The sequence below is a fragment of the Ruditapes philippinarum genome, unplaced genomic scaffold, assembly GCF_026571515.1.
Source record: "Ruditapes philippinarum isolate M1 unplaced genomic scaffold, ASM2657151v2 ctg3007_1_1_1_1, whole genome shotgun sequence".
Lineage (NCBI taxonomy): Eukaryota > Metazoa > Mollusca > Bivalvia > Venerida > Veneridae > Ruditapes > Ruditapes philippinarum.
The window spans coordinates 36478-96706 of NW_026851980.1; the positions used below are offsets into that span (position 1 = coordinate 36478).

The 60229-nt window shown below is 32.4% G+C and overlaps 3 protein-coding genes across 5 annotated transcripts; all 3 read right to left on the reverse strand.

Moving 5' to 3' along the window:
* Positions 1-8772: 8772 nt before the first annotated feature.
* On the reverse strand, positions 8773-22886 carry LOC132744682 (uncharacterized). The gene is made up of 4 exons (XM_060733446.1): positions 22421-22886; positions 11302-11457; positions 9521-9722; positions 8773-8932 (listed from the first exon to the last, which is right to left on the reverse strand). The coding sequence occupies exons 1-4, from the start codon at positions 22673-22675 to the stop codon at positions 8832-8834; spliced, it is 714 nt and encodes a 237-aa protein (XP_060589429.1). The 5' UTR covers positions 22676-22886; the 3' UTR covers positions 8773-8831.
* A 3592-nt stretch (positions 22887-26478) lies between these two features.
* Positions 26479-43720, reverse strand: LOC132744692 (uncharacterized). 3 transcript variants are annotated; one of them, XM_060733467.1, is made up of 18 exons: positions 43651-43720; positions 41653-41854; positions 41126-41392; positions 40069-40305; positions 39452-39586; positions 38561-38717; positions 37803-37936; positions 37164-37211; positions 34453-34591; positions 33095-33204; positions 32025-32303; positions 31434-31493; positions 30597-30649; positions 30153-30367; positions 29337-29408; positions 28917-29104; positions 28116-28175; positions 26479-27460 (listed from the first exon to the last, which is right to left on the reverse strand). In XM_060733467.1, the coding sequence occupies exons 2-18, from the start codon at positions 41819-41821 to the stop codon at positions 27129-27131; spliced, it is 2655 nt and encodes an 884-aa protein (XP_060589450.1). In that variant the 5' UTR covers positions 41822-41854; positions 43651-43720; the 3' UTR covers positions 26479-27128. The 3 variants fall into 3 exon arrangements, with proteins under 3 accessions (XP_060589450.1, XP_060589458.1, XP_060589440.1); XM_060733475.1 differs by having other exon boundaries at positions 31434-31478; positions 43605-43707; XM_060733457.1 differs by having other exon boundaries at positions 43605-43707.
* Positions 43721-52896: 9176 nt separating this feature from the next.
* LOC132744619 (uncharacterized) lies at positions 52897-57249 on the reverse strand. The gene is made up of 7 exons (XM_060733380.1): positions 57103-57249; positions 55963-56036; positions 55461-55608; positions 54933-55069; positions 54321-54380; positions 53925-54045; positions 52897-53080 (listed from the first exon to the last, which is right to left on the reverse strand). The coding sequence occupies exons 2-7, from the start codon at positions 56030-56032 to the stop codon at positions 52912-52914; spliced, it is 705 nt and encodes a 234-aa protein (XP_060589363.1). The 5' UTR covers positions 56033-56036; positions 57103-57249; the 3' UTR covers positions 52897-52911.
* Positions 57250-60229: the final 2980 nt, after the last annotated feature.

Here is a 60229-nt window from a genome sequence, read left to right on the forward strand (position 1 = left end):
AAAATAAAGACTATAGCACTGTATTCCAATAGCCCACAATGCACATCCCCTTTTATTTTATTTTTGGACTATTTTATTCATTATACAATACCTCATGCTCTTAATTTTGGGACAAAGTTATAATTAGTTGGGACTAATGGTATAAATGTTAAATTCCTTCAGAGATGTATTATAATAAGTTCACATGATGCAAAAATGTATGCAACCATAAACCTGTGGATCAGCAAACTTTGTATGTAACATCCTCGTACCAAGTTAGATTCTTTTTTCGAGTGATGGGGAGGGGGGGGTTCTTTTTTACCAATCCTAATTTATGTAGCCAGGTAGTAATAGTTTGTGAAATTTGTTAAGGACATTTTTGGGAGTTACCATAAAGACATAAAGGCAAAATCAGAACTGTTTTAAACCTGGCATGTTGTTAGAATACGATGATAGAAACATTTTAATTTTGCCTATATGTCTATATGAAAACGTCTTTATGGAAAATACATTGCCTGATATACTAGTGTTGTAGTTACATGTCTGATGTATTGTTCTCTTTCAATAGTTGTGTTAAATCTATTTTGATATTTTGTATGGTATTTTGCAATTGCGCAGCTGAAAGTTGTTACTTAGGATTCAAATTTTATCTCTTGCAATTTCAAACAATTATAGATATACAATGTAGATTGAATTTTAACCTTTAATCCCTAGTTTCTGTAACTTTTCACCCAGAATCTTTTGTTGTGCAATAACTGATTATTATGCCCCCATTTCGAAGAAAAGGGGGTATATTGCTTTGCACTTGTCGGTCCGTCGGTCCGTCGGTCTGTCGGTCCGTCGGTCCGTCGGTCCGTAGACCAAATGGTTTCCGATTGATAACTAAAGAACCCTTAGGCCTAGGAACTTCAAACTTGGTATGGTGATTGGTCATGACAAGTAGATGACCCCTATTGATTTTGGGGTCAAGGGGTCAAAGGTCAAGGTCACATAGACCTTGTAAGCAAAAACGGTTTCCGATCAATAACTAAAGAACCTTAAGGCCTAGGAACTTCAAACTTGGTATGGTGATTTGTCATGATCAGTAGATGACCCCTATTGATTTTGGGGTCAAGGGGTCAAAGGTCAAGGTCACATTGACCTTGTAAGCAAAAACGGTTTCCAATCAATAAGTAAAGAACCTTAAGGCCTAGGAACTTCAAACTTGGCATGGTGATTGGTCATGATCAGTAAATGACCCCTATTGATTTTGGGGTCAAGGGGTCAAAGGTCAAGGTCACATTGACCTCTTTGGCAAAAACAGTTTCCGATCAATAACAAAAGAACCCTTAGGCCTAGGAACTTCAAACTTGGTATGGTGATTGGTTATGACCAGCAGATGACCCCTATTGATTTTGGGGTTAAGGGGTCAAAGGTCAAGGTCACATTGACCTCTTAGGTAAAAACAGTTTCCGATCAATAACTAAAGAACCCTTAGGCCTAGGAACTTCAAACTTGGTATGGTGATTGGTTATGACCAGCAGATGACCCCTATTGATTTTAGGGTTAAGGGGTCAAAGGTCAAGGTCACATTGACCTTGTAGGTAAAAACGGTTTCCTATCAATAACGAAAGAACCCTTAGGCCTAGGGACTTCAAACTTGATATGGTGATTGGTCATGATCAGTAGATGACCCCTATTGATTTTGGGGTTAAGGGGTCAAAGGTCAAGGTCACATTGACCTTGTAGGTAAAAACGGTTTCCGATCAATAACGAAAGAACCCTTAGGCCTAGGGACTTCAAAACTTGATATGGTGATTGGTCATGATCAGTAGATGACCCCTATTGATTTTGGGGTCAAGGGGTCAAAGGTCAAGGTCACATTGACCTCTTAGGTAAAAACAGTTTCCGATCAATAACTAAAGAACCCTTAGGCCTAGGAACTTCAAACTTGGTATGGTGATTGGTCATGATCAGTAGATGACCCCTATTGATTTTGGGGTCAAGGGGTCAAAGGTCAAGGTCACATTGACCTCTTAGGTAAAAACAGTTTCCGATCAATAACATAAGAACCCTTAGGCCTAGGAACTTCAAACTTGGTATGGTGATTGGTCATGACCAGCAGATGACCCCTATTGATTTTGGGGTTAAGGGGTCAAAGGGCAAGGTCACATTGACCTTGTAGGTAAAAATGCTTTCAGATCAATACCTTAAGAACCCTTAGGCCTAGGAACTTCAAACTTGGTATGGTGATTGGTCATGACCAGCAGATGACCTATTGTTTTTAGGGTCAAGGGGTCAAAGGTCATGTAACATTGACCTTGTAGGTAAAAACGGTTTCCGATCAATTAACTAAAAACGCTTAGGCCTAGGAACTTCAAACTTTGTATGATGATTGGTGGTGACCAGCAGATGACCCCTATTGAGTTTTGGGTCAAGCGGTCAAAGGTCAAGGTCACATTGACCTTGTAAGTAAAAACGGTTTCTGATCAATAACTTAAGAATGCTTAGGCCTAGGAACTTCAAACTTGGTATGGTGATTTTTCATGACCAGCAGATTACCCCTTTTGATTTTGGGATTAAGGGGTCAAGTAAAAACGGTTTCTGATCAATAACTAAAGAACGCTTCGGCCTAGGAACTTCAAACTTGGCATAGTAATTGGTCATGATCAGCAGATGACCCCTATTGATTTTGGGGTCAAAGGTCAAGGTCACATTGACCTTGTATGTTAAAACGGTTTCGGATCAATAATAAAAGAACCCTTAGGCCTAGGAACTTCAAATTTGGCATGGTGATTAGTCATGACCAGCAAATGACCCCTATTGATTTTGGGGTCAAGGGGTCAAAGGTCACATTGACCTTGTAGGTAAAAACAGTTTCTGATCAATTAACTAAAAACGCTTAGGCCTAGGAACTTCAAACTTTGTATGATGATTGGTCTTGACCAGCAGATGACCCCTATTGAGTTTTGGGTCAAGGGGCCAAAGGTCAAGGTCATGACCAGTAGATACTTGATAACCCTTATTAATTGTTTGATCACTGGGTCAGAAGTCATGCATAATTACCTTATCACATGAATAATTGGCTGCTGATAGGGGGCATACATGTTTTATAAACATATCTTGTTTATAAATGTATCTCAAAATTGTTCTTTTGAAGGAATAGCAGTCTTTGACTATTGAAACTTTAACCTGTGACCCCACTGTGAAAGGGCCCTGGGGTAAGGTGGGGGTTTCAGTTGACAGATGCATAAGTTATAGAGAAACTCATTTATTGTTTGGAACTTGATAGAGATGATAGAGATAAATTCTCAGTGCATATTGTATATAGATAGTATATCATATTATGAAAATATTATGTTTTATGTACATTATTGTTTAAGATTTTGTTATTTTATTTAAATGTCTATCATGAAAATAAAAATGAAATCAGTGAGAACAGAAATACATTATATATTTTAGTTTTGTATATATTTAGTACAACCTTTGTGTAGCAACTCCCTTTAAGAGACAGATTTTGGTAACATGCCTCTGAGAGGTGTTGCTCTACACAGGTTAAATTTATTGTGAAGTCTTTTGTTTGAAAGACTGATAGTTTTGTTCGGGGCTTTCATTTTTCACAGATTTACACTCTATATCATTGGTTAAAATGCTGTTAATATTGGTTGTATTTTCAGCCTGTAGATTAAAATATCTCCCTTGACCCTTGAGCAAATGGGTTGTTTTCGTTGGCACATCTGTTGCCTCAGATAAAAATGAAAACACTATTGTTGTGAAGAGGTGATTGCTTTAAAGAGGTCCCACTTTGCAGAGGTTGTACTAGATATCATTTATGAAGTATCAGAGTAATGGATGCAATTTGTCTAAGTAGTAAACGTCTAGTTTAAACATTACAACACTAAATATTTTCAATAGACTTGTCCATCTTTCAATCCGGACAGAACCAGTTGTTGTTTTAGGGAATTTTTCAAAATCTGTACTGACTGAATAGCCAATAGAAAAGACCATGAGGATATGGCATATTTATTCCGACTGATCTTGTCTGCATGCGTAGAATCTCTTGCCACCAGCAAGTTAACAAACAATCATTATTTTGTAAACCTGATTGTATCGTATTTGAACCACTTTCAAGGTCTCACAAGTGTTAATCCGGTGTCGTACTAGGAAACATTTTTGTAACCCAAGTCGGGCTCAAACCCATGATTCCTTGGGTGAGAGGCAGACACCTTAACCTTATGCCACTGCTCATAGTAAAGGGTTGTTGACTTAAAAACAATTGAACCCTACTTTTCATTGGTTGAAATAATTCTAGGTAAGCTATGTAATGCTTAACTTGATGAATTTGTGTAATGAATTTGCCCAGGTTTGTATTCAGAGAGATTTTGATATTAAAATACAAAATGGAGCTACAAGTAGTTACTGTGGGTATAGAACCTGGTCAGATTTAAGGGATGGCAAAGACTATCCACTTTTCAAACTGGGATCCAGGAGATAAGGTTGAATCATCTATCCAGAAAGCTTTATAGGAAGTCCTGTAAATATAAAATCAGTATCATGTATGATGTTCACCTGTTCATTTGTCTTTCTCTCCATCGGTTAGCCACATCTACACAATAAATTGATATAATCTTTTAGGTGTGCCCTGATCATAATTAGTGGGGAAGTTGCTTATGACCAGCAGAAGACCCCTATTGATTTTGAACTTGGCCGTGACCCAGTGAGTGGGTGGCCAGTGTCACTCTTAAACCCTGGTCTGATTAATATGTTTGTTCTTGTTGTTTTTTCTCTTTTAAATTGTTTTCATTAAGTACACCTGTGCAATTTACGATACCTCATGCTTTGTTTAAAACTAAATGCAAAATTGTTCTTCTTTCCATATACCTAGATAGATCCAAGTACATGTAGTAATCAAAGATTCACACATCTGCATAAATGAATGTTAAATTCAATAAAAGACAACTTGAATTAAAAAAGGGCTATGTATTTCTAGCAGACGTTAAAATGATACAATATATAAATTTACAAAATAATGAAGATACTAATAACACAGTGTTAATTTCAATGAATTTATTTTGTGGAAAGCCATTTGGGTATAATACAAATGTGATGAAAATACTGTTTGGAAACATAAATAACATAGATTATATCATAATACTTAATTAATGAAAGAAACAAAACTTGTTTTACATATAAAAAATTTATCAACAGTTATTATTATATATCACAATATTAGCAACCACTCTTCACTTTTAATACCTCCAAATTGAAGAGTTAATTAGTGTCCATTCTTTTATTATAAAATTTAGAACAACTAAAATTAAAGTATTATTTCATCAAATTTTATTTGAAATGAATTTGCATCAACAAATTTTTTAGTGTTGCCAAAAGTGACAAAGTCTTTTATCTATAAACTGTACATAAAAAATTGTTAACTCTTTTCAAGTATACTTAATGCACATAAAACTTCAAGTTATATTGCATCACCAGAGATGCTGTTAATATTGGTTGTATATTAAAATATCTCCATTGACCCTTGGGCAAATAGGTTCTTTTCATTGGCACATCTGTTGCCTCAGATAAAAATGAAAACACTATTGTCGTGTAGAGGTGATTGCTTTAAAGAGGGCCCATTCTGCAGAGGTTCTACTATATATCATTTATGAAGTATCAGAGTAGTGGATGCAATTTGTCTAAGAAGTAAACGTCTAGTTTAAACATTACAACTCTAAATATTTTCAACAGACTTGTCCATCTTTCAATCCGGATAGAACCATTTGTTGTTTAAGGGAATGTTTCAAAATCTGTACTGACTGAATAGCCAATAGAAAAGACCATGAGGATATGGCCTATTTATTCCGACTGATCTTGTCTGCTTGCATAGAATCTGTTGCCACCGGCAGGTTAACAAACAATCATTATTTTGTAAACCCAATTGTATCGTATTTGAACCACTTTCAAGGTCTCACGAGTGCTAATTTGGTGTCATACTAGGAAATATTTTTGAAACCCAAGTAGGGCTCAAACCCATGATTCCTTGGGTGAGAGGCAGACACCTTAACCCTATGCCACTGCTCATAGTAAAGGGTTGTTGACTTAAAAACAATTGAAATAATTCTAGGTAAGCTATGTAATGCTTAACTTGACCAAGTTGTGTAATGAATTTGCCCAGGTTTGTATTTAGAGAGATTTTGATATTAACATACAAAATGGAGCTACAAGTAGTTACTGTAAGTATAGAACCTGGTCAGATTTAAGGGATGGCAGACTATCCACTTTTCAAAACTGGGATCCAGGAGATAAGGGAAAATCATCTATCCAGAAAGCTTTATAGGAAGTCCTGTAAATATAAAATCAGTATCATGGATGTTGCTGTCCATTTGTCTTTCTCTCCGTCCTTTATCCACAAAATCTACTCAATAAATTGGTATAATCTTTTAGGTGTGCCCTGATCATTATAAGTGGGGAAGTTGATTATGACCAGCAGAAGGTCTCTATTGATTTTGAACTTGGCCGTGAGCCAGTGAGTGGCCAGTGTCACTCTTAAACCCTGGTCCGATTAATATGTTTGTTCTTGTTGTTTTTTCTCTTTTAAATTGTTTTCATTAAGTGCTCCTGTGCAATTAACGATACCTCATACTTTGGGTGAATATTATGCTCAGACATTCAGAGCTCTTGTTTAATATACTAAAACCGCCTCCGTGGTCGAGGGGTTAGAGTCGATGACTTCTTATTCAGTTACCTCTCTGGCGTGGGTTTGATCCCCGGGAGACGCTTTAGTAGTTTAGCGTTGAGGAAGGTAGTCTAGTACTTGTGTAACTCTCCAGGAACGATGGTTAGGAAACTACCAGCCTATATGACTGAAATACTGTTGGGAAAAGGCGTAAAATCAAACAAACAAAAATAATATACTTAAAAATGCAAAATTGTTCTTCTTTACATACACCTAGATCCAGGTACATTTGTAGTAATCAAAGATTCACACATCTGAATAATTGCATGTTGAATTCAATAGTAGACTACTTGAACTAAAGAAGGGCTATGTATTTCTAGCAGACATTAAAATGATACAACAAATAAATTTGCAAAATAATGAAGATACCAGTAACACAAAGTTAATTTCAATGAATTTATTTTGTGGAAAGCCTTTTGGGTATAATACAAATGTGATGAAAATACTGTTTGGAAACATAAATAACATAGATTATATCATAATGCTTAATTAATGGAAGAAACAAAACTCGTTTAACATATAAAAATTGATTAACAGTTATATATCACAATAAAATATGTGACCTTAGCAACGACTCTTCACTTTAAGTACCCCCAAATTGAAGAGTTAGTTTCTTCAGTTTTAAATACATGTACATTTAAAATGTAGAACAACTAAAATTCAAGTATTATTTCATCAAATTTTATTTGAAATGAATTTGCATCAACAAATTTGTGTTGTCAAAGTGACACAGTCTTTTATCTATGAACTGTACATAAAAAATTGTTAACTCTTTTCAAGTATACTTAATGCACATTTAACTTCTAGTTATATTTTGTCACCAGAGAGCATCATATAACATTTTATATTCTAAAAAATAATGTATATTTAAAATACTAACTCTACCTCTCTATTATGCTTTGATTATTGCAGTGAACAACAATTTTTCTTGCACATGTTCATAAAGCATATATAACTGGTGAAAGGGTTATGAATTATTTGAAAAGTAATACAAAATATCAAAAAAATAAGAGAAGATTATGCTTCAAACATCATGAACAGAAAAGATGTGTCATTTTCTATTAAAAATGGACAAGTAATCTAAGTTCTGGTGGTTAAACCAAACGTAATAATTTCCCCTTGACATCAAAATTTCAAAGTTATAAAATAACATAAAAGGCCTGACAAAAACTTTTCGCCAGGATTTTGCAATATATTTTAGTTTTACAATTAAATGAAAATAAAAGTACCGTATATTCTTTAATAAACACCCCTCTCCTAATAAAGATAAAGAAAATTGAGAAGCCAAAAATATTATTTTATTTTGATGATCTTTAATTTTTTATGTACATTAATATTAATCCCCCCCCCCTCAACTTTTTTGAAAAACAAAAAATGAAATGCATGTGGGGCATTTATCACAGAATATACAGTATTTGGCAAGCTTATTGAAGAGATTACAATAAATTAAAGGAAATAACAGGACAAACTAATGTAATAACATGATCTAAAAACAACAAAATACTCTGATTGGCACACATGACACACAAATGCAATAAGAAAAACAGTACAGAATTTTCATTGTAACAAATATTAAATGCATTTGCATAATGCATAATATACACATATTTAACAGAATTCACTTGCTTATAATAATATAATTTCCCTCTTTTATTCAAAATGATATACTGAACAATAATTGGATCACAGGTGAACAGAAAATGGATACTACCATATCGAGTGTTAAATTTAGACTTTGTCTTATAAATAAATTGTCTTATAGACAAATAAATACAGTAAATCAAAAGACTTAATCCATTTATGCATATACTACACAAAACTTTTTAGTATAATTTCAAGACCTTGGTAAGCCTGTACCATACTGAATAGAGATAAACATATTTTCGTAATATTAAGTTTTGTCTTAGTGTACTTAATGTAATACACACATTCCATTGTACTTCCATAGATGACCTTGACAGCTTTTTTTCCTTTAGAAATGTTTGCTAATAAAAATTCCTATGTTATATTTTTCATGAAATGTGTGTTTTGATAAATTGCTGTAAAATTTTTGAGTTATTAAAACAACAAGAACACTCTGTAGATAACAGTAATGGAATATTCAAATATATTATGCATATTATGTTAACGAGACCTATTTTGATTAACCTAAAATGGTGGTATGTTCTCGCCGTACAGCATGTAACACTTTATCTCCAGATATTCTTCTGTTGTTTTCCTTCCAGGCCGCACCTCCAGTTTCACCTGAAAGTAAAAGTTATTTTTCTCTAACTTCTTGTAATATCTTTTTTTTTATTAATAAATATAATTATATAAATGTGACATTCCCCTGTGGGTGATAGAAATGAAAACTATCCTAAAAATCTAATCTAAAATGCTGGAACTCAAACTGCAAGACCTTTCATTGCCATCATTAAGGAGTCAGACCCAACTACCCATATGTACAGCTAAAAAAATCGAATGTCTAATCTTATTTTCATTATGATATCCCTTGACCCTTAAGTCTGCTGTTAAACAAAGTCTATCAATGCACCATGTTACATAATCTATGTACCATGTTACATGTATTGACTTAAACCTGCTTTAACCAGAAATGATTACATTTTTGAAACAACTATAGAGCTGGACTATCCTACACTTCCATAGAACCTGACCAGGCTCTATACTGTTGGCTGACAAATATCCAATGTCCTTCTTGATATCAATATACAGTTCCAAAAAACTGAAGCTGGACAAATTATTTAAGAAAATGAGTGTATTCAGAGTAAAAATTGATAATAAAATATTTTAAAATAGAAGTTGAACAAATTAACAGATAAAAATGGTATATACCTGTTATAACATTATATTCCTGTCTTACAGGATAATCTCTCGGAACACCGGTTCCCAGCACATTGCCAAGTTTACTGTGAATTCTTGTATATTGTGTGAAATAGTTTGACGAGCTGGGATCCACTTTTATACTTTCTTTCATATCAGCACCTTCTGTTTGATCAATTCTGTTGACTAGGGAAGTTAAATGTAATCTATTGGCCTGGAACAAAATAAAGATGAATGAATGAAATAAAAAGTGTCTTTTATTGCCATATGTTGATTTGACATTTTTCTCATGCATTCATGAGCAATTCTTTTTTATATATAAATTTGGCCAGCACAAAAGTGCTATTCATCTTACTTGCTATTTCAATTTGTCATAGCTGCAGTTTATCTGGTAGTACTGCTACTTCATATGGATAAATTAAAGCCTTGGCTGAGAGTTATAAAAACATAGTGCTAAACCTAGAAGTTTCTTCATTTTTGCTTAGTCATTTTAACCCTAAACCTACTTAACCAAAAGTGATTAGCCTTTCCCATCAGTAAAGGGCCAGGCCAGCCTGTATTTCTGTGCAGTCTAGCCAGTCTCTCTATTCCAGTTTGTTGCTCAGATACATATATTTTGTGTTCGATATTGAAATCACTTATTCTTCAAATGAGATGGTCCAAATTAAAGGCAGGGTAAATTCCAAATTCAAGGCAGGGCAAGTTCCGAATTCATAGCAGGGAAAATACCAAATTCAATGCAGGGCAAGTTCCAAACACAAGCAGGGCAAATCCATTACAAAAATTTAGCAGATTCAGAAAAATGTTCAAAGGCAAGTTTATAGGGTTTTATCATCATCATGTGATCAAGTGTGGAGTATCATGTCATTGTATCTTTTTCATTATATTTGACTGAAGCAACCTGTAGGAGAGAATTGGCCTGGGTTAATGACTTTCTGGCTGACTTAAATGATGAATCATGGTTCTAGCCTTTGTATTTAGGTCACAACCAGTTTTCCCTCATAGGACACCAGTAAAGGTTAGTTCCTGGAAGCAGGCTTAAAAGTGGGTCAATAATATCCTTTAAGCATAGACTATTATCAAGCTTAAAAATAAGAATGTTTCAACTCAGGAGCAATCATAGGTCACTTCCATCTTAGTGCAGAAACAAGTTAACTCACATAAAAAATTAATAGCAGTTAACCCGATACTGCACTTAAGTGAAGATATACTATTGCTTATGTAACTGAATGATTGTTGAGGTAGATGCTTAGTCTTAGTATCAAACAACATATATATGACTTATTTTATATCAACCTGTGTCCTTTTTCAAGACATGGTCCTATTTCAACATATTTTTATGTTCATTTTCTATCTTACCTCCATGTCCTATTTCGCCAAATTGTCCTTTTCAAAATATGGTCCTATTTTGATATACATAATTTATATACATGACTTGTATACTACATCAACATATGTCCTAATTTCACACATGGTTCTTTTTTATCCATTTCAACATGTGTTCCTTTACAACACATTGTCCTTTTTCAACACATGTCCTAATTTCCATCATAATCATGTCCTAATTAATTCAACAAGAGTTCTATGCCAACAAGTGGTGTATCTGTACAAATGTCTATTTTATGTATATATTCTATGTACCTTTTGTGTACAAATTGAAGTTACTTGAAATTCTGATCATAACTGATGCAGAATGTAATAAGGTAAGAAGTTCAAGACCATTGAATTCTGAAAGTATTTAATGCAATCATGTATGTGAGAACTTTCATAAACAACAAAAATTTTACACTTACAGGTATTATAGGTTTTTCCATGAAAGTATTTGTATAATGAGTATTCCATTCCGAGTTTTCATCCCTGGGATGAACCAGTTTGATTTGTGATGTATGCATTGATGGGCACAGTGGTGGACGACGTACTGGGTTCAAGCTCTTACTTCCTCCAAAGTTCTGAAAAAATATATTTATAAAACATTGTTACTTTAAAAGTACTTAACCTTATTACTGCACTAAAGTGACAAATTATGATGGTATACCACTGTCATAACAGATTTACAAATGAAAAAAAAAAATCCATTTTGTCATCATTGTTCCTAAATAACCCTACATAGAGCGAGTATGTCTTTATTGCATCCCAAACCCCACCCCCACGTTTTAAGATTTTGGGTATATATTGATTAGATTAGGTATAGAAACACTAGTTTCTATGGTGGCTGATTTGTGCCATTTGTGTTTTCGCACGCGACCCCGTCAAGCGAAAAGTCAAGAATTAACAAGTTAAAACGGGTAGTGGGACAAAAACATGCAAATTAGCGAGGGCGTGGGCCGAAGTTTAATAAATAAAACTTCGCCCGGCAGGGAAGCGGGACAAGTTTTACAAAATAAAACGGCGGGGGCACGGAACGAAAACACACTAATAAGCAACCCACGCTAATTAGCGCCCCCGCTAAGCTTGTTTACACTCCGCGCCCCACCAATTAAACTAGTTAATTATTGACTTTTTGCTAGGTGAGGTTGCGAGACGAAAACATGCTAATTTGCGGTGGCAGTGGCGAAGTTTTATTTGTTAGCCATCCCGTTGTTTTATTTCTTAAATCTTGCTCCGCGCCCCGGCGGGACGAAGTTTTATTTATTAAACTTCGCCCTGTGCCCTCGCTTATTAGCTTGTTTTCGCTTCGCGTCCCATCCATTTTAACTAGATAATTTTCCACTTTTAGCTTGGCAGGGTCGGGGGACGAAAGCACGCTAATAAGCGTGGGTGTTGGCGAAAATTTATTTATCAACTTTGCCAGCACCCCGGCTAATTAGCATGTTTTCGTCCTGCAACCCTGCCGTTTTATTTCTTTAATCTAGCTCTGCGCCCCCTTGGGACTAAGTTTTATGTATTTAACTTCGCCCCACGCTCTGGCTAGCGAGTTTTCGCTCTGCGTATGAAAACAACTGGCAAATATTAACTTTAACTTAGTGTCAAGTGAATGAAAACATTCCTTTAAGTTTTGAGAGAGCATAGATCAAAATAAAAGTCTGCCTGAAAGAAGTATAAAATCCTAATGCTTCCAGTTAAAAATGTATATTTACTTCGTAAAATGAAATCAAACATGTTTTCTTTCAGTTTATTCCATATTTTGAAAAAGAAACAGTCTCTGGCTTTCACAATGAGTGAAAAACAGTGACTGATACAGAAAATATCTCATTGATTAAAAAAAGTATACATTTTATTGATTTGTATGAAAGGAATATATCATATTTGAATAGAGCAAATTTAAATTCAATAAATGATTCGTTAAAAGTAATTAAATAAAACAAACCGATTGTCACAGGGAACAAATAAGTTACCCACCTTTGACAGACAGTAAATGAAATTAAAAACTATGGTTTTCTCATAATCATTCTAAAAATCAATTTCAAAATTATATTATCTACCTTTTCAACTTACCTATTTTAACAATATAGTAAAATCAATTATAACAATGGTCAATTTTTAAAACCATTATACATATAATAAAACTGACTGTGATCACAATTACTGTAACACAAACAAATTCAATATCCTTTTCTAACACTGCGATACTTTAAATTAAAAGAACACAACAACAAAAAATGTAAAAAAATATATATAAACAAACTGTAATTTTAAATCCTCGTAAAGTTTGTTTGAAAGTTAATCTTTTTTAAAGCCTAATGATTTATGAAAAGAAGAAAAAATATATATAAATAACACACATCCGAGTTGAAATAGCTCCAAATCTTATCACTGTAGATTTATTTTATTTTATACAGATGTCTCCAAGGCCAACTGGGTCTTTGACATGTAAAGCGAATTTAATAGACTTGAAATGACATTAAGAACGCAAAGTATGAGGTCAGGTAATGATATACGTACGCTCTTTCATTCTCCAACGGAGCTCTGAAGAGAATTAATTTTTCTTCAATACAATGTTTAGAAATCAATACGCCAGTTTTACTCTGTTTTTCTTTTTTATTTCAAACATTAAGGTGTATGTTTGGCCAATTGTATGGTTTTTAAATACGTTATTTAAATATCTGTAACTTGCAGATAATCTTTTAATACCCATACTTTATTGGAAATATACTGTTTTATGATCTTTAAATGAATGCTCTTAAACAACTTTAAAAGCCTTTGGAAAATATTTAAACACAAAGAAGTAACGCGTAGATGTGTTTCACATAATGTTTAAGCCGATTATCTGTGGTATAGTATAGCATATGTAAATTCTAATTTGAACTAAAAAATTTTTTACTTAAGAGCATATATCTCTTTTTATTTTTTTTTATCTTATTTACGGCTGAAAAATTTCTTTCTATATATATATCAATCAACAAATTGTAATCATTATGCACTTAAATACTCTCAGGCGAGGGATTGATTAAATATTTACTTAAATTTCCAAACAAATATCTACATGATGAGTTTTAGTCAGTTTCATCCTCAACTCGCTGAATTTCTAAAATTGATTTGTCCAGCTTCATTTTTGGAACTGTCCATTATCAATTTTGAAGATATCAAAATGAAAATTTAACATATAGAGCCTGATCAAATTGCACAGGTCTGCAGACTGGCCTGGCTCTATATTGGTTGAAAAGACTATTAATTTATGTTGCAGAGGGCAATTCTTATAGCAAAAAGGAAAGGAGAAAATATAATATAAACAGTGTTTATTATGTTATGGAAATGATGCAATACCACTATTCTGCAATGTCCTTATAGCTGCCTTAACTTTAAGAATTGTAAAATAGAGTTGAGACCCCTTGCAACCATAAGACTTATAATATGCAGTCATAATTTCTAAATCTATTTTTATTTCATTTACAAGCAATGCTTAAGTTCTTTTTTTCTTTAAAGGCCCAATATGCCTCAAAAATGCTTCTATATTTATTTCTCAAAAACTCAATAATTTTGGTGAACATTTATTGTATCCAAAAACTTTCTTTATCTTTTTATTATGTATCATAAAGATTTTATCTGTATTATCTAAACCATTTTTTCATGTGTTGCTTTTTGGCATTTAAAGTACAGATAAGTTACTTCTTTGTTAACATTTTGCTATTTTTATGACATTAGTTCACATTTATTGCTACTTTCTCCAGATGACAAGCATCTAAGATTTTCTAAAACCATTATTTAAACATTATAAAATTCATGATTGAGCTTTTGAAAGAAGTAAAAGTGTTATTTGTTTCTGAGGCATAATGTGCCTTTAAGGAATAAAGTGTATAAACTCATATACTAGTCATACTGTCAGTGTGGGATTTTTTTCTGGGAATTTCTCACCTTTTTTCCAGAATTATCATTTTTTCTTGAGCAAAATGACACAAAAATGAAAAGCACTGAAACAATTCATTCAAATCGGGCTAAGAATTCCACAGAAAATCAATATTCAATTTAATTCTGAGTAATATCTTTATTTTCCTATGCAGATTTTTCAATTAGAGTGCTTCATTTGATCTACAGTATGTAAAAATTTCAATTTTATTTTGTTTAGGCTGTTTGACCTCAGTTGAGTCCTAAATTAATGTTGTTAAAAGGAAATGGTTCTATAGAGGGTTGCACTGCAGAAGTTCACAAGAATGCATGTTATAAAAGAAAATCTTCCAATGAATTGATTATCATGCAATACAGACTTACAGTAAACTCACCCAAGAAATAATTTAAAGCTTGCCACATGCATATTTGATAATGTTTAATTTCCTTAGACTTCTTTATTCCTTAACCACAGAATTTCATAAACGTATTTGTCTTAAGCTTCCATTTTTATATCTATATCTCATTAAATATTTTTATTTTTGGAGATATCAAGATAAAAAATTTAAGTTTGTCAGCCAACATTATTAACAGAAAGAGCCTTGTCAGGCCCTATACTGACCAGTGGCACAGCAGGTAAAGGGAAGTAACTCTAGTAATGTTAGATCATATTTTATGATTTTAAAATGCTGACCCAAATTATGCACGTGACAAAACTATTTTTCGATCTGAAGATGTCTTTATCAAATTCTCATTAAATACCTATTGAGAGACACCCTTTTCTTCAATATAAAAGACGCGTATTTTGAAATTGAAATTTCAAATTAAAATTTACATTAAACATACAATAGAAATTTAATAAGTTTATTATATTGAAAAAAAAAAATTCAAAGGCAAAGAAAATGAATTTAAATATTTTTTTTTAAAATTAGTCATCTTGTCACTTCTATTCTTATAAACTCTTTAAAAAACGTTCTTTAAACTGTTAAAAAATCATTCAAGAAAAATGAAAACTGACTCCTATTTACCTGCTATATAGCATTTATGAGTGGAATTCTATGTGGAGTACAATAAACTCAGCAGGGTGGCTATGTTATCAATAGATAACATTTCTGTATTATGAATTTTTATGATTTATTTCTGCGTTTTTCTCTTGTAGTCAAACAATGTTTGATACACGATGAGTGAAATACACAATTTATTATGTCATTTTAATAGGGCTGTTCATATTTGTTTAGTATATTTAATTTGGCAGGATATATGATATGAATAATAAAACGTTTGAAAATGACAAGACGTGTTTTATATTTTCGATATTTATAAAACATGGAAACTATTAACTATAATGTCAAATGGTACTCCTTTTATCTAAACTCTCAAAATAGTAAAAATATGTTATATTTTTAAAATAAAAATTGAATAAAATAATATTTTTTTTTTATTGTGTTTTTTTTTAACTGATAATTGGTTTAGACTATAGTAGTCCTGAGTCTAGAACATACCCAGAACTATAAGCAATATTCTTTTATATGAATAAAAAATGTGACAATGTATAAAATAGGCTAAAATCTAGAAGATTTACATTTTCTATCCATTTTTTCTCTTTCAAATTGGATATAAGTGCATTGTATTATAAATCAGATTTGTAACTTTTTTTTAAGTTATCATAAAACTCCAAAAAAGTAATTTTCAAACAGTTAAATATATAATGGACTTGCTTTTGTTTGCAACTTTCAATTGTTATTTCAAGCAGTGACTGAATCTACCTATTATCCATGTGATCAGTGCAGACAAAGATCTGCTGGCATATCAGCACCACCATCATCATAATGTCTGCACTGTTCGCTATTCAGTCATTACATAATATCATGTACATATTTTGAATTTTTCCCTACAAATTATGAATGGTTTTGTCCAAATTGAAAGACGGACAAGTCAAGTATAAAAGATATTTAGAGTGGTAAGGGTTTAATAAGCATGCTGGAAGCAATAATGACTTGTCTTAGAATCAGGCCAACCCTCAACACTTCGTACAGACTCCATCTTGTTCAGTGATCAATTTTATTAACTCAATATTGAAATCCCTCAAATTCACAATGGACAGTTCCAAACTAAAAGTTAGACTAATCCACCCAATTTTAGCAGGGTAAGAAACTTAAGCATAATATAACATATAACAAATTATGCAAATGAGCTATCATAAAGTATTATGTATAACTGAAAACATTTCTAGTGTGAAATTGATTACACAATACATTTAACGTCTTTCCAACAAGTTAGACATAAGAAATAAATTTCTTAATGTTTTGCCGATGATTATTTTCGATTTTATATTTACCAAAAAGAAATTTCAATTGATAATTTGAGACATTAATTTGACATAATTTGTACAATATTTAAACAAATTAAAACAAGTGCGCCAGTTTCGTTACACTGTGAATTAACGGATCCATGAATTAAACGATTATTTAGCATATAAAGATAACAATGTACACAGTATTATTCTAGATACATATCATTACTTTAAATATATGTCATTATTTAAGACTATTCAAGCAAATGATTTTGATACTTAAATGATGTTTAAATATTTACCTAGCTGATCCAAACTTCAAAAACTCCACACAACGTGACAGGTGAATATATTGGTTGATCGTTATTTAAACATTGTTGAACTGCTTCAAGTAGTCATTGAATCCCTCATAACAATTATAGTGTATCACTTGAAATCCAAAATCTCTTCAATTTGATATTAAATCGACAAATATTGGCATGTAATCAGACAACGTATAGATAGGCAAAAATTTTGATTTGATAAGTGAAGAAACAGTTCTGCAGTAAAGACTTGTGGGAATTTAAGGGATTTTTATTAATTTTCAAGAAGGAACATTTAGATCATGCTTTAATAAAGTCAACTGTATATGAAAAAAGAAACATGTGACAAAATTCTTTTTAAGAATTTGAGGTATACCTGTTGAATTTACAATCCTACTATATACCATTGGCTTATACATTTCAAACTTATACTTTGCATTTACATGTATAAATCAGCAAGTGTCCATTTAGTTTTAAGATAATCTCCAAACTAATGTTTGATCAGACCATGAATTGTACATGACCAGGATGTTGGGCAATGGTACAACAGGTTAAACTGAGAGCTTCAAGTCATCTGAATAATCCTCATCCCTGCCAAGATCCTTTAAACATTTCATAAATATAAATAACTGTGCAGAGACATTGACTCGTTTGATCTTTTGATTTTAAGAATACGTTGATGAATTTTAGCAAGAGTGTTATTTGAAGTTCAATTACCAGTCCCTGTGAACTAGAACTGACAATGCATTGCTTGCAACTTATCTAATTTACTTTAGATTTCACAAAATTTGAAATTTTTATTTAGGTTTGCCTTGAGTATAATAAGTAAAAAATAATCAAGATTCATCTCTAGGTAAACTTGATATTTTCCTTTTTTACCTTTATATAATATCTCATGAATAAATAAAAAAGAAAAAAAAATATCTGTATAATTTAAAAACTGATACCTTATCAAAACCAAATCCCTCAAACAGATATACAATAACCTTTTGGTCACAATTACATTTCACTGTCTGGAAACAACCTAAATCAAGTTTTTCAAAATGTCATTAAACAAGTCTATTGATTCACTGACAGACACTCCAGACATACTGAATTGCTACTATGGGTAACCTCAAGTGCCACTTGCAATTTAATTGAATACAAAACAAAACATTGGACCGACTTCAAAGATGAATATAAATGGTAATTCATTCATTTGCCTATTGCCAATTACTGTTGCCGATTGCCAATTATTGTTATCTGGATTTTGATTTATTTCTGCGTGTATTCAGTACGATATCTGAAACTGCAGAACTAACAAAAGAAGGTATAAATGTATGTTTGTACGACTAAACAATGCCTGTTTATAATGCCGCCTAGAAAACAGAAGAATGATTGAAATATTGTATATTTCTGACTTACAAGTGACCCCCTTATCTAGACATAGGAAATTTATTACTTAAATAACTCGTATATTAATGAGTTTAAAACCTATATTGCCATTGTATGCAGATTTTCTACTGTTATATACTTGTTCTAACTGTGAATAGTAATGATGTATAAGTATTAACATTTAAAGATCAATTAGCATGTACATGATATTCCCTGAGCAAATTTAGTAACTTATTGTCAAAGTCAATATACTGGCATTAATAAACATGAATGAAGCAATAATTACTTGCAATGTTTTCTCAATGTATGATAAGATTTATGTTCTGAGTTGCATAAAGCTGTATAATTTCCAGTATTCAGCCCAATTTTAGGTCATTACTGCATAGTCATTATCATTTTTTACCTAGTTGGGTTTTCTTGTGGTTTATTTTGTTTTTTATTTGTTGTTGTTGTTGTTGTTGATAAAATATAGGCCAAGACCTTTAGACCAAGTACAAGAAGTTGTTTTAATGTTTCTGATGTCATGACAAAGATGAACACTAGTAAAAATATTCAACATTGAAGCACAAACATTTTTGTAAACAAAATATAACAATCTGATTAAATTCTGCTCCAAAATAATGCTACACTTAAAATTAAAACATAATATAAATCTTAACATTATTCATATATTATTATGTTCAGTCCAGCCTTAAAATAATCCTTGTTTCCCTTTTTAAAACCAAATGCCATTAATTTTATTGAGTAGGGATCATGGTAGGTAGGTGAAAAAACAATCTACAATATCTTATTTTATTGAATATATTAAATAAAAGCAGTGAATTTTATGGATCTCAAAAAATTGTGAATACTTAGCATCTGTTTAAACTAAAAAGTTTAAGAAGTTTAGAACCAAAATTTCATATTGATAAACATCATAATTAGATAATTTTATCACATTTTATATGAATACTGACTTAAAATGCAACCATTATTATTTATTTCATTTTTCTTTTTTAAAAAGAAAATTTCACCAGAGGGTGAAGGAACACCTTTTTCAGGGTGAAATAGTGCCCATTTTTTTAACTTACCCATTGGAATCAAACAATTTTAGAGCTGATTAAACTGCTATTAAAATGGGCCTACATTAAGATCAAATAATAGTAAATCTGTATGTATTTTAACCTAATAAATATATGAGCCGCGTCATGACAAAACCAACGTAATGCGTTTGCGACCAGCATGGATCCAGACCAGCCTGCGCATTCGCGCAGTCTGATCAGGATCCATGCTGTTCGCTTACAAACCCTATTACAAGTAGAGAAACTGATAGCAAACAGCATGGATCCTGATCAAACTGCGCAGATGCGCAGGCTGGTCTGGATCCATGCTGGTCGCAAACCCACTGTGTTGGTTTTGTCATGAGGTGGCTCACATAAATCTAGAGGGATTATTACAGATCTTCTCAATGATCTTGCTCAAATGTCTCAGTTGGGATCAAGATCTAGCATAAACCATCACCTTTCGCTTTCATTCTTTTATTTGATTTTGGATAATTATATTTTGATCATTTTTATAAACTCTGAAAGTGTAAATCTTAGAGAAATGAATATCCTTTCTCAAATAAAGGTTGAAGCTATAATCTTCTAAACAAATGATTACTACAGGTTTTGTTTCCTTGCATGGACTTGTATAAAGTTTAAGACTTATTATTAATATTATAATATTAATACAATCATTTATGGACAAATGCTGGTTTTTATATACAGTCATGTTACACAGTCAAGGACCTAACTTAAATTTGATAAAGTAAGATATTAAGTAACATAAATAATGGCAATTTGAAATCATGGATTTTCCTTCAATATTTATTTTCAAAACATTTCGGCACACTTTTTAAATCAAGCAAATATTTTACACCTTAAGTGGGCAATTATCTTTGTTACCAGTAAATATTTTCAACAAAAAAAAATTGCATTGGAGAGCTTTGAACTTAGCAATAATTCTTTGACATAGTTTTTGTTTTTTTGTCATTCACTCGAACATAAATACAACATTAGCGAGGTCTTTGTAAGAAATGCATTGTTTAGTAAATACCAGTATTTCTTAATTAACACTAATATCGCCATGCAAGACTGACTGTGAATGTGGCGTCAGGTAGACACAACAATATTCCACTGCTTTTTTACCTTAACATGAGACTTTTTGTAACACTTAAAATGTAACGGGATACACTTATCAATATACTTGTTAAAAAATGCCACCGTCTGAGAGATATAACTACCCCTTAAATTAACTAATGGATGTGACCAGCTTTCAATCTGGAGCAGTCCATTCAAAGTTTAAGGGATTTCACAATCAAGTTACAACAATTGGCCTACAGGTACTGCAAGTTAATTATGGTCTAGAAAGAACAAATTTATAGGTATATATGTAGTTAATGGCTACAAAATTATTAGTATTTGTATTTTAAATACAGTGCTATTTAAAGTTTATTCCTGTTAAGAAAATCAACATAAGAAAAAATATGAAACTGTCCTGTTCAAACTGACATACATTTTATATATTATACATGGTCCTGTTTTATTGATAATAAAACTCATATGATACTATGCCCTGTTCAAATTCATTATATACAGTCCTGTTGCAACTTTTCATCTATACTGCCCATTGTATCAAAAAGTTAAAAACAAAAATCATTAATTAATTGTTTATGAAAAAAATATTTAAAATTTATAAGAATATTTAAAATTTATAAGTATTATAATTTTACAAAATATTTAAAATTTATAAGTTTTATAACTTATATTATAAATTATAATATAATCAATTATATTTACTATGATCAATTTATGATTTAAAATAGATTTCAATTTGTTATAAGCAATAATAAACATTGTCAGTGCTTATGAATGGCAAGCAGGCCTGGTTGATTAAATACCTTAAAGTCTACAGTTAAACAACTTGTTCACTGGCATCTGATTTTCTTCATTTCTTCAAATAAGTTTTGATATCTGATTTATTTATCCTATACATGTATTGTTTAATATTTTTACCTATTGATATACCACATCTTGACAAAGGGATTAAGAGATATTTTAAATGGATAATCTGTTTATAAAATACAATGCAGCTCCAATCAGAAAACTGGTCTCTTTTTCTATTTGAAAGATTCTAGCTATAGATAAATTGGATAATATTACTTGATATTTAAGAGAAAAAATGACAAGCTCACTGTAGATCTAAACTATATAAAATTATCTACATTCATATAAAAAAAACAACATTTTATTCAACTCTTATCTTATTATAAATCTAAAAAGGTTAGCTATAAAAAAAAGGTTCTATATTATTTACAGGTTGTTGATAAGATCTTGTTAATTTTTATAATTGCTGACTTGATTAAACATTATCGATAGTTATCTAATTAAACCTGGGATTATGTATCCAAGATCAATTTGAATTGATCTTTAATACACTAATCATAAAGCTAAAAATGCCTTGTTTGCTATAAAATATCAAGAAAAAAATGTTGTTTTTTTCTTTTTTGTTTTGTGATTTAAGAAAATTCGCAAATGTGGATCCTGACTTTAACTTATTTTAGTATTATTTTAGTATCGCTTCTCGGCCTAGGTTCCTTTGAAATTAACATACTATTTTTCGTTGGTTTTTTATATATTATTTAAACAGAGATCCACTTACTCTTTTGGATGAAGTAATGTAAGTCTCTTTTGCAGACCACGGTGGTTTTCCCATCTGCATCGTAGTTTGATGCATCGGGCGCATGCCGCGTATTCGACCTGCATTATTTGGCGCAGATTGAGCCCTCAATTGTCTGTCTACATATGAATAGTGTGATATAACAGGATAGTAGCATCCTCCGTCTGTCAATAATGTTACAGCTCTCTTCCCTTGACCATTACCAATCGTCACTTGCCCTGGAGTTTTTGTTAACATTTTCGCTTAAAAGCACGATTAAAATCCAATTAAATTTACAAAACACACTAATTACATGTTTGATTGCGCTTTAAAGCTATCCTGCCATGCTGTCAACAATAAACATACAGCGATCCGATAAATCGGCTCGTCAAATCGATTATAAAAATAGATCTACTTCTTTTCAATAGAGAACGTGGTCGATGTAGACAGAGACCAAATCACGTACGCCGACGCTACTTGCGCAGACTTCCTGGTTACCGTTGCCAGCAAATAGTTCGGAAAACTTTACGTTGTAATTCAGAATTTTTTAGATTTATTGTGTTAAGTATGATACCTTTGATAAATTAAATTTGTTTTTTATCCGTATTTTATACTTATTGTAAGTTAATATAGTCGACTATCAAGTTTTGTAAATCTTATTCAATCGTTCGCGTAGTGATTTATTGTCGCGTGCTAAAGACTTGAAATTGTTAATTTCGCGCCAAAAAGGGAATGCGTACTTTTGGATTATGAAATTGCAGCTTGATTACTTTGGTATGACTTTTATTTTCGTCCTTAACAGGTAAAAAATATCGCAATGAAGCATATTCTTGATTTCTTAGCTTCGTTTTAAAAAATTATTTCGTCTGCAACTGAAGTATAAATAAATTTATAGTAAAACTGCACGATAAAATCTAGCTTTACTTAGGTCTTCTCGACCTCCACAGGCTCTACATATTTAAACTAGAAATATGTCCATGGGTGCCCCCTATACAAGTATGAAAAGTATTTCTTAAAAATTTTCGCTTTCAGCCACGAATTTATATAAAGCCCTAGATCTACAGGTCCCATATGAGTCAACTTAACAAAATGTTGGACAAGCCAAGGCCATTAAAACAAAAAATACAGTCCTTTCAAATCGCAACCCCACGAGACATATTCCTAAGAATATGAACGATACCTGGCCACCATTTCGACAAATATAGTTCTATGAGCCAACTTCATTTTATCTGCGAAGAGTGATATAGATGGAGTCAAGACCCCCTTTGACTAAAGCTACCCTCAATAAAAAGGGGAAAAAATTAATAAAATTGACCTGTTCTTTTTCATTTGCTTAATCTTACTATATGCTTTAATGTATTTAATATTTCACCAGTTTGGGATATTCTCATTATTAGTATTATACAAAATTGAAAAAGAAACCGATGTTTGGCTAAAATTTCATTCCAAATTCGCCTGTAAAAACCTGGAAAGAATGCTCGTGCATGTCGGTCGTGCATACGGAAAATATGTGTCAGGTATCAGTCCGAGTTGCATAATCTTATCAGTCAGTCAAGCTCATCCGAAAGATATGACCATTTATTTTTCTCCATGATGCATATAATGGTCTCATTGGCCTCCCGTGCATCAAAATTGTATCATCACAAAAATCGACTTGCATACATATTTAGTATCATTCAGTGAATTACTGAATTCAAAATTTATAGGTCACCTTTTAGTTGATAATAACATTTAAGGACAAGAATGGTGGCATGTCCGGGGTCCGTACTATCAGTGCCTCAAAGGGCGGATGGGCCATCATTAAGCCTAGAATACATAAAAATCCATAAATAAATAAATGTTTTGATCTATATATTTAACTTTATGCCTGAATTTTCAGTGATATTTGGGTATTTACAATTGATATTTACAATTCAATTAAAGTTCTTCATTTGTTACATTTAAATTGTTCTTTTTATAAAATGAAGTTTTTTTCCCTGATTAAAAATTAAAGTAAACAATATGAAACAATCTTGAGCTAGGTACTAATATTACCAGTATTTTAATCAGATATATGAAGCATTACTGTAAGATGCCATTTTTAGAAGGAAGATTAATTAAATTGGCATTCTGACGAGTGTGTCAATCCAAGCAAGATGGCCATTATGGCTGTAAGCCAGGCTGTTTGATCTTATTTTCCCCAAGGAAAACATTTTAAATAAGTTTGAATAAAATCTGCCCACATTTGTGTGTTTTCCTTACACCTGACATACTTTTTACCCATAAAGAACTCGTGAAGCATCTGATATTTTTATCAAGCTTGGTTTCATTAACCCTGATATACACGCCTTTTTCACCCCCCCCCCCCTTTTTTTGTTGTCTCAAATGGTGAAAAAATGCCTTATTTAGGCCCCCAACACTTGTTTTTGTTTGAGAAATGTTGTTAAAAAAAGTGATCACTTTTTCGGCGCGGCCCCCAACCAAAAGATACATCAGGGGGTTGCCAGAAAGGGGGATGTGCCCCCTTCTGTTTGGGGGGTTTGAAGGGGGGCGGAGTCTCCCTCATCGCCAAGAAAATTTTTGACTTGTGAGAGGCTATAAATGACCCCAGATTGATCAAAAGGTAACGTGTAACCAACGCTGAAAAGCATTTGACTCTATCTCAATCCATTGAGAAGTCGCAGCACTTTGAAATCAATTTTGATGGAAAAAATCAACGCAAAATAGTGATTTTTGGCAATTTTGAGATGTCCCCTCGTTGCCATGGTAACAGAAAATTTAAGCCTGAGCATGTTGTTGCAAGGGCAATATTCCAGTCAACATTTGTGCCAAGTTTGATTAGTGTTGAAGCAGATTTTATAGTATTATAGCAATTTGAACTTGTAACAGGAGACTTTTCAATGAAAACAGCCATTTTTCACAAAATGCTCATGAAGTAATGGGTTAAGGAGGGTTGTCCCCACAACAGTGTAGACAACATTAATTTTTCATGAACCTTACCTACTATTATTCAATTTACAGGTTCTCTGCATACATAAATATTAAAGGGATCCCTTTTGAATTGAGTGTCTAAGGTTGAATTATTAAATATCCATATCCATATAAGCACATTTCAATAATGTAATCTAATCAAAGTTTACCAGGGTTTCAAATATTTGACTTAGTAATTTTGAAATACAATGCACATTGTGTTACGGGAAGCATTAGACAGTTTGAAACTATCAATTAAATGTTGACCAAATTTGCGACCACTGGTTCTTACTTAATATCATGGTATAATTTTCTAGAAACTGACACGATTTCTATCCATGGGATTTCTCCTTCCCATTCAGAAGTGTGCTGTGTGGCAGCTGCAGAAAAAAATTGCACAGTCCTTCAGCTCAATGCTTATAAATTTTTCTGGTCCATTCAGAAATTACAAATTTCAAAACTTTTTGTGTTTAGAATTGAGTACTGTTTGGGAGTATGACAAATGTCACACTTATCACTGTCTTTTTATGAAAAAAAAACTCAATGAAAGTTTGTGGTTTTAAAATGCCTGTTTTTGTTTGTTTTCCTCTTCAGAGATCTCCACATTTCAAAAACTTCTTCCTATATTTTGCCCAAGTGACCAATATTGATATATCTTCAAAAATGAGCTGTATTTAATCAAGGTTAGAAGGGAGTTAAAGAAGCATATGTGGATTACCACTAAATGTTTGCTTTAAAATATAAAAACAAACCAACAAATTCCACAAAAAGAACATTTATGTTCAGATAAAATGTAGATTTAACATTGAACAGTAGTGAAACAAAATATAAAATCTTTATGAAATTTTAGCATGATAATTCCCTACAAAAGACTCGCTCTACCAGTATTACTTTCAGTTTAAACAAAAATATAATACACAAGTTTAATGGCAAAATTCTCTTAAAAATAAAACATAAAACTTTCTTTAACAATATTGTGCAATAACTGTCTCATTTATAAAGTTTCTATGCCATTTATATATATATAAAATCCTTGAAAATATTGTTTCACAAATCTCTCTTTAAAGGCCCATTATGCCTCAGAAATGCTATCATTTTTATTTCACAAAAACTTTAAAGTTTTTGATATCTAGTTTCAGTTTCCAAAAAACACTCATTTGCCATATAGATGTACTATCTTTGCTTCTTTTCTTTTGTTTGCAATTGGTATAATTATAGTGAATCAATATTTTGTATGTTAGTCAAAAATTCAAAATACTATATAACTTTATTTACATTTTGCTATCATTATTACACATTCCTGCATTATTACACATTCCTGCATTATTACACATTCCTGCACATTCAGAGATACTTTCTTCAGTTGTTAAACATCTAGCATACTCTAAATCTATTATTAAAACATAATAAAAGACATCTTTGACATTTCTAAAGAATTTAAGAAATATGGATTGCTGAGACATAATGTGCCTTTAATTAAGTTTCTATTTTCTGTCTATAAAAAGACAAAATTATTTAACTGAAGCATTTTAAAAATTGTTAAAAACTGAACACATCTCCACATAAAAAACACATCCTCTGTCCTCAAAATTGTTTTATTTCAAAGCAAACTTGTCAGCACAAAACCAATTACAACATAGCACCCCTTGGCTGTCCCTTGCGTTGAAATATTATGGCAACCAATGTACTTTTCTACAACTAACATTTCATACAACTCTTTATCTATAAACAATATCTTGACTGTTTATATCCTCTCCTTTATTCACCATTGGCCCTTATTCCCCTTATTGTAGCCCCTCCCTCTTGACGACTGTCCCCTACCTCCCCCTCTACTCCCAAACTGTCCCCCTCCTGCACTGTATCCACTATTAAATCTCTGTCCACCATAGTTATTATCTCTCTTGTTTCTATCACTACCATCATTATAATCACTTCCACCTCTGTTTCCATAGCTACCAGCTTGGTTACTGCTGTAAGAACTAGTACTTCCAAAGTTACCTCCGTAACTATCACCATAGTTACCCATGTCCCGATCATTACGGTAATCACTCTGTGATCCTCCAGCTGTATTGACAAAAGAATCTCGACGCTGAGCTGTAACACACAAAAAAAGAAACCCACTTAGTTCTTAGATTTCAATTCAAAATAAGAGCTGCCAGTAGAACAGCGTACTCAACTATTCTCAGTGCTTTAAAGAAAAACAAGAGCCTAGATAATGTAGAATTTTCTAACTTCACAAAGGGCTATAATTCTGTCAAAATTCATGTTAGAGTTATTGGCCTTGGAAAGTGAACTCCTATTATGCTTTTGAATAAGTGCGTGACATTTCAACCCACTTCCTTCAGTACTTTTGGAGGTACCAACTTGCATGCAAAAACTTGACCAAACTGTGATGCCAATGCTGGGGTGAGTACAACAGCTCTCCCAAACTGATAGCTTTCCTAGAAACTCATGTAATTCACACTAACCCTGAAAAGGTCATAATTACAGAGGCTATCCAGTCTTACTAATTGAGAAAGACCTTGAAGCCCTCCGGTTAATTATTTAGACATTAGTCAGCAATTCAGCAGAAGCACTAGCTTCCTTCCTTCCGAGCTAGCTAGATTGATACCTTACATGCAAGAATCTGATGTCCCATTCAAACCCATAGCAGGCAAGGAAAGGTAATTCAAAGTCAGGGACTTAAGTCATTATGCAGCAGTGGTATGACAAATGGAATTTCTAAAGTAATTATGTACATTGTACTTACCAGAGCCAGTATTTTGCTGAGTACTGTAATAATCATTCCTCGAGTCCCTCCTATTCTGATCTGAAATTGACAGAGATAAATTAAGCCCCATCTAAAAAAAAACAACCAATACATGAAAATGTTTGTTAATCCTTCCACAAACTTTTAAAAGATCATCTTCACATCTCTTATATATATACATATCCTTAAATGAACTGGTATTTGGGAACGCAAATTTGTTTCATTCCGTAAACTACCGTTATATTTACCTGGGATGTTGGAACATTCGTTTGTGGGATCTGGGAACTATCAGAGGTCGAAAATAATGCCAATGTTCCAAAAAACAATGTATAAAATATTTATCATTTTAAACATTCAAAGTATCATGTATAAAATCATCTAAAAAAAGTATGAAAAATATCTAAAGTAATGTCAAAATATTTGATGTTATATTTGGCAATCCCATTTTTTCACTACTGGCTGAGAAAAATGTTTTATTTAATTTTCATACTAGAATAGGGACCCGGTCGTAGAATTTTTCTTACAATTTACTTGCTATTATTATAAACTCCTCTTATAGAAGTGTTACAAAATTCAAATGCAGTTATCATAAAAACTTTCATCAATACACAGAATAAAACTTGATCCAAAGAAGTATTATCAATCACCAGCTTTCTGTATCTTTGCAATGGACAAGTGACATCCGGCATCTGGTACCATTGTTATATTGACCTCATTTTGACCTCATGTAAACTGGTCGAGTCCAAACATGTAAATTCAATGATAATTATATAATTTCTATAAGACTGATTGAATAATTACCCTCCATAAATTGTCTCTTGGGCTCCTGTCCATATTCCCTTGTATCTGCAGGTCTCTTTCTGCCATGATCTCCCCATCCTCGGCCACCTCCTCTTTTCGGGCTTCCTCCTCGCCCTCGAGGGCTAAACTGGCCACTCCTCGACTGTTCCTGATGACGATTATCATAACCTCTGTCAACAGTTTCTTTCCTGGATGTTAACAAAAAACGTTTTTTAACAAACTTATAACTTAATCTTTTTTTTTTTTTTTTTTTTTTTTAAGAAATACAAAAATTTTTTAGTAACCCAGGGTAACCTTCTATCATTTACTAAAGCTTATTAGAGCATACAGCAAGACTTGCAGGTAGTACCTGCTTTTAAATGTATACACAAAGCCTTCCACCTGTATAATAAGTGACATAACCAGTCAAAATTTACATACCCAGTCATTTTTTCTTCCATGCGTGCAATAGTTGATTTAAGGTATTCCATCATAGCCATAGGGTCTTCATCTCTGTAAAAAATAGCACACTTTTATTTCATACACAGTGACAAAATTTAGTGCAGGAAAGAAACACTTTCAATCATAATTCAAAATTAATAAAATATAATACAAAAAAACAAATAAATACCTTTATGCACCACTAAATTCATCAATTTTTTAATTTATCACTAAACACAAAATATACTCCAAGCAGGAATCTCTTTCATTGTAATGAATTAGCTGATAACTTTAAATCACATCCCCAAATTGATGTTGAAGCTCACAAACAGAATATAAACTCTTGAAAGAAAGCAAGCTATGCTAGTGTTCCTTAGGATTTTCACTGGGAGGTTTGCAGTCACACCAACACTGTCATATGGCAACTAACCAGCTTTACTGGTGGAGGCAGGACCTCAGGTCTGCCTCCATGCATTTTCTAGGCACCTGAGAAGCTAGCTAGATAGCTTCCTCAAATGAAAGAATTCAAAGTCCCTCATGGAATTCAAATCCAAAGCAGTGCAAGGCATGTGGTTTGACAACAACACAACTAGCAAAACAAAGACTAAGCTATGAATGCCCCAACCAAACTTCCCATGCCCCTGTGCTTCTAAATAGCCTCTAGCCACGATTGCCTTAAATGATTCTTCATCCCAGTTAATCTGCAGAGTAACCACACAATGTTTGCAGGCACCTTTCTATCACTAAATTTTACCTCTCTATCTTACTTTATACAGTGATTTCAAATATTTTCAGTTTGAAATCCTATCAACATACCGGCTTGTTGAAGGTGAGGAATATCTCTGCTCATTCCTGTAAGAGCTTGAAGACCTAAATGACGACGACCTCTCAGCTCGGTAAGGAGACTGTCGAGATTGCTCTCCTCTAAACGATGGACTTCTCTCGGAACTTCTACGCTCATGACCTTGATTACCATGACCTTGATTACCACGACCTCGACCTGGCCTTGCACGTTGTCTACCTCGATTAGACTGAAATCATTCAGCAGAGCATTAATATTTGTTAATACTTTTTGAAAAACAGACCTTTGGCCATAACATTAAAATACAGAAATGAAATCATTGAAATGAAAGATTTTAAATATATTAAATATATACATTCCCTATGAAAAAAGATGGATAATTACCAACACCAAATCTAAAATGGGGTTATCACAAGATCATTAATCTAGAAACATAAATATAATTCAAATAAATGTACCTCTCTTTTAGGTGTGAAGTCTTGAAACTGTCCTTCATAGTTGCCACCTTTTCCTGTATAAAACCAAAACATAGTATAAATAGTTGGCATTTAAACATCTTTTGAAAATTTGATAGATGCCAGGTCACCAAATAAAAGTGTAAAATTAAATGGTTGAAGGTAAACACATAAAGGTGCTAACTTAAGAAGCATGATATTCAACTTTCCAAACCACATTGTTGCTATTTGTCTGCGCCAAAAGATATCAATATTTCATTAAACTGATTATGACAATTATAAAACTACATTTGCAGGTATTTAATCATTGTGTTTATTCTAATAAAACTATTTTTAAAGATATATTTAAGGTACAAAATGTCTGGGAATATCTGAATGAGTCGATTTATTTTATTCTGTTTATCAGGAACACATGACCGTGACCTTCCAGCTATACTGGAAGAGGAAAACTACAAGCTTCCAACAGGTACAATTATTTCCGGCATGAGAACACACCTGGGTAAAACTTCATACTTTCTGCAAAGTCTCCTCAAATATGTTAATCAAAATGACAAAATTTGGAAACAAGGAGCTGAAAATCTGGTAAGTGCTGGTGTATTTGTTAAGGTGTCTGTCACTCAACAGAGGGATCATGGCTTCAAACCATACTGGAGTCACAAGCATGTTTTTTTTATATGACATTAGTACTGATTAGTTCCAGGAAGCAAATACAAGACTTAGACTTAAATCATCATCTTAAATATGTTTCAACTATCTGCAAACCAATCTGGGGGCCTGAAAGTAACCTATTTGCACTTTTTCTCACATTACCTTTCATTCACTGAAAATAAATGTGGTTACCTGGTTTCGAGCCACTAAAGTTTCTCTTCCTTTGACCTCTTCCTCCTGAAGATACACTGCCTATACAATGAAATGTCCTATATTTATAACCAATTTTATAATCTAAATCATAGCAAATAAAATATACTAGGAGAAAAATATAACAAGGAACATAACATCATTTGCAAAGAAATATATTATTATATTTTACTATCTTGATTATAAATCTAGAAAAAGTACAACCAGAAATTTGACTACATGTACTACAGCTTTTGTCCTACTAAACTTCAAACCAATTTTTTTCCACTTCACTTCAAATCAAAGTCAAAGATGGAAAGAGGAATGTGTTCTGGAGGCATATCATAGTAACAATAGTTGTTACATAATGTACTTACAAAATGCAGAAATTAAATAAGAATCTGTGACAACTAATAATACAACACTGAATTTTGACATTTAAAATGCTGTTTGTTTTGTGCATGTGTATTAAAGGCACTTCCTAGATGATAATATAAAGGTTTTAAGATATATATAAATATCTTAAAACCTTTATATTATCATCTAGGAAGTTGATTTACAATATATATCTAAAATGATTATTAGAGGTATTACCTGGAGGTCCCATATTTGTGGCTCCAGGACTTTTTATACCAGTTTGCTGTGATGATTGACCGGAGCCTGTTGGTTTTCTACCAAAGTTCCCGCCCCTTTTGACTCCGCCTCCTCTTCCCCTTCCTGTATTTCCAAACCCGATCGCCCTACTTCTGATCTTAGCTGCTTGAAAGCTACCTCTCTGTGCCGAACCCCTACCTCTACCGAAACCACGCCCCCGGGAAAACTGCTGTGGCTTCGGATTCTTTATGTATTTCTTTTCAAACGCACTGATTTTGTCTGTGAGATAATAGCATGTAGAATTGACATCAATGAAACATTCAAATAAATACAGAGAACAACAGACAGGAATTAATTTCAAGCCTTTGAAAGTAACACATTGTTCAATAGTACTGGGTGACAAAATCTATAAAAGCAAAAGTAATGGTGCTGAAAAATGAAATAGAACTGAGAGGCAAGATAATAAATGTAATAAATAAATGGTAATAATTGTAAGTCTGTTTGATAACGTATGTTGTAAAAGTATATTATACACTTAGGGCCAATTAAACTTCAAAACTACAAATATTTTTTTATCTTTCCAAAGCCTTTGTTTTTTGGTCATCTGTGACAATTTCAAAAAGAGTAACTCCTCAAGTCTCTTTTACAAATTAGTAGGATAAATTTACTTTTTTGTTTGATTTACGTCAATTTTAACACGTTTTTCAATTAAATTTTAGTCATTTCTCGGCAGTCAAACACCCTATCCAGCTTCCCTGGATAACTAACAATAATACCAATTTTTTTTTGTGAGTGACTTGGCATGATTTTTGAATCAGTAATGAAAACAAATGACTATAATACTAAATTTTTGAGATCAGTTGTGACAAAAATCACCCCTGAATTAGCAACAGCAGTTAGCTATGACCAAATGGTTAAGGTATAGGTGCATAACAAGAAATTATGTTGGTTTTGTCATGACGCGGCTCAAATGTTCGAAGATCAGTTGTCACAGAAATTACCCCTGAATTAGCAACAGCAGTTAGCTATGACCAAAATGGTAAAGTGATTTGCATAACAAGGAGTTTTACCCGAGAAAATTCTGAATATCTTCAGTTGACAGTCTTCAACAAACACGTCTTTATTTGTATCCAAACATTGTATACATGCCTCCTCTGTGTCAAATTCTAACAGCACGCTCCTGAAGTGTTCAAAACACATAACTCAATATCTTGTGCATGGATCTTTCTCCAAATAACTATTACATTAATGTTTCCAACAAATATTCCTATATCAAACGAATTCCTATATTCCTATTACATCCCGATTTCGGGAAAAAATAAATTACAATTAAATTTTACCTAAGAGAACCTATGGGTATTTTTTAAATTATGTTTGTAGCTTACTTATCATTCTAACATGGATACTAGTTTTTTAATTTTAAAGATTTAAATGTTCAAACTATAATCATATTAACCAGGTTACAGTCCATTATATACTATAGAGTATCTAATCAGGTAACTTACTAAATGTTATCAAAGTAAGACAAAGAGATAAATAAATCAATAGATTTAGTCAGTTTTGAAAAAAATGTTGCTACCATTAAGATTCACAAGTTCTTCCTGTTAAATAATGAAACTATAAATAGACCACATATGGACATACAACTGTATAAATATATATACATGTATACAAATATCGAAAAAAATCATATTTTTTTTAAAACTATTTCCAAATGGTTAAAACTGTAACACCAATCATTAAGTATTAATTTAAAAATGTAATGCTCAAGTTAATGAGAACAATACTTCTTTAAACCTTAGGCTGCGGTGGCACACCTGGATTACTAATGCACAGTGCATCAAGATTGTACTAGCACTCTTCTGCTCTGTCCAACGGTCTGCACTTTTGCTATCCATTCTTACTTACTTGAAAATTCTTTAAAATTAATGGTTTTTCCAGAATTAAATAAAATTTCCATTTTAGATTTAAAGCATTAAGCCTTCTGTCTCATTGTATTTCAATGCCAATTTCATTAAAAAAATATATATAAATTATATATATATATGAAAAAAAGCGCATTTGAAATTCTTTATATATGTGTAAGCACTCTTCAATCAAAAAGGGAAAAAAAAAACTTCGTTCATTATTTCATTCCTATGTTAGGCCTATTCCTCTGCAAAGTTTTGTCAAAGATAGGAGCTTTTCCAAAAAGAAAATCCTGACATAACAATTCTCCATAATCCTTGTATTTTCTTCTCAAGCGAAAACATGTATAGTCTTTCTAAAAAGTTATATTTTTGCAATCCTTTTATTAAAATTGTGAGCAAATATCATTGTTTTCCCTAAGATGAAAAGTTTTAAACATTAAAAATATAGTGTGGTTTTGTTTTTTATAGCCCTCATCAAAAAAAGGGAAAAGGTCTTGTTTACCTTCGTCTGTACTTACCCTACTTTACTACCTCCATCTGGTAACTCTTCCATATTCAGAGTTATCTTTTGTGCCTCGGGAAATAGTGACCTCATTGTGTCCTCTGTCACGTTCGCAGGAACGTTTTTCACGGCTATTTGACGCTTTCTCTCCTCAACTGCAAAGTGTACAACTCAAGGCATATTTGCCAAACTTTGGATGCATGATCCATAATCAAATATGTATAGAATGCATCCAATTAACGGCAAATTTTGTTCTATATACCTTTTGTAATCCCACGGTTATTATAACTTGATCAAGTGACAGGGACATTGTGTACTGTACACCTCATAACAGCTATTGCATGGGTTTTGTAGAACACTTAAAATAAAACTAGATGTACAATGCATTCTTTGGTAACAATTTCTCCTCTTATTACTAAAATCACAAAACTAGTGACCAGTCTGTACAAGACTTTATATCTGCAAATTCCGGAAAATGAAAAATGCATGGCAGGTTTCTTTCGTACATTTGCAAATGCTGGTTCAAACTGTTGTTGAGCAAACAAACATTACATCTAATACATATATACTCCATTGACATCAGCTCTCAGGATAATGTACAAAAAAACAAAATGTACTCAGAAAACATAGGTTCCTGTTAGAAAAGAATATTTTACATGCATGTAAATAAAACAATAAGGTATCAGACACGGACTGCAAAGAGTCCACACTATCTGAACAGCATGTTACGACCCTGTTTGGGGTTTTCAATGCTTCCATTATGTATGATAATTTTGATTTCCATTCACACCAATTAATGACAATTTTACTTTCTAAATTGTCCTTTGATGTGAAAAACAATTATTTTGCATGAGTAAAATCAAAGTATCAATTTCCTCACTTACATTTGTATGAGAAGATTTCAAGGTTTAACCTTAGTTTTTGTTACGTTTCTACATAACACAAAATCAATAACAAGAGATTGGCAATGCAGTATCTTTCAATCTTCAAAGCTGCCAAACCTTGAAATATCTTTTCCTCTTTACATTCCCTTCTGTTGTTCTTCACAATCCAACCTTACTTCATTTATGATTTTGTCCGAACCTTTGTTCAAAACATGAGTTCCAGATCAGTCAAAATGAAATGTACATTGTATGATTTATAATATCCATCCTTAAAATGTCACAATCAGAACAGGATAATCTCTATGATGTGAACACCATTTACAATAAGTTGAATTGGATCATGCGATTGGTTTACAAAGGTGCTTGCTGTGTAGAGGTAGCATCATAAAATCGCTTATATCTGAAGTAAGAAAATCTTTGTTCATCTAGAGAAACGCTATAGCGAACGCCAGTAAGTATCTAGAGAAATATTTCCTCCCTTTTTACATGTCATCATAGATGATAATTCTGTATTGATACGTATTCAAATGCTTCTTCTTGTCTCTACTTATACACATTGTTTCACCTCAGTTCCCTTTTCACAGTTCAATAAGTTGAAGACATTAGACAAACTTAAATTCAGTTCATTTGACTGTATAGAATCAATTGCAGTTCCAGCCATTTAGAGTGTCTTCATTTTTATATAACTATAAATGGATTTGTTCTATTTCATAGAGTTATTTCACAATCAATAGAGATGAAATTGATTAAAATAATTATTACCACATGTTATGTGCTGACAAAATCAGTATGAAGTTACAGTTCACAAATGTTACTTCACCACATATCTCACCAGACGTTCAATATTTCACCATATTTTGATCCACAAGATTTCATCAATTTTGATCCAATAATTTCTCCTCAATTTCAAACCTGCCAGAGTTTGTTACCGACTATTTTGGCATTTTAACTGTCACAGTATCATGAAACATGCTTCTCTGAAAATTTAGAACTAAATCTTCTATTCTTGTGATTTTTTTGCTGTTTTTGTTTTCTTTCATATTTGATGGTAATAGTTAATGCATCACTTTAGTTTCCTCTGCCATTTAAATATTTCTTCATGAAGGTGATACATTAAAGGTTTGACAAGGTTTTATTGAAAATTACTAACACCTTCCCAGACGATAATAATTAAAGTTATTCAGCTCTGATCATAAATTTTTTGAAAGTAATTTTTCATGCTTTCTTCTGCATATTTTCTGTTGATTTTGTTTTCCTACTGGTATTTTAAATCAATTTCAGAACCAACAGGTACACAATCTGTTGAAGTCTCTACAGTCACATGTCAAATACTTTAAGTTGTCTCTCTCTTAGCTTGACATTCAAACTGTCTTTATTTTACAAGCTGGAAAATGTCTTCCAAAAAGAACTGTGTCAAAGATCAGTGTGTAAGAAGTGTTCTTTTTTTTTTCAGTTTCCTCTGATGTTTATGTGCCATGAGACCGAAGTATTTCTTCAATTTTGATAAAATCTTCAATATTTTCTTTTCATCTGCATCATTTCCAACCAATACCAAGAAGTTTTTAAAGTTTAATCGTGGCTACTTGCCATTAAGCTGTTTAGTAATATGTGAGCAGGACTTCTTATTCTTGGTCCACAGTAACAAATTTTGGTTTTCTTAGATTTCATCCATGATAGAGATCTTTGGTTGTCTTTTTATTTTTTTTCCCCATTCACTTGATTTCTTCTTCAGATGGCATGCCAAGATAGATCCCATTTTTCCATTTTTAAACCATTTAACCCATCCTACATATAGAATAATTAACTTACCTTATATACTGAAGTTCTAATAGTAAATACTTACACTTTTGTGCTCTGAACTTCCTATTGTCCTCAATATACTGCTGGCATTCTGCCAAGAAACACAAACATTTGCAATGTTGAATTGATTTTACAGGTTCATCAAAAACTTTAGAAAAATAAGAAATTCAGAAAGTAAATAAAGCTTGATAACTAGGACAAAAGTCTCGCTGCTGACATTCTAACCAGAAACGTAAACATTTGCAATGGTTAAGTAGATTACAAGTGCATGAAAAAAATGTCTTCTACTGGTTGTAAGCAAAATAAGAACTTCAAAAAACAAAGAGCTTCATTACTAGGGCAAAGGTCGCGATCACTAAGTTAGGTACTAGAAAGCATCAGAATAAGATAAATTATCTGTTACACACTGTTGAATATAATTTTGTGGTTATAAACACGGTTGCCTCGTAACAAAAGTTTTTTGCCCTTCTATGTTTTCAGGAAAAAGTGCAAGGCAGTGCAATTCTCAATTTTGTGACAATTACTTTCGTTGTACATATATATATATATATATGTATGTATGTTCACGCTTCACTTCAGATATCGCTGAACATACTATGAAAATTACAATACTAATATAGTCTACTAAATACACATCAACATATTATCACATGTCATCTGTCAAGTTTGAACATGAACCTACCCACTACAGCCTGATTGAAAGCATCTGGAAACTTGACAGACATATCTCTTCCATCAATGTGAAGATTTCCCAGCCTGAATGCCACACGGATCAGGAATGTTGGAGTTGTGATCTCAAACGGCAGACGTACAAATCTGTATGATCAAATAATTTCTCTTACTTAATAAATGCAGGCAATCAGAAATTGTTTTGTTTTTATCTTGAGCATTTATCATGTGTTATAAAATAAATTGTTGTTGAGTTAACAGAAAAATTATCAATATGTTTTTTAACAGAAAAATTATCAATATATTTTTTTTACAATACATTCCAGTGAAAAATTTCTATCTTAGTTTTTTAATTTCCCTTAAAGGGACTGCACTGAGGATTTTTGACATCATGGGTATGGAAATAATTTTTCAAGATTTATGTTTCCTTTGATGTAGGTCTAGACCAGTTACTTGTCTACAAATTTCAGATTATTTGCTCACTCTGTTTTAACAGAAAAAATTACTCTAATTGTGATATATAACCTATAATTGAAAAGAGTTGCAATGCTTTTCAATCTAATCCCGCAAAGACTAGCACATAAGTACGATTTTGATTTTAATTCTTAATTTTCTTTTGCATACCTTTCTATTTTAACTTGCCCAAGCTGATATATATATAAGAAATTAAAATTATATGCTTTTGGACCTCAGTGGAGTTCCTTTAATTTCTTGAACAAATACAATGTCATATACATCATTTAATAAATTACAATACTCAAAACTACTAACCCTGATTTTTCCTGCACAATTTTACCAGTTGAATCTACCTTATCTCTAAGTTCAAACTTGATCTCAAAATTGTCTGTTAGTTTCAAGATTTCATGCAGCTTTTCTGACCTAAGATCCATCTGTCTGATGGGACCTATGTTCACTGTTAGATTACGCACTAAAATATAAATAAAAATATGTGCATTACCATCAATATTTCACTAGCCCCAAGGACTAAAATAATATATTTCTCCATCCCTTTCATAATGTTTTTTTTAGCTGGAGAAAATAGTTTGTATTAAATAATACACAGATAATTGGGTAATTTGACTTACTAAAATCCCACCATAGAAGCTGCTTGTTTTATTTTATTGACCTTACATGAGAGAATCAATATGGTATCCTTTGTAATGAACTCATGCCAAAAAGAAATTAACACTCTGTGTCAAGCAAAATAACTGTATTTATTATTAATGATAATGTTTTGAGATAATGGATATTAAACTTAGTTTTTTAGTTTAAATATAGTTTATTTCAAACAATGATACATCACGTTGTTAATACATTTACAATAAGTAGATACACAAATGAAAAAGGAATAGAGACGAAAGCTATAAAGCTTATAAAGGTCTTCTCCTAAAATATTAATAAGATATTCAACTTATGTTACATCATCAAGTAATACCATAAACTAGGTAATTCTTTAATTTTAACCCTGCAAAACCTGAAAGAAATTTTGCTATTACCATAGAGCCAGGCCAGATTAAGCATCCCTGCAATCTGAACAGACTCGTCACTCTTAATTGTTGGCTGACCAACTTTTAATTCTAAATGGACAGCTCCCCAGAACAATCACATTTAAGAAATTAAATAGGTTATGGGTTTAAAAAATCAGCATTTCAAAAAACTTACATTTTGCTAATGAAGCAGGAAACGGTTTGTCAAATTTTGGTTCCTGTGTTAATATATCAGTCTTCTTTGATGCTGGGGACAAGTCTGATGCTGATGATGGCTTTGTAGCATCGGAGGACTGGCCTGATGTCGATGCTGGAATAATATGTATATATTTTATTATCAGTCATTTAAAATTGAAATGAACTGTTACTGGACCTTCAAGATCATTGATCTAATACATTTAGTGTTGGTTAATTGAATACTGGTGCCAGAGCAAGTAGAAATGAGAGGTGTTGAACTTTCCATTGCCTTCAATGAACAGACACAATCAAAACCTAGTCAGAGAATGACACCTATTAATTTTTGTAGTATTGTTCTAAACTTGAAAGATTTCTTCTAAATTGTACTAGATCAAATCACTGTATTTGTTCCCTTGATAATAATTTTAGCATTAATTTAATTGCTTTTCTTAATTCTTTATAAAACTTAGCACCAGTGTAGAGATGTGCTGCTTGTATGGTATGACAGACCCTAGACAAGCTAGCAATCAATTAGAATCACATACCTTCAATGAGCTCTCAAGACATTTTCCACTAACATTTTTAATATACATCAAATGTATAAATTACAATTACCTTTAGCAGGTGAGACTTCTGGAGTCTGTTCAGTAGGTTTAGCACCATCAGTTGGTTTCGTTAAACCCTCAGTATTAACCTTGGACTTTTCCTCTGACTTCTGATCTGTGACTGTTTCATCAGCTTTCTTTTCCTGCACGTCTACACTTTCTTCAGTATCCTTCTCTGCTTCTAATGTTTCCTTTTCGACTTTAACTTCATTGGAATCACTCTGATCTTTTTCCTTTCCACCTAGATCTGTATAATTGACAGAAAGTATTAACCACAAGTTCATAATCAGTTCTTTTAAAGACAACTGGTAGGCAAAATAAAAATACCCAAGTGACACACTTTTTTTAATCATAATCCAGAGGTATCATTTTCAGACATGTAAACTTATTTTTCTTTTCAACAGTACTAGTTCATTTTTCCACACAATTCTGAATTGTATTGTAAATGTATGCAGGGTCACTTTACTATTCTAAGTACTTATTGAATATTAAAAGGCTTCTTTTTTAATAGTAACAAGATCAAGATTTTTTTAGCTTTTCTTACCCATTTTTTTGCCATAGAAACCACATTTCTCAACACAGGATGAAAATTAAAATAATGCCAACTTGACCAACAGTGATTTTTTTACCTTTGTGTCCTGCCTCATGTAGGCAATAAATTGCCTATAGACTCAGTTTCAAAATATTGTGCTTTTTGTTGTTAGATGCAATCATTTTCCTTGCAGATAGTCCAGTCTCACAGGAATGAGGCCAACAACATTAAGTGCAAGTTTTGTTGTTTATATCGGTATGCCATTCTACTGAGTAGTGAGTACTCACTCACTGACAGTTTTTGCAGATATTTCACATAGTATTTATCGTTCTAAGAGGCCATTTTCATCTATTACTGACATATGACATAAATCACAACCCTAATGTACTGTATTTAAACATGGTATACATAATTCCCTTGTTTGGAATGTACAATAAATTAACTGAATTGAAATTTATTCTAGCAATTTGACCCACCTGGTGGCAAACATCTTACATTGTTTAGCAAAATGAAGAAATTGTAAACCCATATATACCTTCACTTGTTTCTGACTTTTTCTTCTCATCTGTATTAGTTTTACTTTCTGTGTCAGTAACTGGTACATCATTCACTTCCATCTCTTTCTCAATGGCAGCATTGTCTGTTTCAGTTACCTCTGTACATTTCTCGGATCCAACATCGTCTGTTTCTGTCAGTAGAAGATCATCTTCCTTTCCTTTCTCATTGTCATCATTCTTCTCAACTGAACTAGGTACTCCCTCTATCTTTACTTCAACAGTTTCACTTTTGTTTGCTGCATCTTCTGTGTTTAATTTTCAACAAACAAAAAGAAAAACTTAGTACAAATTCATTTTTTTTTAGAAATACAAATATATGTGTAGCAATAAAATTATGCATTTTAATATTTCTACTTTAACGACAAACATTTAACATTTTGAAAGTTAACATTCCTAGACAAACTTATCATCAGGTACTTTTAAGTAATTTACAAAACAGTAACTTATTTAAACAACCATTTATCTACTGCGTTTAAAAGCTAATCAATTATTATAATAGCAATACCCTTTGCCAATGTTCCATCTTTAACCTCTAAATCAACAGTAATCCCTTCGCCTTCATCAACCGCTGCTACAGAAACATCATTATCAGTATCCTCATCATCTGCTGTTGTTTTCTCACTCTCTGACTTTTTCAAAGATGAAAATCTTGTGCTTTGTCTTGTTCCTGGCATGGCCGGTAAATTGATGATCTTGACTCACATCAACTATATATCATGGAATATAAATATAAGTTATAAGGTTTACAATAGATCTACTGCATGAGTGTATCAAATCCAACTTTAGAATCACCAGGTCTAGTATATTGCCAGATAAGTGCATGCGTATGCAAATGCGCTGCTCTTTCAAGATGAGAACCAGTCAGCTATAGACGGAGCCATTAGGAAATATGTTGGTTTCAATAATTCAAAGCAGAGCATATTTGTATACGGCAAAGGTGGGGAGCCACGTCTGAATCTGTCAAAAGATTTTGTAAATGGAGTAAAACGTCAATAATCTTGATTTTTATTTCACCTTTTGCATTGTTTATATTGACATTGAAGTGTAAAATTGACCATCATCATGAAGAATTATATTTTCTGTATCGATGGACCAAAGGATTATGTGAAAACATTGGAAATGGCATAAAATACATGCTGATTTTGATGGTAGGTGTGCAGATTTTTACTGGCGAACATTTTTATCTTGTGTATTATAATTAAAGGTCTACGTAGAAATATGAATTTTTTTCAAAACAGCTTATACTTAGTTTTTTTGATATATATGATCAGTACATGTACTGGGGTTGATTTTATTTGGATTTTAAAGGCGTTTTAACTGTTTAACTCCACAACCCAAGTGTCTGTGGAGTAATCAACATTTACACCAATAAAAAATACAAGTTTTACAGAAGAAAAATTAACGGTCAGAATAAAAATACAGTGTTTCTGCCAAAGCGCGTTTTTGCGTTTTTGGCGCATTATTTTCGGCCATGACGCAATGAAATTTAGTAAGTGCGTATTTTGTGACGCAAGAATTTCACCGTCGCTGATTTCAACACGAGTCAGATATACTAAAAACAGTCAATTCAGTATAAAAATGTACGGAATGTTTACCGAGGGCTCCACTATAATTTTAATGAGAAATGAAATTTACCGGGTCCGGCATTTAGCCAATTTCAACTAGTTAATAAACGCTTGCATTTATACGATACTGCATATAATGAAAGCGCCCAGACAAAATTATTTATTTTGTTGTCGTCATATTCCGCGAACGAATTAACTGTCTGTTGAAAATGCCGTCTGCTCCAAAATAGCGGAGATTGACCAATTTTTTAAGAAAAATACACAAAATATTGTTGTCCATGACCAAAAAGAAGTATCATATAAAAAAAATGTTGACAATGACCCTAATTCCCCGAAAGAAAAACAATCTGTTATAAATGGTGTAATTTTGTTGATGAATAAATTGACAAAAAAAATTAAAATAACTATTCAAAAATATAACACAAAAACAAGTATTTAACAATATTTTTATTCAAATATAGTTGAACTACATGATGGTACATAAATGTTCTCTGGCAAGAAGTAAAGTGCCTTAGAAAATGAAACTTATAAAGTGTTATCTGTTGTTTTTTAAATTTTTGTTAAATTTATTGGCATGACCCTTATGAATTTGAAATGACCCCTAAAATATCATACAGGGGGTCATAAAAGACCCTCAGAAAATCAGAGCTGGCAGAAACACTGAAAATATATAATAAATATGGTGCTCTGACGAAAAGGAAGTATGTTAAATTATCGTCAGAATGTAAAATCATCAACAAACGGCATGCACTGTACGAAACTTTTTGGGGCGAATCGCTAACAAAAAAGTAACAAAGAAAATATTTGCAGTTTCAATAACCTGTTGGACAATTATCTTCATTTTATACCATATAATATTTCATAAACACACTTATAGAAACCATGCACATACCACATAACACAGGCGAATTCCTATTAATTTATTTGTTTTTCCTTACCGTAACCTCGTTTTTTTGTTAAGAGTTATTCCCCTTATTGTTTAGTGTGAACGCCATTAAATTTATTTTCTCACTTTATTTCTAGGTGTAAAGATACTAAATTAAGTGTGCGCACATGTACTACTGATCCAAATTACAATGTTGTTGTAGATAAGGCTGGTTTATTGAAAACATTAGTTTATCAAAATCGTTACTGATCGTAGATATGTAGTCTCAATATTTAGACTGCAAGACAGACCGATTTTATAATCTGATATTTCATAGATGTCTGAAGGGCGACCATCATCTAAATAAAAAGGCCTTAAGCGCACAATTTGTTGGGTTAGTAGATATGGTGCTCTGCCATTTACTCTTCATTTTCTACGTTAATGATATGCCATTTAGTACAACACACTCTTACGTAGACATGTATGCTGACGATACTACTATGCATATGCATCAAATAATTAATCCATATTATTATGTATTACTAAAATACATCTACTGTACTGTAAAGGCACTTGAGAACAAAGTAAATATCATATCTGAAAAAAGCACAAAGATTTTTTATTAGTGAATACTGACCCACAATCTCTAGATGAACAAGCCCATTCTTTCTTGTATTATCTGGTAATTTCATTTTTACTGAAGGCCATTTTTACTTCATCTTAAAGGTCAAGATCATGCTCTGGTAGCGTGTTGAATATCTAAATGAATACATGTTATTCCTCAGGATATGTACATCAATAGAGGTTTCTGTTCTGTCAGGGAAAAAGTATAAAACTAACCGTCATCATCAACATTTCATTAGTTCCTGTATTGTATATTTTTTTACAATTTCTCCTTGATGTACCAAGTCTTCGTTTTAGTTTAGACATTTTTCCTAACCCGTCAGCCCTAGGTCAATTTGTGATATCCAGTGGGCACAATCTCTCTGAAGGCTTAATCTTGCAGGAAAACCGTATTAGGTTTGAATAGTGCAACAAATCTGCTTTGAGTGGCCGAGTGGTTAGAAGCGTGGTTCAAATCCTTGTCATGGGCAAGCTGTTGTTTTCTTGAGCAAGAAACTTCACATCCATTGCTTAGTACTGGTTGGTTCCAGGAATGGATTTGAGTGCTTTAATAGGCTTATAGCTTCCAACTCGATTTAACTAAAGTAAGTTTATATCAACAAAATCTTTTTCTTCCACAGCCCTATAAAACAAGAGTCATGTTTGATACAGAATCTTCCCCCATTTTAAAGAGAGTTTCACATTTAAGTGTGGTACGAGAGCTCTTGAAGTTTGTTTTGATGTCCAATGAGTCAGTGCCTGGCCTTTTTCATACCATAGTTATAATAAATGGCCAAATAATAAATTTAAAATGAACTATTGAGAGGGCACATTGTCATGGTCCCCAACAACATTTCTGTGAATTTTCCATTGTAATTCAGGACATCTGTCAAGGATCAGGCATATGTTCTCTGGAAAAAGTGGGCACCTATGTCAATGTATAAACCAAGATTGCCTATACAAGATAACATACAGGTGTGTTCAAGTATATTTGTGCATGAATAAAATTTTGTTAGATAAAACTAGACCTATCACTAAAGGTGATTAATACCCAACAACTTTGACTTTTTGAAAAATAAGTAGTCTGAAGAAAAAATTGAACTCAACCTTTAGTAAATGGAGTATCAGCTGTGTACAAAGAATTATTTCAATTAATTGTAATTCCAACCAGGATCTCCATATAAACTTGCTATACATCAAGTTTGATTAAAAAATCTCATGCCTAATTCTAGTTATTGTCCAAAAAACATTTTTCTATTTTAAGTAATGGTGACCTTGACCCCAGGGGGTCCAAATGCAATACTAACCAGGGTCTAAATATAAGATTGCAATACACCAAGTTTGATTACAATACCTTTTTCCTAACTCTCTAGTTATTGTCCGGAAACCATTTTTCTATTTAAAGTAATGGTGACCTTGACCACAGGGGTCCAAATGTGGTACCAACCAGGGTATCCATATAAGCTTGCTATACACCAAGTTTGATTACAATATCTCATTCCTAACTCTTATAGTTATTGTCCGGAAACCATTTTTCCATTTATAGTAACAGTTACCTTGACCCCAGGAGGTCCAAATGCAATACCAACCAGGGTCTTCATATAAACTTGCTATACACCAAGTTTGATTACAATATCTCATTCATATCTTTGGTTATTGACCAGAAACCATTTTACTATTTTTTTTTGGTAATGGTGACCTTGACCCCAGGGGGTCCAAATGCAATATCAACTGAGGTCTCCATATTAGCTTGCTTTACACCAGGTTTGATCACAATATCTCTAGTTATTGTCCGGAAACTATTTTTCTATCTTTTAGTAATGGTGACCTTGACCCCAGGGAGTCCAAATGCAATACCAATCGGGGTCTCCACATAAGCTTGCTTTACACCAAGTTTGATTACAATATCTTATTCCTAACTTAAGATATTGTCATGAAACCATTTTTCTATTTTTAGTAATGGTGACCTTGACCCCAGGGGGTCCAAATGCAATACCAACCGGGGTCTCCACATTAGCTTGCTTTACACCAAGTCTGATTACAGTATCTCATTCCTAACTCTAATTATTGTTTGGAAACAATTTTTCTATTTTAAGTAACAGTGACCTTGACCCCAGGGGGTTCAAATGTGATACCAACCAGGGTCTTACATAAGCTTGCTATACACCAAGTCTGATTACAATATCTCATTCCTTACTCTAGTTATTAACCGGAAAGCGTTTTTCTATTTTAAGTAAGTGACCTTGACCAAGCGCTTATGCATTTTTTCATGCATTGACAACTGCAGAAGCCCTCAGATTTATTAAAGTACTCGCCCATGGCTTAAAATGCATCCTTGTTTCTGCAGATATTAATGCATGAAAAAATTGCATTAACCATCTTGTACTAAATACATTTAGGTTTACCCTTAGAACATAAATAAGATTTTTTATCAATCATTAAGATAAAAATCTCCGGCAGGAAAAGAAATTTTATTGATTACTTGATTACCTTCAATTTTTTTAAGCATGGCAAAACTATTTCAACAGAAATGAACTGATGAAATAATTTTGCCATGCCAAACAAGAAAAAAAAATGAAGGTAATCAATAAAATTTCTTTTCCTGCAGATTTTTATCTTAATGATTGATATAAAAATCTTGTTTTATGTTATAAGGGTAAACCTAAATGTATTTAGTACAAGATGGTTAATGCAAAAATTGGGGCCAATCAAATTAATATGAGCAAACTTGATAAAAGACTATCCAAGAATGCTACAAAGTTTGGTAATCATCTATCTATTAGTTCTGTAGTAGATGTTTAAATGTTTTTCTATTTTTAGTTCCGTTGACCCCTAAAAGTGGCCAATTGAAATGACATGAGCAAATTCAAGCACGACTGTCACAAGGATGCTACTGACCAAATTTGAAGTAAATCTGTCAAGCAGTTTTAGAGAAGAAGACGATTGTTGACGCATGATGACAGAACATCCCCCTTTGATACCAATAGCTCACCCTGAACCTTCGGTTCTGGCGGGTTAATAAAAACAAGAGGGCCATGATGGCCCTGAGGTTGCTCACCTGTATATAGGGCCCCCCCACCGCCAGGGCCAAATTTAACCCAAGGGCTTTTATTTAAACAAACTTGGTAGACACCCATAAGAAGATGTTTCATGCTTAACATTTAAGCTCTACCTCATTGGGTTTTTTAAAAGAAGATTTTTTAAAGTTTTTACTATACACATTCAGTTAGAAACAATGACAGTTTTAACACCAGGGCTTTTATTTGAACAAAGTTTGTAGACACTTACTAGAAGATGTTTCATGCTTAATATCTAAACTCTAGCTATTTGGGTTTTTTCAAAGAAGGTTTTTAAGTTTTTGCTTTACACATATTAGGAAAATCAATGACCCCCAGGGCCAATTTTGACCCCGGGGCTTTTATTTGAACAAACTTGGTAGACACTCATTAGAAGATGTTTCATGTTAAATATCTTAGCTCTAGCTCTTTGGGTTCTTTAAAAGAAGTTTTTTAAGTTTTTACTATATGCATATAAGGAAAATCAGTGACCCCCTGGGGCGGGGCCAATTTTGACCCCGGGGCTTTTATTTGAACAAACTTAGTAGACACTCACTAGAAGATGTTTCATGCTTATTATCTTAGCTCTAGCTCTTTGGGTTCTTTTAAAAAGAAGATTTTTTAAGTTTTTACTATATGCATAATGGGAAAATCAATGACCCCCTGGGGCGGGGCCAATTTTGACCCCAGGGCTTTTATTTGAACAAACTTGTTAGACACTCACTAGAAGATGTTTCATGCCAAATATCTAAGCTCTAGCTCTTAGGGTTTTTTAAAAGAAGATATTTAAAGTTTTTTCTTTCGGTTGCCATGGCAACCAGAGTTCTGCATGGAATTAAATTCTTTGAACAATTTTTAAAGGTGACCACCAAAGGAAAATTCCTGTGAAGTTTGGATGAAATTGGCTTAGTGGTTTATGAGGAGATGTCATTTAAAGTAAAAGTTTACGGACGGACGACGAAAATCGATCACAAAAGCTCACCCCGTCACTTTGAGACAGGTGAGCTAACAAATGTAGAAAATATCATTTTTCTTGTTTTACTCAAATTACTGTGTCAAGGTTCCAATGCTGAATCTGTGCAATTTCATGATAAAAAAATTTATACTAAATATTGGGCATTTACTGTTTAGATTAAGCCAGTTTTGTGATAAGAAAATGTTTACCCATTGAAATATGCTAGACTTGTCCAGGTGCTGAAAGGACATTGGCCTCTTCCAAGGTACACATCATTGAAGTTTACAGATGTAAAATGATTAAATAAACAAGAGCTGTCCGTAAGACAGCGCGCTCGACTTTTTTAGTGCTTGCCTATAATACAAAACATTGACAGTTAAGGGCCATAATTCAAATAAAATCTTTGACAGAATTACCTTCTCCTGGACATGTTTGGGAATCATGATTGTAAACAAGTATTCCAACTTTCAAATTAATATCTCAAACAGTTCAGTCAAAAAGTGGACTGGTACTAAAAACTTAACCAAGATTCTAAGTCGATAAAAGGCCTTAATTTTTAAAACAAATCCTTGACAGAGTTACCTTCTCTTGCGTACAGATGGGGGTAATGATGTGAAATAGCATTAAAAGTTTCAAAGCAATATCTCAAAGGGTTAAGGCAATAAGTGGATTTTACCCATATTCAATGTATTTTCCAAGTCAAAAAGGGGCATAATTCTGTCAAAAACCTTGACAGAGTTATGTCCTCTTGTCTGTTGATGAAGGTCGTGATGGTAAACAAGTATGGTCAGTTTCAAAGCAATACCTCCAATGGTTTTGAAATAAAGTGAGGTGGTACAAAAAACTTAACCAAGATTCTAAGTCGATAAAAGGCCTTAATTTTTAAAACAAATCCTTGACAGAGTTACCTTCTCTTGCGTACAGATGGGGTAATGATGTGAAATAGCATTAAAAGTTTCAAAGCAATATCTCAAAGGGTTAAGGCAATAAGTGGATTTTACCCATATTCAATGTATTTTCTAAGTCAAAAAGGGGCATAATTCTGTCAAAAACCTTGACAGAGTTATGTCCTCTTGTCTGTTGATGAAGGTCGTGATGGTAAACAAGTATGGTCAGTTTCAAAGCAATACCTCCAATGGTTTTGAAATAAAGTGAGGTGGTACAAAAAACTTAACCAAGCTCAATACACTTTCTAAGTCAAAAAAGGGCCATAATTCTGTCAAAAAACCTTGACAGAGTTATGTACTCTTGTCTGTAGATGGAGGTTATGATGGTGAACAAGTATGGTAAGTTTCCAAGCCATACTTGTAATACTTCTGAAATAAAGTGGGGTGGTACGAAAAACTTAACCAAGGTGTGACGCCAACGCTAACGCTAACGCCGGGGCGAGTAGGATAGCTCCCCTTTTCATAGAAAAGTCGAGCTAAAAACCATGAGAGACCAATTACAGATTATGTTAAATGGAATGGTTATAAACTATATTGATGTTATTGCATCATCATGCCAATTCCATTCAATGGAACAGTGTTTATTGATGTTATTACTGCTTCTGTTCCGATGGCTGATAAAAAGAAAAAGGAGACATTTTTACGATGCAAAAAAGATTTTTATTTTGCACAACATGAAAAACAATAGAGTGCCAAACTGTCTAAAGAAAAATGCTAATATTAATTCAGACTTTATCTACTGAAAGTTAATAATTTTATGAATAATAAAATACGGATCACTGAAATAGTCCCATAATGTATACACTAAAATATGCTAACAGTAACTTGCTTTGAAAAAAAAAATATTTTCGATGTCCTCACTCGACTTGTTTGGCAAGCAAATACACTTTTGCAGGAATTGCCTGAAGAACTATCTTTACATTTGGCATTACAGTATATTAAACAGACAGAATGAATAGAAAATTTAGAAATGACAAGTTAGTAATCATTGTTTGTCAAACAATGTGTGACTCGTGATCCAACTATGTAAAGGTACATAAAGAAAATATATAAACTGATTTAACATTACAATATTACATTGAAATATAGAATAGTTATCCAAGACTAACCAAGTCAATAACTATCCAATACGTTACTCAGTGATAGAAATTCTATTGATCCCATTTATTAAAGTTATAGTAACAGAGACTAAATCAATTTATTAACCAACGATCGAGATTTGATTAAAATGATAATGAATGATTCAGTGTGGTACATAATGGAAATAGATTCTTAATCAAATGTCAATATACACGTGAATCTTACAACAAATAAACGTATTATTGTGATATTTTTAGGCTTCCTGCATTTGTTCAACAGAATTTAAACAACATGAAAAGAAACGAGATTAGTTTCAGAGTTTAAAATCTGCCCCAGCCTCCGCCGCCGCCTCTCCCGCCGCCATATCCACCACCTATAAAACAAAAACAATACATAATAGTAACAATATTTAGTAATAATATTTCCAAATGAAAAAGGTTAAAATCAAATTTATGGGATTAAAGTACAATTAGTTTGAAAAAAACAACAACAAAAACTCAGTGTGTTAATAACATAAGAAAACAAAATATTTCCAATCATTAACTTCTTAACTGCAAATTTGGCACAAAATCTGAATTTTCATATCGCCATATTATAATGTTTAATATTTTTTACAGGCTTTTATATCATACTGAATGTATATCAAAATAAAGCAATTCAACAAGTAAATTCACATATGAATATTTATAATAATTATGTCACAAAAATTATTACATGCATATTAAAAAGGACAAGTATAAGAGGACAATTTTATTTGACATAATTTCAAACAAATATTATACAAGGGTAGTCTAATAAAATCTAACTTTATCTAAGGTGAAATAATCCTTGAATCAGTTCCCTTCCCATTTACACACTATTATATCTCCTTGACAAGAGTGAACATAGGGTTATAGCTAAATCACATGATTATCAAATTTTCAAATGTTAAAAGCACTCGATTATATTGCACACAGCTAGAAAATGTGTAAGAGTAATGACAAGTGTACAGTAGGTGACCAATCCAAAAACCAACATATAATACTATGATATGGAAAGAAAACAACTAATTTTACGAGTGAAAAATTGTTCTGGCCTGAATTTTTCATAACTTCCAAACAGAAAGAAAACGAATTGCAAAGGATAGCCTGTTCATGAGCCATCTCATTAATAAAGAAGGTGTAAAAACCAAACTGTAACAGGTGGAATAACCTACATGAAAAGAACAAAAGGTATCATTAGTAAGAAAAAGTATGTTATGCAAGTGTGACAGCTCCAGGATCTGGAGATACAAGAGAGAATCTACACTAATGGGTTTGACACAATTCCGTATTGTGGCATTACCTTGAGGTGTACCAAAAGGTTTTTTGGGAGACCCCCCAAAATCTCCTAAATTGGACTTGCGCTTCGCACCTAGTTGAAAGTTACCAGCTCCTGAGTATCCCTGGTTACCATAACCACCACCATACCCTCCGCCGTAATCTCCAAATCTAAACAAAACAAAAATATACAATTATTTAGATAAAATTTTGTACCAATAAATAAATACAATTTTTTTGTTCTTTGCTCAAATCTAATACTGTACTCTATATCCTAAGTGATAATCATTTTTTTCGCCTTCAAATTCATCAGGTCCGAATCTATTCTGAATATAAACAAGTTCCCGAATTTATGCGATCATGCCAGAAGTAATCACATGAATTGAAAATAAAGACATACCCCTCCTCCATAGTGTGCCACTCATATGCCTCCGACCCTACCATGCTCCACCACTTGCGAAATAATAACACTCCTCATTTAGCTCTCACTAACTAAAGACACAGATATGCTATAAACAACTATATGGCAAACGATGCCATAGCCATATGTCTTCTCATGTGGTAAGGTAGATGGCTACAAATTCTCTTATTTTCAATTCAAAATGGACAAGTCTTAATTCAAGAAATCAATACAGTGTACTTTCAAACTTATGCTATGATTTTATGCAGCATAAAGAGAATTTTAAGAACTTGCATCTGACCACTTATTTTTACTATCACTTATGTACCATCAACCAAGATTTTTCTTATTTAACATATCAGTAGTAATTTAAGTCTGAATATGCTTTAAAAAAAAAACAAAGGACAAATATATCAAAAACCAACACAAATTTAAATATCAATACATGTTTCGCTTTATTAGCTTCATCAGTTGATACATAAAAGAAATGACGTAAAGATATAAAATAGACGTCTATGTTTAATAGACGCCACATTTGGCATGTAAAAGGAATGTTAACTTATAATATAGTTTTTCATTTTAAATTTTGTCTAAACTGTGGTATTTTATTTTCTAACTCTACCTATGACCTTCTTGCGCGGAACTCATGGAACAGCAAGACGCGTTGCCACTGCCTGCCACCGACCCCCATAGCCACTCCACACACTATCGACGCTGGCCACCAGTTGTTTGGTCGCTTGCGTTTGCTGGTAGGTTTACCAGCTGTGGGTTGGGCTTTTCTTTCTCTCTGATATTTTAACAAAAATTATAATTTAAAAATCCATAATATACCGTTAAATTTTATTAACGAATTAATAAAGCATAGAATGTAATGATCTACTGATGGCCTTAGTGGATTTTAAAGTCTCAAGTTAAAATTAATATGCTCTGGTATGACTCGGTAGATTATGAAACTGCAAATCCTCTTTTCGCAACAGTTCCACAGTAACATTCAATCACCATAAAATATTACTTAATAAAAATTGCTTTTCAGCACAAATATACTTACCAAAATCAGGAGCTTGTCTGACTAGCTTAACTTTTTGTCCTTCAATCTCGATCGTGTTATTACCCTTCAAAGTTTCCAGAGCCTTATCAACAGACTCAAATTCCAGGCAGCCAAACCTGTTCACATGCAATATCAATAAAGTTTTAATCAATAATAATTTGTCTACAAATATAAATTTATCAAGCAGAAATTCCTTTACTTATGAAAACATAGGATATTGTAAAGGCATATTTGAGGAATAGAACTGAAATAATTTTCTCTTTTCAATCTTGGAATCAACAAAATACAGAATCAAAAGATTAACACAATATAAGACCTTAAACTTTTGAAGTATACACGTTAGAGCTCCCATAGAATAAGTCCACAGCAAATCTTGATTTCAGTAAAACATATGTTCTGTGCATACAATTATGATGTGTATTGTTAACAAATGCCCTGTGCATGTGTTTTCTTCTTTCAATTTTTTGGCAACACTGCTATGAAATATGTTCATTGCTTAATAATGGCAGAGTTACAGACAAGTCCTTTTGACTGAAAATCTACAGTATGTTTTAAGTCGAAATTGTCATTCTTTTACAAATGTGTACTGATTATCAATTCACAGAACAAGAGCTGTCGGTAGGACAGCAATGCTCGACTATTCTTAGTGCTTGATAGTAAAAAAAATGCTTGATACAGTTGCCTCCTCCTGTTTACAGGTTGGTGTCATGATGGTGAACAAGTGTGCAAAGTTTCAAAGCCATATGTCAATGGACTTTGAAAATATTTGAACTATTACAAAAACTTTAACATAAGTGGTTACGCCGACGCTCGGGTGACTACAATAGCTCTACTTATTCTTATCGAATAGTCGAGCTAATAAAAATACCAATGATAAATTAATATCAGTCTAAAATAAAATAAATTGATAAAATTCAATATGCTATAAAATAAAATTAAAGTAAACAATTTGTCAATTACCATTGGAAGTTATGCTGTCTAAGGGTAATCTCCTTGGCCTCAGGGAATTTTTCTTCCAGCTGCTCTTTGCCAGTATCCTTATCAACATAAGTCGCAAATATGCTGCGTTTCACCAAATCCACTGTTAGGGTTAAAATGTTTCATTTTAGAATGTTTACACATGTAAAAGTATACATAATATATTACAGCAATTATGTACTGTTCCATATAAATGTGCTCTTCAAAAAATCTGGAAAACTGTACATTTATGTTTGAGAGGTAATAATTGTCAAAGACTATGCAATATGCTTAAATTTCACTTTTACACAGTTCAGTAGCTATACAGACTTGTATGTATGGATGTGTATCTGTGAGAATAGTATCAATACCAGTACTAAGAATCAAAGATCTACAAACCTCTCTTTTTCTCCTCTTCTATTTTCTGCTTCTTGGCTTCATGAATCTTGACCCTCACCTCTGAAATCATAAATGAATACATTTACACAACAAACTTCAAAATGTCATTGCATTCACTTACTGTTCAAAGAAAATTTCCATCATAGGTGGCAACTTTCAATGTTTCATCAGCTTAAATTATTATCATTTTTTTTATTTATTTCATATGGAAGACATTTTAGCATCACATACATTTGTTGCTTTTGCCCTTCAAAAATAATTATAAATAACATTAACTCTGTCTGTATAGCAGTAAAAGAATGAAAATCATAAATATCAAAATCAGTATTATAAAAACTTCACACCTTCCCAGCACTTACTGCAAATACTTAAACCCAAATAGAAGATCTAGATCAACCTCAGCACTTTAAAATTTGTTGTCCTGACTTTAAACTGCTGGTCTTGTGGTGATGGACTTCCAAGATCTGTATCTGTCTGTTATTAATGTGAGTGATTTTGATATTTAAATGCTAAAATCATGCAGTGAATATTATGGAGCTTGGCCAGACTGCAAAGCCTGTCATTATTACACTTTACTGCTCATACTGGTGCGTGTGAACATTTTAGGATTACCTTCTACATGTCTTCTCAACTCATCAGGGAACTTGACAGACACATCTCTAGAGGGACTGAGCTTTAGATTTGTTAAACGATCATACAATACCAACAAGTACTCTTGTGTTCGGATTTCAAATGGCAGGGTGATATATCTGTAAACCAAAATGACAACACCACATTATACCTATGACCAAATTATGTAATCATGATCATAAATTTTACCAATAAAAAATTTATGAAGTATGAAAATTTTCTTTAAAGTCGATCAATTTAAAAAGATTAAAATGTTAAAAAATTACTGCTTTCGAACTGTGCTTTGAATCTTTGAATAATGACTACTGTAAAGAAATGATAGGCACCGAGCATTAGTAAACTCCTCTCCATCCAATATGTGATAATGACTGCTCTGCTCACTACAATCTTGCATTCAAAAGCTTTGCTTTTGATACCTTGGGCTGTTTTCTGATATTGTAATCAGTCACTTTTATTCACTTTTAAATTCAATATACTTCAATTGATTGAGATAATCATTTAAATCATTACCCTAATTTGTCAGTCTGATCTGAATCCAGGATGGGAACTGTATCAAAGGTGATATCAAATCTCCTAGCCATGGCCATAAGTTTGTTCAATTCTGGGGTTGACAAATCCTCCTGCCTGATTGGTCCAATGGTGAAAGTAATTTTGGAAACTACAAAAAAGTGAAACATTTACACAGCTGTAGCTTGTAGAGTTTATAAGACAGTTAAATCTTATTTTTTGTGACATATACCTGTAAATTTTGTTCAATATAAATAAAATATGTGTTTCAATAAATTCAAATTTACATGATCCATATTTTTTTTAGAAACAATGCTATAAAATAAATTTCTTAATAAACTATATATTGAAGATAATATTTATCTTAGAACCTGTAATTTTAAGTCATGAGATTTTAAACTAAGTCACAACTCTAAACCAACTTCTACTAAGATACACATGAAAAGGTTTCAATCTTAAAATCTTCAAAGTAAAGGCATTACAATAATTATTGATAAAATTTTACTTTTTCTAACTACTCCTGGCTTTTTCTCAACCTCCTCATGGTTTTCATTTGTGGCACCGTTTGCAGTCATTTTGCTGTAATTAATAATAGACAACAATTAATATAGCCAATTCTCCCTTTGATAAAAACTCTTAAAAAAACATTTTTCCCGTAAATCATGGGTCGACTGCAAAACTGCAGTAACTGATATGAAATAAAGGAGGATTTGTAACAGTTTTGTTGGCCAACCCTCGATATACAGAATGCAATCTTTACTTTTTGAGACTTGTGTGTAAATGGGTTTTTTTTCATTCTCTTGAAAATGGTTTTAAAAAAGTTTTATGTGTAAAAAGACTTGATCAGTGACAAATATAGATAAATATAAAATGTGAAATAACTTTTTATCTCGACTAATTATTTGGACTACTTTCACAAATAAACTTAACAGTATCAGTATTTTAATTATAATTATTAAAAAATAAATAATAAAAGATGGAAATATATATATATATATATCGAAGTGGTGGGGGGGGGGGAGTTAGTTTCAAGGCCTAGTTGACCGGAAAAGAGTCAACTCGGCCCTATACCAACTCGGCACGGGTCAACTCGGCCCACTTTACAAAAATATATATAACGTATTAACTTTGCTTTGCATGTTGTTAAGGTAAATGAATAATGAGAAATATCTTATTATTATATAATTTTATAAATAATTACAATAATTACAATAAATAGTGATAACACAAACCTAAAACTTATTAATTGAAAAGTGGGCCGAGTTGACCCGTGCCGAGTACGTTTTAGGGCCGAGCTGACCCGGATTCTAGTTGACCCGGGTTCATTTTTCTTTGTTATCTCCCTTGCATACAGTAGGGCGATCATAATTTTTTATAAACACAAGTAGTAAAAACCTCGTCAATTTAAAGCTTGCAGGTCTATCTTAAGTGTGACTAACAGAATTAAAATTCATTCAGAAGCTATAAAAAATTACTGGGTTTATCATGTTTATTTTTTTTTTACTTTTGACTTTTCCAAATTTCACGGCGCACTGATAGCCGCGTATCGAAATTTTATTTATAAACGTTCTATTCTCTACTTTGGCAGCACAAACAAAATATCAACATACACACAAAACATCTTCAATAGCTAACGTTTGCATACCTTTAGATTTTTGTGAAAAGGAGACTAAAATGATTTCTTTTTTGGGACAAAATGCCGATCACGCCGACTTCGTGTTCTCGTGGATTCTCGTGCTTTCCCGTTTTCTGGGGTGTGGAACGAAAATCTTTTTTTTCAGCGGAAAGTCGTGTTGTTATTACTGAACAATCATAGTGCATAGATCAATGTCCTATCTTATTCTAATTATCAGATTAGTGGATACAATAAGAATTTCACCACAACATAAGAAAACAAAAGATCACATGTCCATGTTTGTCGTTAAATCTATTGTTATTCAACTTAAAGGTCAGAGAAGGGATCTCTCAATTATTTCCCGTCTACAAGTACTCTTAACATTTTATGGTTATTGTACGTGTTATGTTTGTTTATTTGGTGTGTATGCAAATACGAGATGTTGATACTGTTTTCTAAGACTGTTAAACAATGAAGTCAATTGCTCAATACACTAAGTAGGTGAAGCATAACAATCAAGTTTAAAGGTACTGTGTATAATATATTTAATGTAGAATTATATTTAATGTAGAATTAAATATTAACACAATATATAAATATTTAATGTAGAATTCAATATGAAACAGTTATAATAAATAAAACCCGAAAATCGCTATAATTTGCTTAACCTTATTTAGAATTTTTGAAGTGCAACACAGATCTAGTATTGTCCAAAAAAGATCTATGCGTGGGTCAACTCTGACTCGGGAGCCACATCAAGTGACAGTATTACCCAGATGCTAGACTTTGGCGCTGACAATTATTAAAAGTATGTGACTAATTATTTCTTCGTAATAGCGGAACTATTTATGAAACGCAATTCCTTTAACATTATCTTTATAAAACTCGCCACCTTTTTATTCATTTTTTTAATCATAGGTTTTAACTTCTTAATTTTTAAAAAAGATTAATAATATCTGTTTTATTTATTTTATTTATAAACAAAACTCATGGCCCTTAAGAGCATAAGAGTGAACAATCAACAAAACAAAAAAAAAATAATACAAACATGGCATGCAATAAATAAGTAAATAAGGAAGATGGCTTATTGAAATTTCAGCATTATAGCTTTGACAAAAATGGCTAGATTAAATAAAGTATTTCTGTTGTCGCTACACATTAGAGCCTGAAAATTTAAAATACTAGGAAACCTTGAATAATAATTACTGATATACCCGTGTCTTTCATGATTAAAATAAGTACATTTAAAAATATAATGAAATTCATCACCTATTTCTTGCTGATTACAAAGTGAGCATGTTCTATTTTCTCTTTCAATACCAAAATAGCGACCTTTCTCTATAGGAATATTAGAATTGAGACATCTAAATTTACAGATGTTAAACATAGTAAATAATGTTCTAATTTAAATTGAGTTTTATATTTTCTATAGTTTAAACACTTAGCAGACTCAAAAACATCACTATTCCATACTTGTAAAAACTGATCACGTAATCGTGATTTTATTACATATTTAAAATTATTAAAATTTGCAACATTCTGAGTTATCCAAAAATCAGAACAACCAATATTATTCAAAGTAGATTTTACTTTCTCGATCCACTGACAGTAAAATACCCTTTTAACGAAGATTATACATAGTGCGGTACAAAGAAGCACATATTTTATCATTTTTACCATTAACTAGTTTACTCCAAAAATTTAACATTCTGCAAGTAATATCATTTTCAATAGGAAATGCACCTAATTCTCCCAAAACCATAACCGAAGGAGTTGACATCTTAAGTTTAAGTATATATTTATAAAATTTCAATTGAAACTGAGAAATAATAGAATTATTTCAAGATCCCCACACCTCCGACCCATACAATAATATTGGCTTAACCATACTATCAAACAACTGTAACTGAATATCAATTGGCAAACACAATTTCTTAATTTTAGTTAAAATACTAAACATAGCCTTCCTCGCTTGATCTGTCAAGTGCTTTTTTGTTTTATTAAATTTACCATTAAAGTTGAATATCAAACCTAAATAACTAAAATCATCTACAGCTTCTAGAGGTGCATTATTGAAATAAAATACAGGCTTATTTCTTAATTTACCACGAGAAAATACAACAACTTTTGTCTTATCAGTATTAACAGTCAAATGCCATAATTTACAATAATCAAGCATGCAGTTTAGTGCTGTTTGAAGGCCAGTTTGACTTTCCGCGAAAACAACTGTATCATCAGCATAGAGTAATAAGTACAACTTCAAGAATACATCAACTTCATCATTACTTAACTGTTCATATATCTGGTCTGATAAAAACTGCAACCCTTCACAATGTGTAGACATATAAGAAACCAAATCATTAAGGAAAATTGAAAACAAAATTGGAGAAAGATTTTCTCCCTGACGCACACCTAAACAGCTTACAAATGTATCTGACAATGCATTATTCACTTTAACACAAGACTTAGCTTTGTCATAGATATTATGAATAACTTTAAGTATTTTCCCATCAATATTATGTGCTAACAATTTCCTCCAGAGAGCAGTACGGTTTATACTATCAAATGCTTTCTTGTAATCAATAAAAGAGCAATACAATCTCTTTTTCTTCGATAAGTAAATATCAATCAACATTTTTAAGGAAAAAGTATGATCCGTAGTTCCATAACTATTACGAAACCCTGCCTGTTCCTCATTTAATAGGCCAGACTCTTCCAAAAAATATTTATTCTAGAATTTAAAACTGATGTGAACAATTTACCAAGACAACTTAAAATGGTTATACCTCTATAATTATCAGCATTATTTTCGTCCCCTTTGTTTTTATAAATAGGTAAAATTATACCCGTACACCATGTATCTGGAACAATTCCTGTTTCAAGTACAAGATTAAATAAGCTGCAATACAATGGTAATAACAAATCTTTTGAGTATTTTATATACTCATTCAGTATATTATCTTTAGGTAAACATGCTTTGTTATTTTTTAAAGTTTTAATAAAAATATCTGACATATGTTTGCGGTTCGGATCGGAATATCCGTCCCGAGGGGACCCGCCCAATGGGCGGTAACGAGGCTTCCCGAGTTCTAAATTTGAAAGAACGCCTCATATTTTTAGACGATATTCTTATTTATTCCGAATCTTTTGATGAACA

Excerpts from the sequence above, each read along its gene's own strand:
- LOC132744682 (XM_060733446.1), bottom strand. The coding sequence starts at position 22,675 with ATGTTAACAAAAACTCCAGGGCAAGTGACGATTGGTAATGGTCAAGGG. Across the intron at positions 11,458-22,420 it reads ACATTACTTCATCCAAAAGA|AACTTTGGAGGAAGTAAGAG; the intron begins GTAAGTGGATCT and ends ATATTTTTTCAG. Across the intron at positions 9,723-11,301 it reads TGGAAAAACCTATAATACCT|GCCAATAGATTACATTTAAC; the intron begins GTAAGTGTAAAA and ends ATTTTGTTCCAG.
- LOC132744692 (XM_060733467.1), bottom strand. The coding sequence starts at position 41,821 with ATGCCAGGAACAAGACAAAGCACAAGATTTTCATCTTTGAAAAAGTCA. Across the intron at positions 39,587-40,068 it reads AGAAGTCTCACCTGCTAAAG|CATCGACATCAGGCCAGTCC; the intron begins GTAATTGTAATT and ends ATATTATTCCAG. Across the intron at positions 37,937-38,560 it reads ATTGTGCAGGAAAAATCAGG|ATTTGTACGTCTGCCGTTTG; the intron begins GTTAGTAGTTTT and ends TTGATCATACAG.
- LOC132744619 (XM_060733380.1), bottom strand. The coding sequence starts at position 56,032 with ATGACTGCAAACGGTGCCACAAATGAAAACCATGAGGAGGTTGAGAAA. Across the intron at positions 55,070-55,460 it reads GATCAGACTGACAAATTAGG|ATATATCACCCTGCCATTTG; the intron begins GTAATGATTTAA and ends TTTGGTTTACAG. Across the intron at positions 53,081-53,924 it reads AGACAGCATAACTTCCAATG|GTTTGGCTGCCTGGAATTTG; the intron begins GTAATTGACAAA and ends GCATGTGAACAG.